This window comes from Chelon labrosus, assembly GCF_963514085.1.
Source record: "Chelon labrosus genome assembly, chromosome: 6".
Lineage (NCBI taxonomy): Eukaryota > Metazoa > Chordata > Actinopteri > Mugiliformes > Mugilidae > Chelon > Chelon labrosus.
This window is the reverse complement of record NC_140342.1, coordinates 25,624,155-25,681,126: the sequence shown is the minus strand read 5'-3', so window position 1 is coordinate 25,681,126 and position 56,972 is coordinate 25,624,155. Positions and strand designations below refer to the sequence as shown.

The 56,972-nt window shown below is 42.2% G+C and overlaps 4 protein-coding genes and 1 pseudogene across 5 annotated transcripts; all 5 read right to left on the bottom strand.

Annotated features, from left to right (window-relative positions):
* Nucleotides 1–3,911: 3,911 nt before the first annotated feature.
* Nucleotides 3,912–5,534, bottom strand: LOC311489313 (tripartite motif-containing protein 16-like; the record flags this gene model as incomplete). Its single annotated transcript, XM_084546338.1, has 2 exons — nucleotides 3,912–4,098; nucleotides 4,212–5,534. The coding sequence occupies 2 exons, from the start codon at nucleotides 5,532–5,534 to the stop codon at nucleotides 3,985–3,987; spliced, it is 1,437 nt and encodes a 478-aa protein (XP_084402464.1). The 3' UTR covers nucleotides 3,912–3,984.
* Nucleotides 5,535–9,333: 3,799 nt separating this feature from the next.
* LOC311488901 (uncharacterized protein) lies at nucleotides 9,334–18,331 on the bottom strand. Its single transcript, XM_084545763.1, has 3 exons — nucleotides 18,044–18,331; nucleotides 16,011–17,809; nucleotides 9,334–11,468 (listed from the first exon to the last, which is right to left on the bottom strand). Exons 2-3 carry the CDS (start codon nucleotides 17,660–17,662, stop codon nucleotides 9,803–9,805), a joined length of 3,318 nt encoding a protein of 1,105 aa, XP_084401889.1. The 5' UTR covers nucleotides 17,663–17,809; nucleotides 18,044–18,331; the 3' UTR covers nucleotides 9,334–9,802.
* Nucleotides 18,332–24,560: 6,229 nt separating this feature from the next.
* On the bottom strand, nucleotides 24,561–26,945 carry LOC311489304 (tripartite motif-containing protein 16-like; annotated as a pseudogene). The gene is made up of 2 exons (XR_014699943.1): nucleotides 26,925–26,945; nucleotides 24,561–26,695 (listed from the first exon to the last, which is right to left on the bottom strand). The product of XR_014699943.1 is annotated as a tripartite motif-containing protein 16-like (transcript).
* A 14,417-nt stretch (nucleotides 26,946–41,362) lies between these two features.
* Nucleotides 41,363–43,182, bottom strand: LOC311489312 (tripartite motif-containing protein 16-like). The gene has a single exon (XM_084546337.1). It carries the CDS (start codon nucleotides 43,165–43,167, stop codon nucleotides 41,512–41,514), a length of 1,656 nt encoding a protein of 551 aa, XP_084402463.1. The 5' UTR covers nucleotides 43,168–43,182; the 3' UTR covers nucleotides 41,363–41,511.
* Nucleotides 43,183–48,940: 5,758 nt separating this feature from the next.
* Nucleotides 48,941–51,271, bottom strand: LOC311489300 (tripartite motif-containing protein 16-like). The gene has a single exon (XM_084546323.1). It carries the CDS (start codon nucleotides 50,980–50,982, stop codon nucleotides 49,324–49,326), a length of 1,659 nt encoding a protein of 552 aa, XP_084402449.1. The 5' UTR covers nucleotides 50,983–51,271; the 3' UTR covers nucleotides 48,941–49,323.
* Nucleotides 51,272–56,972: the final 5,701 nt, after the last annotated feature.

The window sequence follows — 56,972 nt, the reverse complement described above, 5'->3', positions numbered from 1 at the left end:
CAGAAATGTTCTTTTTGGAGAGCTGTGTCTTTGTCCATCACACCATGGTTGTTGGGTGTTCTGATGATGGGGTTCTCTTTGTCTACTGTCAGGACTTCTGCTGATGTTTTCAACCATTTTTACTACTTTACCTTTTAATTTGCAGTGTATATATTTAGTTTATATTTATTGGCTTTTAAATGAATGCTTTTAAAAATATAAGCCGGCCAGATTAATGTTGCACAGAAGTGAATGTTACCAACGTCTTTTGTGTAGAACTCCTTCAATCCTTACCAGTTGTTACCTCCCGAGTATGTAGCCAGGGGATGAAGGGAGGAAAACAAAAGAAAATTGTTTCCGGGTAAAAGGAAAACGACACAGAGACCGATAACCGTGTGTAAAAGGAATGGTTCTTTATTCAAAAACAAAATGCCAATGATAACTAAGAAAGCTGGTCACGAAACTAAACACAACAGACCAGAACTGACAGCCACAAACAAACTAAAGGCGCCACCACACCTGGGGGGGAAAAAGACAAAACAAACCAAAAGCGCCACCACACCTGGGGGGAAAAGGAACACAGGCAAAAGACCAAGAAAGATTACTGTCTTTTCCACAGAAAAGATTAGTCAGTACTTCACCGTTCTGATTTCCAGTAAGCAAAGTCAACCTCACACTTCCACCACTGTGGTCCACCATCTCTCTCTCTCTCTGGGCCGCACCTCTCCTCCACTCTTTAACCAGGATCAGCTGATTACCTGAGTGGAAACGGCTGCTGGTCGGAGGAGGGGCGATCACCTGGAGGAGGAGAGTGGGAGAGAGAGGCACAAACACACCAAAACAACCATAGAGGCACTAGGGCCGTAACACCAGTGATTAATTTAGATTATAACAAAATGTAATTGGTTGTGGTCCTGGGTTACCAGTGCTGGTGTTGTGAGTTCTCTTTCCCTGCTCTCTCTCTCTCCCTCATTAGGCTCACCTGGGCAAGCAACTGGTGGAGCACCTGACTCAGCTGCGGTCAGTTATCAATCAACTGTCTTTAAAAGGCTGGCCGTGACTTCATTCCAGTGCCAGATAATTCTGCATGTTATGGTTTCTGCTACTTCTCTGTTTTTTTTTTTGCCTTTAGCCTTCATTCATCTTTTGCTTTCATTGGACTTATCTCTTGTTTTTTTTTCTATCTTCCAGTGCCTCCCAGGGAGAGCCAGAGTCCTGCCCAGGCAGCTGTTTTGAGTTTATCTGTTTCTCCTGGAGTTTCCAGCGTCTTCTGTTTGCCTTTTGGATTTTTGTTTTTATGTGCTGGGATTTATGTCCCAGCTGAGTTTTTTGTGAATAAACTCAACTTCACTGACTTTTATACCTTCACAGTAATTATCAATATCAAATGGAAGAAAAGAAGAATACTTGTGACTGAATTTGCTTGAAATGTAGTTTATACCACATCCTTGTTGTGAGGGTGGTGCCCTGTAATTATATATAGCTAATAACCATATTTGCTCATACAAAGCCCAACACGGTATGAACACTTTTTGAATTCAGTGTCAGACCAGACCAATCCATAGTCAGCACATTAAATTCTCATGTAAACAGATTTCCTTTACGTTCATTTGTAGTTCACTACCAACACAAGGCTGCATGCAAACTGGAATTCATCCAGAGGTTAGAGGTTTACGTCTTTAAACAGTCACTGGAGGAGCATGTGTTGTTTACATTTCATCTCACTGGACACCAGCTGCTCAACATGATCTGACTGCTGGAGCTTTTAAGAAGCACCACACGTTTCTCTAAAGCACAATTGTCATTCACTACCCACTCCTAATATAGTAGATTTGCTATTCTTTATATTATCTAGGTGAATAAACTGTTTTTATACTCATTCAAATGCACAAAACTCCTGAGAGAAGTCCAAGTAAAGTCCACCCTTGGTCTCCTCTAAAACAACAACAACAACAAAAAAAACATTGAAATTGAAATTTCACTTTAATCTCCCTACATGTCATTTGTAATCGGCACATAAATAGAACTGGTAAATAGATTATAGATTGTAGATCTGTCAGGTGAGACAGGTTGTCATAAACTGCACAACCACTAGGAGGCGAAAGAGCTCCACTGACATGTTATAAACCTGGAGAAACATGTATAAAAAAATAGATTTAATTTAATTTAAAGAAGCTTAATAAAGATAGCATGAGGCTATGGCTACGGGAAGCTTTTATAAATGTTTAATTCATGAGGAGCAGCAGTGTGAATTAAAACTCCTTCAAATAAATAAGTAGATGAAAAGCAGTAACACTAAGACACAATCGAACACGTAACTGAGTTGATTAATGTCACTCTTATAGCAACTACACTAAAAAACTAAGAAAATAAAAAACTAGTAATCAGCAGTCAGTCTGTACTTCAAAGTCTGACCATGAAAGATAGACATGGAAACGACATGAAAGTCAAACATTTAAAACATAAATCTTTAATTAAAGCTCATACCTCTGATGAAGACAACAGAACCACATCATCTACAAGAAACAGAGACGTGATGTGTAACAATACTGGGTTCTGATTGGTGGAAACAAGCAGCTGCTGTTCTTCAGAAGAGGTCAACCTGCAGAGTTGAGACACACTGAAAACTCCTGAGTGGATACTGAGCTCTGACCTGACAGAATTACAGTAATCTAATGTGAAGACACAGAGGCTTGAGTTAATGTTTCACCACCTTTAAGAGACTAAAGCTTTCTGACTTTATTTATGTTTCTAAAAGGCGTCTCTGCTCGAAGACGGACGTCCATAAACGTGACACCTCCATTCTTAATGTACAGCTGGATATCAGAGGTTAAAGTGTCCCAAAGACTGCTGGAGGGTCTCCTGAGGCAGAGCTATAGAAATGTTGCTGGAATGATGTGACAGTGATTCTACAACAGGCTGCTGTCTTTTCTAATCAGGTGGAAACCTTTCTACTCCCTCTGAGAGTTTGCAGCCTTCATATTGGTCAGTGTTTACAGACATACAGTCACTTAAACTTGATGCCAAGATGCTGTGGAGCAGAAAACCCTCTGACTCTTCAACTAATCACTTCTTTCTGGTTCATTTTACACTTTTTAAACCTAACAAACATGAACTCTGTACTTTGAGGTGTTTGGGGAGGAAAACTGTCTCAGATAAACTCTCATATTAGTTTGACATTATCTCCATCAGCTGTGACAGAAATCCTGGAATGAAGACCAAAGAGAATAATTCATATTTAATGAAAAACTGTTTTATTTAATATTTAAATCAACACATTGTTGACACATAAAATTATTTCATATACAGATTAATTTCAACCAGACAATCAACTTGTTCAATCCGGGAAAATAATGAACAACCATCATGATAATTACAGTTTTAATAAACCTCATAGTACGTCATGTATATGTAGATTTGAATACATAGTCTGAAAACTGATAGATGTAAATATAATCATAGATTTCTTTCTGTACAAAGTGATCAACAACATATCAGTGATAAAGGAAGGTCTGCTGATTCCTCTGCTATGAAGTGGAAGAGAAACAAGAAGACACAAATACATCAATACAAATATTCAGCAGACATTTAGAGCTCAGAGAAGTTTACATTGTCATGGAAATAAAAGTCATCATGAGCAGTGATATTCTCCACGGCTAAACAGACACAGGAAAGAGCTCCACCTAAAGAAAGTGATGAAACATCAAGAGAACAACTATTAAACATGTCAAGGTAGCAGCCATAATGTTTGACTGACAGCTGATCTCTGTGCAGAAACACCACAACAATGAACTCTCAGCAACAAACATGGAGAGAAAACAAGTTGATGAAGAGAAACACAGAATTTAACTCTCTGGTCCTGAAGTTACCTCTGTCTACTTCACTTTAATCAACTCAGCACTTGATTCAACAAAATACAAACCATCAAAACAAACATCAATCCAGAGTCCAGCATAGAGTGGCTGAGTGAATGTGGTCTGGACTCTGTGGAGGAGAGTCATGGTTTTAGAGACGCTGTAGAAGGACAGAATACCTGCTCTGTGATCCAGGTACACTCCTACTCTGGAGGAAGGACGACCTGAGATGGGAGTTTTGTTTTGTTTGTACACAAATGTAGACCTGTAACAATCTAATCGCCAAGATTTGTCATTGCATCCAAATCTACTTTTATTTCCTGCTCTGCTGATATTCTTGTATGTGACTGCTACACTAACTCTTCCACTCCACTCCACCTCCCAGTAACAACGTCCAGTCAGACTCTCTTTACTCAGGACCTGAACACAATCAGTGAATCTGTCTGGATGATCAGGATAAGACTGTTGTTTAATCACTGATGTTACTTTTCTGTTCCTCCCAGACAGTACCAGATATCTATCTGCTGTGTTTGGATCCAGTGTGATTTCACATGAATACTTTAAGAATTCATCTCTGGTCTTTGGCTCTGGTTGTGGCAGTAAAACATCCACTTCAGTCACTGTCAGTGAGATATTTGTCCTTGTCTCTCTCAGAATGTCCTGTAGTTTCTTTCTGAGCTCTGTCACAGCTGCTTTCACGTCATCAAAGTCCCTCAGAGGATGGACATTGATGCTGGATGAGTGTGTAGATTGACTGAGTGGTGACAGTGAGGGGTAGTTGTGTAGAAACTGGTTGTGATCCTCTGTGTCTGAGAGCTGCTTCAGCTCAGCGTCTTCCCTCTTCAGCTCAGTGATCTCCTGCTCCAGCTTCTCCTGAACCTCTTTGACTCGACTCTCTTCAGTTTCCTGCTGGGATCTGACCTGCTGCTCCACATCAGAGCTTCTTTCCTGGATGACACGGATCATCTCAGTGAAGATCTCCTGACTGTCCTTCACTGTTTTATCAGCAGAGTGAGCGATGGACTTCAGCTCCTGTTGAAGCAGCTTCACATCTTTCTCTTTGTCCTGGATCATCTTCTGGATGTTTTGTCGTCTCACCTCCACCTCTCTCTGTCTCTCAGTCCTTTCTGCTGCAGCTGAGACTGTGTCATGGCCTTTATGTTCATCCACAGGGCAGAGATAACAGATACTCTGCTGATCTGTACGACAGAACATCTTCATCACCTCACCATGACGAGAGCAGATGTTCTCCTGGAGCTTCTTGGAGGGATCCACCAGCTTGTGTTGTTTAAATGTAGGTGACTTATAGTGAGGTTGAAGGTGTTTCTCACAGTAAGATGCCAGACAGACTGAACAGGACTTGAAGGCTTTCAGTTTTCTTCCAGTGCAGACATCACAAGCCACATCTTCAGGTCCAGCATAGCAGTGATCAGCAGGAGCAGCTTGGAGTCCAGTCTTCTTCAGCTGCTCCACTAAAACTGCTAACATGGTGTTTTTCACCAGGACAGGCCTCGTTGTGAAGAGTTGTCTGCACTCAGGACATCTGTGGTCTTTCTTCTTGTCCTCGTCATCAAAGCGGCTTTTAATACAGTTCATGCAGTAGCTGTGTCCACAGGGAATAGTCACCGGATCCTTCAGTAGATCCAGACAGATGGAACAGGTAATTGTTTCTCGATCCATCTCAACTCCTTTCTCCGCCATTTCAGCTCTTGGTGTCAGTGACTCTGTAACTTCCTCTTGCTTAGAAGTGAAAGTAGTCTGAGCTCTGATCTAAATGTCATGTGTTTCTACAGTGAATGGGGCCAGTCAGCTCTTACACTTCACCACATGTTGTGCAGATCTAAAGTGGAGATAACCAGGAAGCACACTGACAGAGTGGAGCTGCTGTGGGTGAGAGCAGGAAGTAGAATGAGGGCGTTCAGACTCTGATGATGAGTTCTTCTTTGAATGTCTGTGTTCAGAGATTGTGTTTCCAGTTTCCTGTTCTCTAAAAATCTAATATAATAAAAAGAGACCATGTGTAACTAAACGTTAGTTACACTAATATAATAAAAGAGACCATGTGTAACTACACGTTCATTACACACGTCTCTTTTTATTATATTAGAGTTTTAGAGAACAGGATCAGTGGTCTACAGCAGCTAGGAGGAATTTTAGCCCATTCCTCAGAACAGAACCACTTCAGTTCTGAGATGTTGGTGGGTTTCTTCACATGAACTGCTTCAGGTCCTTCCTCAACATTTCTGTTGGATTAAGGTCAAAACTTTGACTTGGCCGTTCCTAAACATTAATCTTGTTCTCCTTTAACCATTGTCTTACTGCATGGCCCAGTTTCTCTTCACATTCAGCTCATGGACAGATGTCCTGACATTTTCTTTTAGGATTCACGGGTAGAATTCACAATTCATTAGTCAATCAGATAAGATAAGATAAGATAAGATAAGATAAGACATGTTTATTAATCCCACGTATGGGGATAAATAAACAGCAGAACAGGCCGAAACCAGGACTTTACAACCCCCATGTTTCATGGAGGGATGAGGTTCTGATGCTGGGATGCAGTGTTGATTCATCTCCAAACATGACGCCTCTCATTTAAACCAAACTGTTCTACTTTGGTCTCATCTGTCCACGAAACAATAGTCTTCTGACTTGTCCACATGATCTGGATCAAACTGCACGTGCACAGAAATGTTCTTTTTGGAGAGCAGTGTCTTTGTCTATCACACCATGGTTGTTGGGCGTTCTGATGATGGGGTTCTCTTTGTCTACTGTCAGGACTTCTGCTGATGTTTTCAACCATTTTTACTACTTTACCTTTTAAGTGGCACTGTATATATTTAGTTTCTATTCATTGGCTTTTAAATGAATGCTTTTAAAAATATAAGCCGGCCAGATTAATGTTGCACAGAAGTGAATGTTGCCAACGTCTTTTGTGTAGAACTCCTTCAATCCTTACCAGTGATTAATTTAGATTATAACAAAATGTAATTTGTTGTGGTCCTGGGTTACCAGTGCCGGTGTTGTTTGTTTTCTTTCCCGGCTGCTCTCTCTCTCTCCCTCATTAGGCTCACCTGGGCAAGCAACTGGTGGCGCACCTGACTCAGCTGCGGCCAGTTATCAATCAACCGTCTTTAAAAGGCTGGCCGTGACTTCACTCCAGTGCCAGATAATTCCGCATGTCATGGTTTCTGCTACTTCTCTGGTTCTTGCCGTGTGCCTTCATTCATCTTTTGCTATCATTGGACTTATCTTTTGTGTTTTTCTGGCTTCCAGTTCCTCCCAGGGAGAGCCAGAGTCCTGCCCAGGCAGCTGTTTTGAGTTTATCTGTTTCTCCAGGAGTTTCCAGCGTCTTCTGTTTGCCTTTTGGATTTTTGTTTTTATGTGCTGGGATTTATGTCCCAGCTGAGTTTTTTGTGAATAAACTCAACTTCACTGACTTTTATACGCGGCGTTGTCTCCTGCTTTGGGTTCTGGCCACCAGCTGGACAAACCTTCACAGTAATTATCAATATCAAATGGAAGAAAAGAAGAATACTTGTGACTGAATTTGCTTGAAATGTAGTTTATACTAATGACCATATTTGCTCCTACAAAACCCAACACGGTATGAACACTTTTTGAATTCAGTGTCAGACCAGACCAATCCATAGCCAGCACATTAAATTCTCATGTAAACAGATTTCCTTTACATTCACTTGTAGTTCACTACCAACACAAGGCTGCATGCAAACTGGAATTCATCCAGAGGTTAGAGGTTTACGTCTTTAAACAGTCACTGGAGGATCATGTGTTGTTTACATTTCATCTCACTGGACACCAGCTGCTCAACATGATCTGACTGCTGGAGCTTTTAAGAAGCACCACACGTTTCTCTAAAGCACAATTGTCATTCACTACCCACTCCTAATATAGTAGATTTGCTATTCTTTATATTATCTAGGTGAATGAACTGTTTTTATACTCATTCAAACGCACAAAACGCCTGAGAGAAGTCCAAGTAAAGATCACCCTTGGTCTCCTCTAAAACAAAAACAAAACAAAACAAAAAAAAACATTGAAATTGAAACTTCACTTTAATCTCCCTACATGTCATTTGTAATCGGCACATAAATAGAACTGGTAAATACATTATAGATTATAGATCTGTCAGGTAAAACAGGTTGTCATAAACTGCACAACCACTAGGAGGCGACAGTGCTCCACTGACACGTTATAAACCTGGAGAAACATGTATAAAAAAATAGATTTAATTTAATTTAAAGAAGCTTAATAAAGATAGCATGAGGCTATGGCTACAGGAAGCTTTTTAAAATGTTTAATTCAGGGGGAGCAGCAGCGTGAATTAAAACTCCTTTAGATAAATAAGTAGATGAAAAGCAGTAACACTAAGACACAATCTAACACGTAACTTAATGTCACTCTTATAGCAATTACACTAAAAAACTAACACAATAAAAACCTGGTAATCAGCAGTCAGTCAGTACTTCAAAGTCTGACCATGAAAGATAGACATGGAAACGACATGAAAGTCAAACATTTAAAACATAAATCTTTAATTAAAGCTCATACCTCTGATGAAGACAACAGAACCACATCATCTACAAGAAACAGAGACGTGATGTGTAACAATACTGGGTTCTGATTGGTGGAAACAAGCAGCTGCTGTTCTTCAGAAGAGGTCAACCTGCAGAGTTGAGACACACTGAAAACTCCTGAGTGGATACTGAGCTCTGACCTGACAGAATTACAGTAATCTAATGTGAAGACACAGAGGCTTGAGTTAATGTTTCACCACCTTTAAGAGACTAAAGCTTTCTGAATTTATTTATGTTTCTAAAAGGCGTCTCTGTTTGAAGACGGACGCCCATAAACGTGACACCTCCATTCTTAATGTACAGCTGGATATCAGAGGTTAAAGTGTCCCAAAGACTGCTGGAGGGTCTCCTGAGGCAGAACTATAGAAATGCTGCTGGAATGATGTGACGGTGATTCTACAACAGGCTGCTGTCTTTTCTCATCAGGTGGAAACCTTTCTACTCCCTCTGAGAGTTTGCAGCCTTCATATTGGTCAGAGTTTACAGACATACAGTCACTTAAACTTGATGCCAAGATGCTGTGGAGCAGAAAACCCCCTGACTCTTCAACTAATCACTTCTTTCCGGTTCATTTTACACTTTTTAAATCTTTAGTCGTAAAAAACAAACAAACATGAACTCTGTACTTTGAGGTGTTTCAGGAGGAAAACTGTCTCAGATAAACTCTCATATTAGTTTGAGATTTTCTCCATCAGCTGTGAGAGAAATCCTGGAATGAAGACCAAAGAGAATAATTCATAAAAACTGTTTTATTTAATATTTAAATCAACACATTGTTCACATGTCAAATTATTTCATATACAGATTCATTTCAACCACACAATCAACTTGTTTAATCCAGGAAAAGAATGAACAATCATCATGATAATTACAGTTTTAATAAACCTCATAGTACCTCATGTATATGTAGATTTGAATATATAGTCTGAAAAACTAATAGATATATATGTAATCATAGATTTCTTTCTGTACAAAGTGATCAGCAACATATCAGTGATAAAGGAAGGTCTGCTGATTCCTCTGCTATGAAGTGGAAGAGAAACAACAAGACACAAATACATCAACACAAATATTCAGCAGACATTTAGAGCTCAGAGAAGTTTACATTGTCATGGAAATAAAAGTCATCATGAGCAGTGATATCCTCCACGGCTAAACAGACACAGGAAAGAGCTCCACCTAAAGAAAGTGATGAAACATCAAGAGAACAACTATTAAACATGTCAAGGTAGCAGCCATGATGTTTGACTGACAGCTGATCTCTGTGCAGAAACACCACAACAATGAACTCTCAGCAACAAACATGGAGAGAAAACAAGTTGATGAAGAGAAATTGAGAATTAAACTCTCTGCTCCTGAAGTTACCTCTGTCTACTTCACTTTAATCAACTCAGCACTTGATGATAAACCAATACAAAGTCCAGCATAGAGCGGCTGAGTGAATGTGGTCTGGACTCTGTGGAAGAGAGTCATGGTTTTAGAGACGCTGTAGAAGGACAGAATACCTGCTCTGTGATCCAGGTACACTCCTACTCTGGAGGAAGGAGGACCAGAGACAGGAGTTTTGATATTGTTGTTCACAAATGTAGAACTGAAACAATCTAATGTCCAAGATTTGTCATTGTGTCCGAATCTACTTTCATTTCCTGCTCTGCTGATATTCTTGTATGTGACTGCTACATCAGCTCCTATTCCTCTCCACTCCACCTCCCAATAACAACGTCCAGTCAGACTCTCTCTACTCAGGACCTGAGAATAAGGACTGAATCTGTCTGGATTATCAGGATAAGACTGATGTTGAAACACTGATGTCACTTTCCTGTTCCTCTCAGACAGTACCAGTTGTCTGTGTGCTGTGTTTGGATCCAGTGTGATTTCACATGAATACTTTAAGAATTCATCTCTGGTCTTTGGCTCTGGTTGTGGCAGTAAAACATCCCCTTCAGTCACTGTCAGTGAGATGTTTGTCCTTATCTCTCTCAGAATGTCCTGTAGTATATTTCTGAGCTCTGTTACAGCTGCTTTCACGTCATCAAAGTACCTCAGAGGATGGATATTGATGCTGGATGAGTGTGTAGATTGACTGAGTGGTGACAGTGAGGGGTAGTTGTGTAGAAACTGGTTGTGATCCTCTGTGTCTGAGAGCTGCTTTAGCTCAGCGTCTTCCCTCTTCAGCTCAGTGATCTCCTGCTCCAGCTTCTCCTGAACCTCTTTGACTCGACTCTCTTCAGTTTCCTGCTGGGATCTGACCTGCTGTTCCACATCAGAGCTTCTTTCCTGGATGAGACAGATCATCTCAGTGAAGATCTCCTGACTGTCCTTCACTGTTTTATCAGCAGAGTGAGTGATGGCCTTCAGCTCCTGATGAAGCAGCTTCACATCTTTCTCTTTGTCCTGGATCATCTGCTGGATGTTTTGTCGTCTCACCTCCACCTGTCTCTGTCTCTCAGTCCTTTCTGCTGCAGCTGAGACTGTGTCGTGGCCTTTATGTTCAATCACAGAGCAGAGATGACAGATTCTCTGCTGATCAGTACGACAGAACATCTTCATCACCTCACCATGACGAGAGCAGATGTTCTTCTGGAGCTTCTTGGAGGGATCCACCAGCTTGTGTTGTTTAAATGTAGGTGACTTATAGTGAGGCTGAAGGTGTTTCTCACAGTAAGATGCCAGACAGAATAAACAGGACTTGAAGGCTTTCAGTTTTCTTCCAGTGCAGACATCACAGGCCACATCTTCAGGTCCAGCATAGCAGTGATCAGCAGGAGCAGCTTGGAGTCCAGTCTTCTTCAGCTGCTCCACTAAAACTGCTAACATGGTGCTTTTCACCAGGACAGGCCTCGCTGTGAAGAATTGTCTGCAGTCAGGACATCTGTGGTCTTTCTTCTTGTTCTCTTCATCAAAGCAGCTTTTAATACAGTTCATGCAGTATCTGTGTCCACAGGGAATAGTCACTGGATCCTTCAGTAGATCCAGACAGATGGAACAGGTAATTGTTTCTTGATCCAGCTCAACTCCTTTCTCCGCCATTTCAGTTCTCGGTGTCAGTGACTCAGTAACTTCCTCTTGCTTAGAAGTGAAACTAGTTTGAGCTCTGATCTAAATGTCATGTGTTTCTACAGTGAATGGGTCCAGTCAGCTCTTACACTTCACCACATGTAGTGCAGATCTAAAGGGGAGGGAAACAGGAAGTACGTGGACAGAGTGGAGCTGCTGTGTATGCTGTGTAATGAATGCTTTTAAAATCATAATCTGGCCAGTTTAATGTTGCACAGAAGTGAATGTTGCCAATATGGTGGTGCCCTGTAATTATATATAGCTAATACCCATATTTGCTCATACAAAGCCCAACAAGGTATGAACACTTTTTGAATTCAGTGTCAGACCAGACCAATCCGTAGTCAGCACATTAAATTCTTATGTAAACAGATTTGCTTTGCGTTCATTTGTAGTTCACTACCAACACAAGGCTGCATGCAAACTGGAATTCATCCAGAGGTTAGAGGTTTACGTCTTTAAACAGTCACTGGAGGATCATGTGTTGTTCACATTTCATCTCACTGGACACCAGCTGCTCAACATGATCTGACTGCTGGAGCTTTTAAGAAGCACCACACGTTTCACTAAAGCACAGTTTCTAATAAACTCCTAATATAGTAGATTTGCGTTTTTTTTACTATTATCTTAGTGAATAAACTGTTTTCATACTCATTCAAACACACATAACTCCTGAGAGAAGTCCAAGTAAAGTCCACCCTGGGTCTCTTCTAAAAACAAGTTGAATTTGAAACTTCACTTTAATCTCCCTACATGTTATTTGTAATCAGCACATAAATAGAACTGGTAAATAGATTATAGATCTGTCAGGTAAGACAGGTTGTCATAAACTGCACAACCACTAGGAGGCGACAGAGCTCCACTGACACGTTATAAACCTGGAGAAATATATGTATAAAATAGATTTAATTTAATTCAAAGAAGCTTTAAAGAAGATAGTGTCACAAGGGGAAAGGGGGGATGAGAAGTGGAAATGATGAGATGAAGAAAAGGTTATATTATTGAAGGGAAGGGGAAGCACAGGTACTGGTGATTTAATCGGGGGAGAGCACGCTGACAGTGACCAGAGGAGAGAGAGGACGGAAAACCAGTCTGAGCCGGTAGCCTATACTAAAAATAAAGGTTTATTAAAAGAACCTAAAACAAAAATAAAAAAAACTAGAAAATTCCTGCGGAAATTTTGACTGTGCCGATGATGCTGACGTCCAGTTGAAAAGTGTGCGTGCTGTCTGCCCTAATTCTGTCTGCTAGGCTCTAGGCCGGCAACAAAATGAGTGGATGGGTGTGAGTTTGATGTTAACTCGTGGCGACTCCCGCGGATTAGACCGTTAGCTCGCGGCTAGCTCCACGGTTTAGCCTGCAACGAGGGTTAGCTCGCGGCTAGCCGTCGCGGGTCCGAGTCTGGCCCCGCGAATTAGCTCGCGGCTAGCCCTGCTAGCTTGCTAACATACATGAGCTATGCTGGAAGGCTAGCCGCCGGCTAAGTCATTAGTCGGCTAATAGTTAACATATATTAGCAGTGCAGCTATGTAGGGCACAAACACTTAACACATAGATAATTCTAGAAATCCCAACTGAGGGGGGAAAGAGTGGGTGGGGGGTAGTCATGGATAGGGTTGCCAACCGTCCCTTTAAAAACGGAATCGTCCCGTATTTAGAAATAAAAGCACCCGTCCCGTATTGAGCCGAAAAGGGACGCACTTTGTCCCGTATTACTGTGAGAGTCAAAAAATAGTCAGTAAAATGCCAATGGAAAATGAATAACAGGACACTTTATATGAAAATTTACGGTAAACTTGTTCCCAGGCCCTGTCCTTCTCTGTGACCAATGAGCTGACAGCACATTCACACACGAGTATGACGATACAGAATACGCTCCTCCCATTGGTTGAGGTACTGTCGCTCGCGGAGAAGATAGCGGAAGACAACAAAGCAGCATGGGTGACAGTAGGCGCGTTCGACTTCATGCAGATCTGTGCAGATCTGACTTGACGTGATGCATGCTGGGTTGTCATGCTCATAGATCTCGAATATGATTGGTTAAAATGAACTTGTTCTACCCAGCATGCATCACGTCAAGTCAGATCTGCTCAGATCTGCACGAAGTCGAACGCGCCTAGTGACATAGACGCCGACACTGATTTAAGGGGCAGTACACCAAGTTCAAGCAACAATGCGATTTGTACTCCAAGAAAAAAGCAGAAAAGAATGCAGAAATACAGAGAGGATTGGGAAAAAGATAACACCTGGGTGGGAAAAGTGCGCGATAACCTCTATAAAGCGCACTGCACAGTGTGCCGGCGCACTTTTTCCATAGCCCATGGTGGACTGACTGATCTAAAGCAACATGCTTCCAGTGGTGGGCACATGCGAAGCATAAGGGACAACAAAACTAGGGGAACCCTAGACCAATTTGTAGTCCACCAGGCAACGCCAGAGGCAGATATGGTATGTAAAGAACTTTTTATTTTTAATATGGGAAAGTAGCAAGTGCAATGGATGTCAGCAGCATTTTATGGACAAAGATATAATTATTTTTTTCAAGTACAACTAATAGATGAGTACATTAAATAGATAAATAATACATACAATTAATACCGGCCAGTGATAAATGAGGCACTTGACCATCTATTTCGCGGGACGCTGAGCGCAGTTTCTATGGGAACCCGCACAGGATGGATATACATTCCCAACTTCATTGTAAGATTAATTTAAAGCTTTAGTTAATGAAATGATCAAATGAATTCAGTTGCTCTCATAATGTGTCTTTTTGCACGGGAAAAAATGTGGCAATTCTGATTGGCTGGTAATTTCAGAAACTTACCAGCCAAATTAGCACTATTACTGGATGAATGTTCTGCTTTATATCTATTGTTTTATTATTAATTTATTTTAAGTTAAGCAGGACAGGTTTCTGTTTAAAAGAGATACTTATTTTATTCAGTGAATTTTGTTATTTTGTATTAAAGGGAATTGCTGGATAATAATTAGTTTTCCATGTGTTCATGTCACTCAAAAATATGCATCTAATTCAATTCAGGTTTGAGTCAAATAGTTAAAAAAATTGTTTGACTCACAAAAAAAGGGGCTAAAAAGATTCACCACGCCAGGAAGGGTGAAGGCAATCGGGTCGGCCGGACCTGCCATGAGGTGTCCCTTATTTTTTTTCCAGGGAGTTGGCAACCCTATTCACGGGCAGAAGTTAAAATCACACGCATGCAGTTAAAAACATAATAAATAAAATGGTTAAAAACAACACAAGTAAAAGCATGCAATGTTAAAAGTCAATAAAACAAAGTCAAAACAATACGGTCATGCTAAAAGCCACATTTCTGTCCCGTGACAATAGCATGAAGCGATGGCTATGGGAAGCTTTCATAAATGTTTAATTCATGAGGAGTATAAACGTGACTCCTCCATTCTTAATCCACAGCTGGATATCAGAGGTTAAAGTGTCCCAAAGACTGCTGTAGGGTCTCCTGAGGCAGAGCTATAGAAATGCTGCTGGAATGATGTGACGGTGGTTCACTTCTACAACAGGCTGCTGTATTTTCTCATCAGGTGGAAACCTTTCTACTCCCTCTGAGAGTTTGCAGCCTTCATATTGGTCAGTGTTTACAGACATACAGTCGCTTAAACTTGATGCCAAGATGCTGTGGAGCAGAAAACCCCCTGACTCTTCAACTAATCACTTCTTTCTGGTTCATTTTACACTTTTTAAGCCTTTAGTCGTAAAAAACAAACAAACAAACATGAACTCTGTACTTTGAGGAGTTTCATGAGGAAAACTGTCTCAGATAAACTCTCATATTAGTTTGACATTTTCTCCATCAGCTGTGAGAGAAATCCTGGAATGAAAACCACAGAGAATAATTCATATTTAAAGAAAAACTCTTTTATTTAATATTTAAATCAACACATTGTTCAAACATCAAATTATTTCATGTACAGATTAATTTCAACCACACAATCAACATGTTTAATCCAGGAAAAGAATGAACAATCACCATGATAATTACAGTTTTAATAAACCTCATAGTACCTCATGTATATGTAGATTTGAATGTATAGTCTGAAAAACTAATAGATGTAAATGTAACCATAGATTTCTTTCTGTAAAAAGTGATCAACAACATATCAATGATAAAGGAAGGTCTGCTGATTCCTCTGCAATGAAGTGGAAGAGGAACAAGAAGACACAAATACATTACTACAAATATTCAGCAGACATTTAGAGCTCAGAGAAGTTTACATTATCATGGAAATAAAGGTCATCATGAGCAGTGATATCCTCCACGGCTAAACAGACACAGGAAAGAGCTCCACCTAAAGAAAGTGATGAAACATCAAGAGAACAACTATTAAACATGTCAAGGTAGCAGCCATAATGTTTGACTGACAGCTGATCTCTGTGCAGAAACACCACAACAATGAACTCTCAGTAACAAACATGGAGAGAAAACAAGTTGATGAAGAGAAACACAGAATTTAACTCTCTGGTCCTGAAGTTACCTCTGTCTACTTCCCTTTAATTAACTCAATAGTGGATCCAAAGCCAATCCAGAGTCCAGCACAGAGCGGCTGAGTGAATGTGGTCTGGACTCTGTGGAGGAGAGTCATGGTTTCAGAGACGCTGTAGAAGGACAGAATACCTGCTCTGTGATCCAGGTACACTCCTACTCTGGAGGAAGGAGGACCTGAGACAGGAGTCTGGATGTTGTTGTACACAAATGTAGAACTGTAACAATCTAATGTCCAAGATTTGTCATTTAACCCAAATCCACTTTGTCTCCCTGCTCTGCTGATATTCTTGTATGTGACTGCTACACCAACAATCCCTCTCCACTCCACCTCCCAGTAACAACGTCCTCTCAGACTCTCTCTACTCAGGACCTGAGAACAATCAGTGAATCTGTCTGGATGATCAGGATAAGACTGTTGTTGGTCCTTAAATGCTACTTTTCTGTTCCTCTCAGACAGTACCAGATATGTGTGTGCTGTGTTTGGATCCAGTGTGATTTCACAAGAATACTTTAAGAATTCATCTCTGGTCTTTGGCTCTGGTTGTGGCAGTAAAACATCCACTTCAGTCACTGTCAGTGAGATGTTTGTCCTTGTCTCTCTCAGAATGTCCTGTAGTATGTTTCTGAGCTCTGTCACATCTGATTTCACATCCTCAAAGTTCCTCAGAGGACGGATATTGATGCTGGATGAGTGTGTAGATTGACTGAGTGGTGACAGTGAGGGGTAGCTGTGTAGAAACTGGTTGTGATCCTCTGTGTCTGAGAGCTGCTTCAGCTCAGCGTCTTCCCTCTTCAGCTCAGTGATCTCCTGCTCCAGCTTCTCCTGAACCTCTTTGACTCGACTCTCTTCAGTTTCCTGCTGGGATCTGACCTGCTGCTCCACATCAGAGCTTCTTTCCTGGATGAGACGGATCATCTCAGTGAAGATCTCCTGACTGTCCGTCACTGTTTTATCAGCAGAGTGAGCGATGGCCTTCAGCTCCTGTTGAAGCAGCTTCACATCTTTCTCTTTGTCCTGGATCATCTGCTGGATGTTTTGTCGTCTGAACTCCACCTCTCTCTGTCTCTCAGTCCTTTCTGCTGCAGCTGAGGTTGTGTCGTGGCCTTTATGTTCATCCACAGAGCAGAGATAACAGATACTCTGCTGATCAGTACGACAGAACATATTCATCACTTCAATATGACGAGAGCAGATGTTCTCCTGGAGCTTCTTGGAGGTATCCACCAGCTTGTGTTGTTTAAATGTAGGTGACTTATAGTGAGGTTCAAGGTGTTTCTCACAGTAGGATGCCAGACAGAATAAACAGGACTTGAAGGCTTTCAGTTTTCTTCCAGTGCAGAAATCACAGGCCACATCTTCAGGTCCAGCATAGCAGTGATCAGCAGGAGCAGCTTGGAGTCCAGTCTTCTTCAGCTGCTCCACTAAAACTGCTAACATGGTGTTTTTCACCAGGACAGGCCTCGGCGTGAAGAGTTGTCTGCACTGAGGACATCTGTGGATTTTCTTATTGTCCTCTTCATCAAAGTGGCTTTTAATACAGTTCATGCAGTAGCTGTGTCCACAGGGAATAGTCACTGGATCCTTCAGTAGATCCAGACAGATGGAACAGCTGATTGTTTCTCGATCCAACTCAACTCCTTTCTGAGCCATCCCTGTCCTCAGTGTCAGTGAGTCAAATGAATTTCTGTTTCTCAGATCTTAAACTAGTTCAAGTTGTGATTTAAACATCAAGTGTTTCAAGCTTTCAGCTGTTATACGTCACCACATGTTGATCACACCCATCGTCAACTTGCAGATCTGAAGGTAGGGACAACATAGAAAAATGTGGACAGAGTGGATGAAGAGGAATGAGGTTTATCAGGCTTTGATTCATTCCAAGACAATAAGCAACACTGTGAATTAACGTTTTTTTCCTTATTGACAATGAAGTCTAATGTTGTAGTGTTTTAGTTTAAAAGAGGATCCAAATGTAAGAAACACAGAAACTATTGCAGGATGAGTAACTAAAAAGTCAACATTAATAAAACTTACTAGAAGTGAGAAACAGAAGGCTCCACTGTGTTTACACAGGTTAGTCCAAGAATTAGTCCAACAAAAGATAATCCATCTGAAGAAATCAGTCACCAGAAGAATCGAAAAAATTAAAAGATCAAAAAAACACACTGAGCAAGGAGACACTAGGAGATTTGCAGATGTTGGAAACACACACGAGTAACAGGAAGGAAAACAGGTGGTGAAACGAACTGACAAAGACAGAGGAAGAGATAAGACTATATATACACAAAGGCTGATGAGCAGGAAATAAAACTGACTGAAATACACAGAGACAACACATTACAAAATAAAACAGGAAGACAAACTCAAGTTGAAACAAAGACCAAAAAATGTGAAGCCTGAGTTAAATCCTGCTCCCCATTTTTATAGATTTAATCATTCAGCTATGAAATATGTTCCCGATTTGGTTCCATGTTTTTCTAATTCTTCCTCAGATTCATTTCAGTTTCCCTTTTATTAGTTCACCAGCTGACAAACTACAACAGAGTATTATCTGTCATCAAATAAGTAATGATAGTTTGATGATATTCCCACCATCCATGTTCATCTTCTCATCTGAAATCGGTGGTAAAAGTCTAAGTACGGTATTCCAGATATCCGTCTCTCAAGCAGCACATTCTAGTCACTCACAACGAATCCCAAAGTTATCCCAGTGGAGATATGTAATCCATCCAGTTAATTCTGGGTCAATGTATCCTCCCAGCTGGCTGAACCCAGTAAACCTCCAAGTGGAGACCCCCAGTAGAAATCCTGACCAGATCTCACCATAGGTGAGGGTTGAAATGTAGATCGACTAAATCCAAAGATTTCCCCTTTGGCTAAACTCCCTGTTCACCATGATGACTGGATATGGCGCCTGCATTACTGCTGCTGCTTCACCTAAACACCGGCTCTATTTGTGAACAAGACCCCAAGATGTTTGAATACCTTCAGTAGGACCGGAGACTCTCGCTCACACCCACACACCTTTATAAAGTGCACTGTTGTTAGATCGTATGTTTTTACTTTTATTTTTGTTAATAAATGTCTTTTAAACATACCGGTTGTATAATGTTGCACAATAATGAATTTTGCCAACCACTACACTGTCACTACACTGGGTTAAGTTAATTATTAATCAGAGTTCCAAATTAACAATTTAGTGAGACTGATTTGATGAATTGGCACTTTCTCCTTCTTAGAAGGGTGGTGCCTCGAGGTGATCTAGTAATTCAGATCCAATTATGTAATAAATAATTATTTTTGATAATTATTTATTTATGATAGCCAAACCCCAACATTTAGTGCCTTAGAAACACAGGGCCAACAGTGCATTACAGTAATCCAGCTGAGATGTGATGAAGGCATGGATTGCTGTCTCAAAGTGCTGATGTGTAAGGACGGGCTTAACCTTTGCCAACCACCTGAGGTGAAAAAAGCTGGAATTAACCAATGCACCAATTTGCCGATCCAATTTAAAATCACTGTCCATCTTGAGGCCCAAATTTGAGACTATTGGCTTTACACAAGATGACAAGGGTCCCAAATCAACAGAGAAGGCATCCTTCTTCTTTAGTGGCACATATCTGACTATTGTCAGCATAACAGTGAAAGGAAATGCCATGCTTTTCACAAACAAACCACCACACTGGTTCAGATCAGGCAGGCCATTCTTTCCAATCAGTTTCTCCATCACTTTGCATCAGTGACAAAGTCTCCCAGAAGAACCAAAATCAAAACCTTCAAAAAGACAAGAACATAACATGACTAGAGCTAGAAAACACAGGGAATACAGGGAAACAGTAACAGGAGCCGGAGGCCGAGCCACCTTGGGAACAGGAGCCAGAGCAGAGGCGACCCTGGGGGCCGGCACAGGGGCAGGAACAGGGGCAGGAACAGGGCATGAGCCCATCCTCAGGGCCGGTACAGAAGCCGGAGCAGGAATGGAGGCCAACCTGGAAGCCGGGACAGGAGCACAAGGAGGAGGAGTGAAGGCTAACCTGGAAGCAGGAACCGGAGCAGGAGCGGAGGCCTTCCTGGGATAGGAGCACAAGAAATAACTTGCCTCTGTTCTTCTGCCTCATCAAACAGAGTAGTGTCCGCTGGGTCCATGCTAGGTCAGGTTGTTGTGTCAGGAAGGCTGCGGGATAGTAGGGTAAAACCCAAATGAAGGACAGAGAGGGATAAGGCAGGAGTTGGCGAAAAAGGTATTTAATGAAAAACAGACAAAACTAAAAGCGCCGCTGACCTGGCAGGTAATCCAAACTTGAGGAAACAAAAAAATTCAATGAAACACAATCCATTAATGTGATAAGACAAAAACAATGACAAGACAAGAAAACAAAGCATTAGACAATTACAAAACGACGAGTACAACAAGACAGAGAACAAAGGGCAAGGCAGGGTGATGAGACACAGGTGAAACAAAACAAGACAGAGCACACAAGGAGAAATCAATGACCTAACCAAACGGGGGAAACACAGGGAGTAACACAAAACAGGCAATCGGGAACTTAACAAAATAAAACGGGAAACAGAAACCCAGGAAAACTAAGCATCACATCATGACAGTAACTAAGACAATCTGGCAAAGACAAGGGGAATGAGACAGGGTTCAAATACACTGGGGAACAAGACACAGGTGAAACACATTAGGGCAGAAACAGTGATCACAAAGGAGGGATAAAACAGGATGCAAAACTAATAGCAACACAACAGAACACACTACAAAGTAAAAACAGGAAATAGACAAAAATGAAAACAGATCCTGACAGAGTGAGCCTTTTTACACTGTCATTTGATCCATTGTAATCGTAAAAATGCAGATTATAGACATGTTAACCTGCTGTGATGTTCAGTAAAGGAAGACGAGAAACAATAACTGAGGCTTTGACAATATTAAGAATAACTATGAATGTCATCTTCTCATTTCTCAGTGTCAGTGATGGTAATATTTTCACTTTTCTATGTCTCATTTTTTAAAACAGTGCTGTTGATTTCCTTCTAGTTGTCTCAGTGGTGTGCAGTGAATGAGTCTTCTTGTCCATTCATCTTCTGTCTTTCAGATGTGTGAAGGGGAAGAGATCAGTTGTGTTTGAGAGCAGAGAGAAGAATGAGAGTTATCAGGCTTTGCCACATTCCAGGACGAGGAGCAGCACCGTGAAGTAATTAATTAAAACTCCTTTAGATTCCAGGAAGAGATGCAGGTTCAGATAAATACTGTACGTAAAAAAAATACTGTTCACCTCAACTTAGGTCGTCAAACCTTTTTAAAATTAGGGCTGAACGATTTTGGAAAAAAATCTAATTGCGATTTTTCATGCCAATATTGCGATTGCGATGCGATATGCGATTTTAAAGGTCTTTGTCTTCTGTATTATTAAGCAAAGACAAGCAATACATCATATAGTATGGCCAACACTGTATTAGATTAAAAAGAAACGGTTCTTTCCTGGAAGCCAGACCTGTTATGATGACATGAGGTGATGCAAGAATTGATGACTGACATTTTTATTTGACTAATTCAATCACAATAGTATTTTGAACATACACAATAGTATACTGTCACGTGACCAGAGTGCAGCCTCTGTGATTGGACAATCTCGTTTGCTCACACGTTTTACACGCGCATGTCACGCGCATGTCACGTTGTAGCGGGTTTGACTCGTTTTAATGTTGGGGTGCCAGTCAGAGTCAAGTCTGACAACGTAAAATAAAACAGAACAAAAAAATAATTAGTCAACCCACACAAAATAATAACCACAATTATGATCATCAGTGCCAAAACAAACAAACAAAAAAGGGTGCGCCTTAGCCTGTCTCTTAATTTCAGTTCAGTCCGGTTGGAAAAGTCTGTTTCAGTGTTCCGCAAAATCACAGTTCAGTCCAGTACCTGCGCCCCCACAAAACAACAACTCAAAACTCCGCTCCGGGTTTTACCGCGGGCTCCGACACAAAATAAGGAAATAACTCAAAATAACGAGCGCCTCTGGTCGCGGTGCAGCAAACGGCACATACAAAACAAAAATGCACACGAGTACTCATGGTACCGAAGTTTTTTAACGTAGTCAGTCAGTCAGTCAGTCAGAGTCGGACTTGCTCCACTGGAATGGTATCAGCGGGGGCTCACCGGTGACTTGCACTCATCATAAATGTCCTTCCTGGAGGACGGATTCAAACTACGCGGGAATCGGTGGATTATCTCCATTGGAGTAGGAGATGAATGTGGGTGGATGACGGAGGAAGCCATGAATGGAGGTGTGTTTTGTGATTATGACTTTGCGGGCGCTACAACGTGAGCAGGGTATAATTGCAGCCGTAATCGCAGCCTTTGCGGTTAGAAAATTGCACTTGGTCATATCGCGATATTATCGCAAATGCAATATATCGTTCAGCCCTATTTAAAATACCAGGGTTCCAGTTTCTCATTTAAGTCCTCAATGCTCATTCGATCTATAATTTGCAGGTTAACCTGATGTGATGATGATGAGCAAACTTTGAGAATATCTTTAATGTCTAAACATCTAATCTACTAATAATACAGTTCATGCAGTAGCTGTGTGTTTGTGTGTTCCATCACTAGTCTCCTTAATTCCTAATTGTTTTATTGATGTGTATGCTTTCTCTTTAGAGTGCAGCTGTACTGGAAATGTAAAATCAGCTGTATTAATGAGTTTTAAGTGTACTCCACACTCAGTATTTACAGTATGTAGCACCGGTATCACTTACTGCACTACTGGACCAGTACTAGGTTCTAAGGAGTGGGGAGCAAAAATAATTACACCAGAGACCGTTGCTTTAAATACAAAAGGCCGGCGATTTACTGAATGGAAAACACAGATATAAAATACAGTACACAAAACAAAAATACCCTGCAGGTTCTTAACGTTGAGGTAAGTATAGTAAATTAAAAGGTATTTCACTCTCTTTTTGTTCTTTAGTTCACCTAAGTTATTTTAGTCTAATCTAATCTAAGTTAAGTTTGACCAGTCTTTTTTTCCTAGGTTGCACCTATTTTAGGATTCCTATTTTCTTCCTGAGTTAACTCTTTTTCCTTTCTTTTACAGGTAAGATAATACCTTCAATTGCAAAATCATATCGAAGTGGACCACAATCATTTCAAATCACATTCAAATATGAACTCAATATGAAAATAAAAGTATAACACCTTAAATTCAAGTTCAAGTCCAAATGTGAGTTCAATTATTCAGTTCAGTTGAAAAGTATCAGTTCGATTCAGTCCAGAGAAAATTATTCAATCAGTGTTCAGTTCAGTTCAAAACCAGTTCCTGGCGAGTCACCATACGCAGAAGATTTCCTCACTGATGCGATGGAGAAGATGAGTTGAAGGTCTGGGTCTGGCTCATCTTAAATCCCGTCTGTGCAGGTGCACGCCCGCACACTGCAGACCAATCCTCGCTCCGACCGAGCTTCAAACCATGCAAAAACCCTGACCAAAACCGGTGTGGCTTAGTTCTCATAAAATCGTCATCAGTTCCCGACCAGGTAAGTTATGTTTTTCAACTGCAAGATCAACTTTTTCAATCTTTTCTCTGCTTATTAACCACCGCTCGTTCTCTCCGATTTCTCCTCTGCTCTCTCCCTCAGGTCTCTGCTGCAGCGTCACTGAGGTGCTGCGTCTAGCGCCACCTGTCCCTTAAAGGGGCAGCGACATGAATTTTCTGTCAGCATACTTTTTAATCTTAAACATTAAATTATTGCTATATTAACATATTTTTAATTAACTGATGAATTAACTTACATTAAATCAGTCACTTAACTTTCAAACTTATTTATGCAGTTTTTAAACAATTTATTCTTATGTCATATTTTAACATGGGTACAAGTACAATTAATCTAATGTGAAGACACGGAGGCTGGAGTTAATGTTTCACCACCTTTAAGAGACTAAAGCTTTATGACTTTATTTATGTGTCTTAAAGATGTCTCTGCTTGAAGACCGATATGACACCTCCATCTACAGCTGGATATCAGAGGTTAAAGTGTCCCAAAGACTGCTGGAGGGTCTCCTGAGGCAGAGCTATAGAAATGCTGCTGGAATGATGTGACAGTGATTCTACAACAGGCTGCTGTCTTTTCTCATCAGGTGGAAACCTTTCTACTCCCTCTGAGAGTTTGCAGCCTTCATATTGGTCAGTGTTTACAGACATACAGTCGCTTAAACTTGATGCCAAGATGCTGTGGAGCAGAAAACCCCCTGACTCTTCAACTAATCACTTCTTTCTGGTTCATTTTACACTTTTTAAACCTTTAGTCGTAAAAACCAAACAAACAAACATGAACTCTGTACTTTGAGGTGTTTCAGGAGGACAACTGTCTCAGATAAACTCTCATGTTAGTTTGACATTTTCTCCATCAGCTGTGAGAGAAATCCTGGAATGAAGACCAAAGAGAATAATTCATATTTAAAGAAAAACGGTTGTATTTAATATTTAAATCACATTATTTCATGCACAGATTAATTTCAACCACACAATCAACTTGTTTAATCCAGGAAAAGAATGAACAACCATCATGATAATTACAGTTTTAATAAACCTCATAGTACCTCATGTATATGTAGATTTGAATATATAGTCTGAAAAACTAATAGATGTAAATGTAATCATAGATTTCTTTCTGTACAAAGTGATCAACAACATATCAGTGACAAAGGAAGGTCTGCTGATTCCTCTGCTACGAAGTGGAAGAGAAACAACAAGACACAAATACATCAATACAAATATTCAGCAGACATTTAGAGCTCAGAGAACTATTAAACATGTCAAGGTAGCAGCCATAATGTTTGACTGACAGCTGATCTCTAAGAGAAACACAGAATTTAACTCTGGTCCTGAAGTTACCTCTGTCTACTTCACTTTGATCAACTCAGCACTGGATCCAAAACCAATCCAGAGTCCAGCATAGAGCGGCTGAGTGAATGTGGTCTGGACTCTGTGGAGGAGAGTCATGGTTTCAGAGACGCTGTAGAAGGACAGAATACCTGCTCTGTGATCCAGGTACACTCCTACTCTGGAGGAAGGAGGACCTGAAACGGGAGTTTTGATGTTGTTGTACACAAATATAGAACTGTAACAATCTAATGTCCAAGATTTGTCATTACGACCACATCTGCTTTCATTCCCTACTCTGCTGATATTCTTGTATGTGACTGCTACATCAACTCGTCTTCTAAACTCCACCTCCCAGTAACAACATCCAGTCAAACTCTCTCTACTTAGGACCTGACAACAATCAGTGAATCTGTCTGGATGATCAGAATAAAACTGTTGTTGATTCACTGTTGTTACTTTTCTGTTCCTCTCAGACAGTACCAGACGGCTGTGTGCCTTGTTTGGAACCAGTGTGATTTTACATGAATACTTTAAGAATTCATCTCTGGTCTTTGGCTCTGGTTGTGGCAGTAAAACATCCACTTCAATCACTGTCAGTGAGATGTTTGTCCTTGTCTCTCTCAGAATGTCCTGTAGTATATTTCTGAGCTCTGTCACAGCTGCTTTCACGTCCTCAAATTCCCTCAGAGGACGGATATTGATGCTGGATGAGTGTGTAGATTGACTGAGTGGTGACAGTGAGGGGTAGTTGTATAGAAACTGGTTGTGATCCTCTGTGTCTGAGAGCTGCTTCAGCTCAGCGTCTTCCCTGTTCAGCTCAGTGATTTCCTTCTCCAGCTTCTTCTGAACCTCTTTGACTCGACTCTCTTCAGTTTCCTGCTGGGATCTGACCTGCTGCTCCATATCAGAGCTTCTTTTCTGGATTCTTTTCTACTGTCCTTCAATGTTTTATCAGCAGAGTGAGCGATGGCCTCCAGCTCCTGTTGAAGCAGCTTCACATCTTTCTCTCTGTCCTGGATCATCTGCTGGATGTTTTGTCGTCTCACCTCCACCTCTCTCTGTCTCTCAGTCCTTTCTGCTACAGCTGAGACTGTGTCGTGGCCTTTATGTTCATCCACAGAGCAGAGATAACAGATAGTCTGCTGATCAGTACGACAGAACATCTTCATCACCTCACCATGACGAGAGCAGATGTTCTCCTGGAGCTTTTTGGAGGGATCCACTAGCTTGTGTTGTTTAAATGTAGGTGACTTATAATGAGGTTGAAGGTGTTTCTCACAGTAAGATGCCAGACAGAATAAACAGGACTTGAAGGCTTTCAGTTTTCTTCCAGTGCAGAAATCACAGGCCACATCTTCAGATCCAGCATAGCAGTGATCAGCAGGAGCAGCTTGGAGTCCAGTCTTCTTCAGCTGCTCCACTAAAACTGCTAACATGGTGTTTTTCACCAGGACAGGCCTCGTTGTGAAGAGTTGTCTGCACTGAGGACAGCTGTGGATTTTCTTCTTGTCCTCTTCATCAAAGTGGCTTTTAATACAGTTCATGCAGTAGCTGTGTCCACAGGGAATAGTCACCGGATCCTTCAGTAAATCCAGACAGATGGAACAACTGATAGCATCTTGATCCAGCTCAACTCCTTTCTGAGCCATTTCAGCTCTTAGTGCCAATGACTCAGTGAGTTTCTCTTAATCAGATCTTAAACTAGTTCTAGTTGTGATTTTAACATCAAGTGTTTCAATCTTTCAGCTGTTGCATTTCACCACATGTTGATCACCCTTATCGTCAACTTGCAGATCTGAAAGAGAGACAACAAAGAAATATGTGGACAGAGTGGATGAAGAGGAATGAGGTTTACCAGGCTTTGATTCATTCCAAGACAAGAAGGAACACTGTGAATTAAAGTTTGTTTCCTTATTGACAATGAAGTCTAATGTTATAGTGTTTTAGTTCAAAAGAGGATCCAAATGTAAGAAACAAACTATTGCAGGATGAGTAACTAAGGAGTAAACATTATTAAAACTTACTGGAAGTGAGAAACAGAAGACTTCACTCCACAGGTCAGTCCAAGAATTAGTCCAACAAATGATAATAATCCATCTGAACAAAAAAAAATAAATAAAAACACAACAAAAAAACAAAAACAAAAAGCGGAGACACTAGGAGATTTACAGAGATGTTGGAAACACAGATGAGTAACAGGAAGGAAAACAGGTGGTGAATGAACTGACAAAGACAGAGGAAGAGACAAGACTATACAAAGGCTGATGAGCAGGAAATAAAACTGACTAAAATACACAGAGACAACACATTACAAAATAAACCAGGAAGACAAACATCAGAAAACTATGAAGTCTGATGTACACATGTGGACAACATTGTTGGTATCCTTGAGTTAAAGAACGAAAACCACACAGTGGTCACTGAAATAACTTGAAACTGAGAAAAGTAATAACAGATAAAAAAAATATTGGAAATTAACTAATAAAAATCAGAAAATGATTTGGAATTTTCTTTCCACAGAATAATTAAAAAACAACTCCTGAAACTGGCTTGGACAATAATGATGATATCCCTATAAAATTACCATAAGGACATGTTAAACTAAGGTGTGTCCTGTAATTACCATCAGTCGTGTCTTCAAACCAGTTAGTCAGCATCTAAATGGAGAAAAGAGGTCATTGTGCTGTTTGGTATCATCTTGAACATGGACGAAAGCTAAGGAGGGAGTTGTCTCAGGAGGTTAGAGAGAAAAGTTATAGACAAGCATGTTGAAGACAAAGGCTACAAGATCATCTACAAGCAGCTTCATGATCCTGTGACTACAGTTGTACATATTATTCAGAAGTTTGAGGTTCACAGGACTGTAGCCACCCTCCCTGGACGCAGCCAGAAGAGAAAAACTGATGACAAATTGAAGAGAATTATAATCCGAATGGTAACCAAAGAGACCAAAACAACTTCCAAAGAGATCAGGGGTGAACTCCAAGGTCAAGGTACATCAGTGTCAGATGGCACCATACGTCGCTGTTTGAGCCAAAGTGGACTTAATGGAAGACGACCGAGGAGAACTCCATTGTTGAGTTGGAAGCTGCCAAAAATGTATATTGACAAATCACAAAGCTTCCGGGAGAATGTTCTTTGGACAGATGAGACACAACTGGAGCTTTTTGGCAAGTCACATCAGCTCTATGTTCACAGATGAAAACATGAAGCATACAAAGAAAAGAACACTGTACCACCTACTGTGAAACATGAAGGAGGCTAAGCTATGTTCTGGGGCTGCTTTGCATCTGTCACAGGGAGTTTGAATCTGTGAATGGTACAATAAAATTTCAAGATTATCAAGGCATTCTGGAGCGAAATGTGCTGCCCAGTGTCAGACAGCTTGGTCTAAGTCGTAGGTCTTGGGTCGTCCAACTGGATAATAATCCAAAACAAACAGCTAAAAACACCAACAAGTCCTCCAACTTATACGACCACAGTGGTCGTATAAGTGCTCTGTACTTTCTTGCACTAGCGCTCCTACCGGTAATAGGAGAGTATTGCGGATTGCGGAGATTAATCCACTACATCGATATGTCATAGTTGGACGAATTAAGGTAAATACAGCAAATGTGTTTAATTAACATTTGAGAACAATATAACATGTTGTCAGCTCGTTTTAATGTTGATTCGCCTTCTAGTATACTATCTAGAATTACTACGGGGGATAATTAACGTTATAAGAGCTAACGTTAAATTAAAACAACTAGCCAAAAGTTATTTTTTTGAAAAGTAAGCTAGCTAGCTAGCTAACATAGAGAGATAGACAACCATTCACACTCACGTGCACACCTACGGCCAATTAGAATCACCAATGAACCTAAGCAGCATGTCTCTGGACAGCGGGAAGAAGCAGGAGTACCCGGAGAGAACCCACGCAGACACGGGGAGAACATGCAAACTCCACACAGAAAGGAACCAGTCGGCCCATGGATTCGAACCGGTGACCTTCTCGCTGTGAGGCATCAGTGCTAACCACCCTGGCTACGTGAATGATAAATGTCTGGTAATGTTTTAAAATAAAATACCTGCCACCTGTCTCTGTCTGTGTTCATTTCCATTCAATTCCGTTTCATGATTGTTTACAGTTTATAAATTAGCAACCTGAAGAGGTTTGTTTTTACTAAAAAAAAGGTGAGGGGTTAACAGACAACTTCATCCAATCACACCCATTACAGTAGCTTAGCCAGCATAAAAGACAAGCCCATGTCATCGAGAAGTACATTCTTACCCATCAACTGAATTTTTGTGCTTATATTGCTTGTTAATTACTCAGAATTTATTTAGTTTTGATTAACATTTATTGTTAAAGGCATAAGCTGTGAACCAGTAGTTACACTATAGGTGACGATAGAAGTTACAATATTCTGAAATCAAGGAATGCCACTGTTGCATTAGCCTGGGTGCCAGCCGAACTTAGTCCCGCCCACAACATTTGAGGTCTGGAAGTTCGGTCTGGTGTCGCTCCGTTGAGGCGCAATTATGCTCGAACAGGAGCTGTTCGTACCAATCAGATTCTCAGGGTGGGCTTTATACGATGATGGACAGATGATCAACAGTAACACAACCAACCACGTCACCAAAGAGCGCTTGGGTTGAATTTGTTTACAACAAAGATGGCTGCCGCTGGAGAACTGAGATGTGTAGATTCTGCCATCGAGTCTGTTCTAGAAGATATCGACAGCGCATTAATTTTAAAAGAGGAACAGATAAATGCAATCAAGGCATTTGTTAATCGGAAAGATGTTTTTGCCGTCCTTCGTGCGGGATTCGGCAAAAGTTTAATTTATCAGCTGGCCATTTTTTAAACACGGGCATGTCGCGTCCCAACCGTGTTATTAAGGACTGACATGACCGAAAAATGCGACACGATATGTTTTCTGTTTTGTGGAGATGTAATCCTAAACTGAGAACTTGTTCGTATACGCATTCACCTTTAATATTTATCTCAAAAATGATGGCCGTGTTGGTAAGTACTCCGTGTATCCTTAAATTCTTTTTACAACACCGGCAAAAATCGTTTACACTCATCTTCTTCTTCTACTTCTGACGCTATTTTGTCACTGATCGCTGGATTACTTTAACTTAACTGTGTTAAGTTTGAGTTTTACCCGGACAATAGCAGCTGTCATGGCTGTATACGTGGACTGCAACACTTCTTACTCACAGTTGAAGAATGAGATCCACCGACTTGAGTCAGAGCTCCGAAAAAGGGACCAGCTGATTGAGGGCTTTGTCTCTGTTGCTGCTGCCCAGTCAAAACATATCTCATATTTGCAGTCCTCAACTTTTGCCGCTCCACCAGCACCATCACCTCCCTCTCCCATGTCTCCGGTGGTCTCGGCTTCTGCGGCCACCCTTCCCTGGCATGCAACAATCCACCTTAGCACTTCACCTGCCTGCCCGGAGGAGCGTCCAGGTGAGGAGAGCGGCCTCTCATCGAACCGGGAGCCGGGCGTGGAGGCCGAGGGCACCACCGGGGCTGCTGCATCTGGCCTGGATGCCTCAACGCCGCTGACAGCCTGTCAGACACCACAAGCTGATCCAAGGGTCGACATCGGAAATGGTCCAAATGCCCCGGTTCACAGCTCCACGCCGAACCGAGCCGGTACCTCGACCCAGCCATCCTGGACAGAAGTGATGCGACGCGGACGCAGAAGGGTCTCGGCTGGTCAGTATCCACAACCTCCGCTGGCTATCTCCAACCGCTTCGCCATCCTGCCGGAGGATGCTTCCGTCCATCCTGACGCTCCCGACGCTGCACCTGCAGCTTCCACCTCCACCTCACCTGGCCCTGAAGTCACTTCGGCTGCGTCATCAGCAAGCCTTGGAAAGGCTACTCGTCGCTCTACAGCAGCAAATGAGCGCCGTAGGTTGATGAAGGAAGCTGTGATCAGACGGTCTGGGGGTCTCCCTGGGGCTAGTCTTAAGCAGCCTCCTCGCCTCCGTCCTCCTGCACAGACCCCCCGCGTAGCATCAACCGAGCGCCCTCAGCATCGTCCAGACAGCCCAGAAACATTGGCCTCTCGTCCCCTCTTTCCCCCCACCACATTGATCATCGGTGACTCCATAACCCGGGACATTCGCTTCTTTAACACAGCCACACACTGTTTCCCTGGAGCCACTGTCCCCCGCATCTTGGATAAACTTCTGGATCTCATGCCATCGCTCCCGACAACTATCGAAAGGATCATTGTTCATGTGGGAACTAATGATACAACTCGTCGGGAATCTGAGCGCACTAAAAGTGATTTTAATCTTCTTTTTACTGTTCTAAAAAACTCTGGAAAGTCTGTTTTTATATCTGGCCCCATCCCGACTCTGGGTCGTGGAGCTGGCCGTTTCAGTAGACTCCTTAGCCTTCACATCTGGCTCCAATCGGCCAGCAGGATGCACAATTTTGGTTTTATTGACAATTTTAACTTGTTCTGGGATCGTGACTCTCTTTTTAAACGAGATGGGATCCATCCAAACAAGAGGGGTAGCCAAATGCTGTCTGCTAACCTGCAGCATGCGGTGCGCACCTTACCATGTGACTGACTGTTTACATCCCTCACCCCCACACCGGATCCCCCCTCTTCGCTGACGGCACATTCACACCTGCCCGTTTTCCATGAGAGCTCCCCCTTCAGGTCCCCCCTCCTGCCACATGCACGCACATCTACTCACAACCAGCTCTCAGTTTCTTCTAACGGTCTTACATCTCCTTCTCCTGCATCAAGGCATATTCCAGTCAGAATCACCAAGTCCCGTCAAAAAACTATCAGAGTGCCCAGACCAGTACTCCATAACAACATACGATATGTCACAGTAGGAAATATTATATCACTTCCATCACCCCCTCGTGGCGTCCTCATTTCCCGGCGCTCGCTGGAACCTGTCGACCCCTGGCTGATACCTGTCGTTGACCCGGATGAGGGGTTTCAGGCCCGCGGTCCCTGCTCTCCTCGTCCTCGCTGGCGCGGGGTGAGGCACTGCAACCTGCGGCCTCTGTGTCGGGCTCCCCGGACAGCTGATACCGCAGATCCACCGGTTCCTGCCAGGCTCGGTCTGGTGAACGCTAGATCACTAGCAAACAAGACATTTATCCTAAAGGATCTCTTCACCTCCAGAGAATTAGATTTTCTATTTGTGACTGAGACGTGGATGACTGTTGGTGAGTCCAGCGCTTTCACTGAACTTTTACCTCACGATTGCTGCTATTTTAACTCACCGCGGATGTCTGGTCGAGGAGGAGGAACAGCCACTGTTTTTAAGAGTTTTTACAAGTGTAAGCAGCTATCTCCGTCATCCTCTTTTACCAGCTTTGAACTCACTTTATTTGAGCTGGGTCACTCTCACATCGTACTGTGCGCTGTGGTCTATCGGCCTCCGAAGTACAACAAGGACTTTATAAATGAATTTTCCGATTTCCTGGCTGAAATCATGCCTAAATATGACCGTGTCCTTATTGTCGGTGATTTTAATGTTCATGTGTGTTGTCCTGATAAGCCAATGGCAACGGACTTTTTAAACCTCATTGACTCTTTTAATCTTGTGCAGTCTGACTGGACCTACACAAGAACGCGGACACACACTTGATCTTGTTTTATCTTTTGGTCTACCTGTTGTTAATCTTGAGATATGTGACGCAGCTTTCTCTGATCATATGCCCGTTCTATTTGAGGTTGCTCTTGCCTGTAATACTACAGTTAAATCTGCCGCTGCTGCTCGGCGCTGTCGTATTATTAACCCTTCCACTGCCGCTCAGTTCTCCACTGCCTTCAATCTCAACTGCGTCTTTCCTGAGACTGTGTGCACTACTGAGGAGCTCAGCGCATGGTTTCACTCCACCTGTAAGTCTGTCTTAGACACTGTGGCTCCATTAAAAACCAGGCAGCCTAAAACCAGATCTGAGCCCTGGCTGAATGACGCAACTCGGGCTGTCAGAACGTGAGTGTCGCAGAGCTGAGCGCAGGTGGAAGAGGGACAAACTGCAGGTGTCTTTTGAAATGCTTAGGGACTGTTGGCGATGCTATCAAACAACTGTGAAAGCTGCTAAAAGAAAACATTTGTCAGAAATCATCTTGTCAAACTGCCACAAGCCTCGCATCCTGTTTAATACTATTGACTCTGTCCTGAATGCCCCACAGTCTGTCAGTATGGAGACCTCCCCTGCTGTTTGTGAAAATTTTCTTCACTTTTTTATCAACAAGGTTTCTTCCACTAGGGCTCTAATTTCCCCCTCTGCGTATGACCCCTCAAGCTCTGTCACCTGCTCTGCTGTTTTTAACCAGTTTGGGCCTGTGACGCTGTCGTCCATACAGGAGACTGTTGGTCATATGAAGCCCTCAGGTTCTCCAAATGATGCTGTCCCTGCTCGATTTTTTAAGGAGGTCTTCCCTACTGTAGGTCCATATGTTGCTTCAGTCATTAACAGCAGTCTGTCCTCAGGTATGGTCTCTATGAGTTTTAAACATGCAGTGGTGCAGCCACTGATTAAAAAACCAGGGCTAGATCCTGCTGTTCTTGCCAATTACAGGCCCATCTCTAAACTCCCTTTTCTCTCAAAAATCATTGAGAAAGTAGTTTACGGTCAATTAATGGCCTTTCTGGAACACCAAAATATTCTTGAGACTTTCCAATCCGGTTTTAAATCCCTGCACAGCACTGAATCAGCACTTTTAAGAGTTTTTAATGATATCTTTTTAGCTACAGACTCTGGTGATTCTGTGATTCTCGTGCTTTTAGATTTAACTGCTGCCTTCGACACAGTGGACCACAAGATCCTAATTTCTCGCCTGGACCAGTGGGTGGGCATTCGAGGCGTGGCATTGGAGTGGTTCAGGTCGTACTTGGCTGATAGAACGTTTTGTGTCAGCCTCGGCAACTCTGTGTCCTCCTCTGCTCCCCTCTCTTGTGGGGTCCCACAGGGCTCAGTACTTGGCCCTCTCCTCTTCTCTCTTTACTTGCTCCCGCTTGGTTCCATAATTAGGAAGCATGGTATTTTATTCCACTGTTATGCAGATGACAGCCAAATTTATATACCCCTTAAGAGAAATGACACCAGCTCCGTCACTGCACTGCTGAAATGTCTTGATGACATCAAGGCCTGGATGTCTTTTAACTTTTTAAATTTTAATCATGACAAAACAGAGGTGATGGTTTTTAGTGGAACCACTGGAACCCCCCTGCCAGATCTTGGTCCCCTAACCCAGTACATGAAACCCACCGTTACAAACCTGGGGGTGAAGATGGACCCTGATTTTAAACTTGAGAGCCAGATCAGGTCTGTCGTTAAATCAAGTTTCTTTCACCTGAGGCAACTGGCCAAAATAAAACCTATTCTTTCCAGGCAGCACTTCGAGACAGTAGTCCACGCTTTCGTAACCACTCGGCTGGATTACTGCAACGCACTATATGTGGGGGTCAGTATGTCGGCCATCTCTCGGCTCCAGATGGTACAGAACGCTGCAGCTCGTCTTTTAACTGGCACAAGAAAACATGAGCACATTACCCCCATTTTAGCCTCACTCCACTGGCTGCCCATACATTTTAGGGTTCACTTTAAAATTCTTTTATTTGCTTTTAAATCCCTCAATGGTCTTGCCCCGCCGTACCTCTCTGAGCTTCTACACTTTTACACTCCTTCCCGCTCTCTCAGGTCAGCTGATCAGCTGCTCCTGAGAGAGCCTAAAACAAAGCGGAAGCTCAGAGGGGATCGTGCCTTCGCTGTGGCAGCTCCAAAACTCTGGAACAATCTGCCTCAGCACATCAGACAGGCCTCCTCTCTGTCTGTTTTTAAATCCCACCTAAAGACCCACCTCTTCTCCTTGGCTTTTAACACCTAGTAGGAAGTTGACTTCATTTATTTTATTTTAAGGATTTTTACTGTGTTTTATCTGTTATCTCTTTTATCTCATTGGCTTTATTTTTGTTTTACCGTACTTTTACCTCATTGTGTTCGTTGTTCGATTGTACTTCTGTTGTGTTATTTATTGTATTTTATTGTGAAGCACTTTGGAAACCTTGTGTTTATTTAAATTGTGCTATATAAATAAAATTGGATTGGATTGGATTGGACTTCTTCCAGCGTGCGTGCAGTTGAGTTCTGTTGACAACTATGCGTCGCTTAACATACGTCACACACTCCGTTGCTCTGATTGGTTATAGGTCTATCCAATTGAGTGCAGAGGCATTTTTTTTTCCTGGTTCGGTTGAAACACGCCCCATAATCACAGCCCAATGGAGCAGTACCAGACTCACATTCTGACTAGAATTGAGTATGGCTACGTCAGGCTACTGTTGCATATCCTCAGTAGTGTTTTGTTGAGATGCTGTTTCTTCATTGAAACACACAGATGTCAGAAATGACCTATTGGACAACATAACAACGGTATGTGTAACTGATTTACTCAAAGTCCCTTGACAAATAGCTGTTGTGATGTTAGTTTACACACAGGTTCAAAATGTCTGGTGGAATTAATTGGCAAAAACAAATGAGCAGATACAATATAAATTACTAATTCAGTTGTAAATCTGTCAGATATGATTACCTTACATGATTTTTTCTCATTGTTTAAAAAAAAATACTTATATCATGGTCTGAGACCTCAAAAGGCTCTCTGAATCTAAGCCTGTGCACAGCTGTGTTCATGAAATGTGAAAATCCATACTTTGTTGTAGGACTATAATAAAGATATCATTGGAAAGGTCTCAACCTGGGGAATAGCATATGTCAGTTTAGGGGTTGTAACTGACTCCTTCTTTGAACTATTGCCCTTTGAACCCTGACTTCTGAGAATTTTTGAAGGGTTAAGGCTAAAGTAATTCTGCATCAAAAGGGGCTATAGACATGGGACAAAGTGCTGTAGAAAACTTATGAACTCTACCTTTTGTGCCTGTGTGACTATACCTTGTGGATATAGACAGAAAGTGGGAGCGCTGTCCAAAATGGTATCTTTTCACCCACTTGACAATTATATGTTTAAATTCTGGTAAGAAATGTGTTTCCCACACCCTTAAACCCCCGGCTATGTATTCATTTTATTATTTATAACCTCCTATTCAAGGAAATCACTAATCGTGGTAGAAACTACAAATCCCTTGAGCTGCGACATGTAGCTTGATACCAAGTCACGTGATATTTGTAGTTTTTTCAGTTTTCAAACACTTGTTAAAATAGGGTTGTAAAAAGATATATATACTGATTACATCAAATATCTAGTATTGCCGAACTAGCGATGACATTGCTTTAAGTCGATATATGTTAAGAAAAAGTAAAGAGAGTTTATTTAGGATGTGTTTAGAACCGCGCAATATAGATTTACGCCAAACAGCAATGCAGTTTGGTTCGCCCGCTTCAGGAGGCTTACAGTAGGCAGGGTTTGGATTGGTTTATCTGCTGAACACATGAAATATTTACTACAGCCGAACTTGTAACGGCAGTGATTATAGTTGCTTTAAGTTAAGAAATGACACACAACACTGCATTTGAGTCGTTTATTTGAAAATATTATGAAGCTTTGCTGTAGCTTGGTTGAGCGGCAGAAACCGAACACAGCCAATTCACGGCAGACGGCTATAGACAGGAATGGAATGAGTCCAACTACGTCACTAGGCTTTCTGCCGATCTCATAAGCCTTCTTTTAATAATACTGTTCAAAATGCACCAGGTTTAACGAATGCATTGAGTAACACGGCATTACTAGCATTCACTTTGAGGGTGTGGGTAGTATTTTTACACTAATCGGCTCGTTTTCTACCCCGGGATGACGACGGAGGTTGACCGGCGGATCACCTCAGGAGGCCGGCTGTTCGTCTCTGAGATGACTCGCTGCGTTCCACAGGTGGCGCTTCACTTTTCCGAAAACATCAGAGCAAACTTCCAACCAGGCGTTATTTGGATAAACTGATCACATATTGGGGATCTGCACCGTTACTTTCAAGCATGAAAAAATATTAAAACTTAATAAAGTGACGTATTAAGAGCTACAGAGCGGGAATTAAAACAGCTTTTAGCCTGCTTATTACGATGCCGCTAGAGGGCACCAGCGCGGCTAGTCACCCCCAAACGTAACACTGAGTCGTAATTTGGGTGCAGGAAAAACGACAACTGTGGTCGTTCTGTAGAGGAGGACAGTCTGTGTTTTGAGTTGCAGTTACAAAACCCAACTACACGACAAAATATTAGATAAGTGAGCAAACTGGACCAGACAGAATACAGAATTCTAGGGCAGAGTCTGCTGGTTTTGTTTACCCATAGCAACGGTTGCTATGCGTCGCAGGTTGAAAATGAGATCTTAGAGACAAGTAAAAAAAAAAAAAAAAGGTAAAGAAAAAGTAGGCACACTAACTATAGCCATTGTAAATTGAAATACTATCGACAAAATATCCCACCTAAATTAAGGCATGTTTTAAGCCTACAGCAAATATGCAGTCCTGTAACTCCAGTAATTATGTCATTATAATGTATACTTTTAAAAAAAAAAAAAAAAGTTGTGGTAGCGAAGACAAGGGTTTCTGCCCCACGAAAATGTTCACCGCACCAATGATTGTTCAGCATAGGCGCCGCACGGTAGCCTACTGCAAAAAACACATTTGTAACACAAAATCAATCGCCAAAAAACATATTTCCAGCGCAGGCAAACCGCTGGACGGCTAACCCCCTTTCCGTCAAAATACAAAGATGAGGGATTTGCATTAAAATCTATCGGATGACCCTCTACGGCGTCAAGCGACGAAGAGGGGCCCCCCTAGACGTCGGCTTAGGACGTCAGGGCTAAATGACCAAACGACAGCATGTGACGACAAGGCAAGGCAAGGCAAGGCAATTTTATTTATATAGCACATTTCATACCAAAGGCAACCCAAAGTGCTTTTACACAAATAAAATGAAGAATGCACATTGATTCACAGACACAAGTACCAGTCACTAGGTGAAAATTAAAATTAAAATTAAAAAGAAATAAAAAGACTAAAAAGACTAAAAACAGATGAAACAGAAAGATGATTTAAGAAAAAGCAACAGAAAAAAGATGGGTCTTGATTCTGGTTTTAAAGCAATCAATTGAGGGTGCAGTTCTAATTAAAATGGGAAGCTGGTTCCACAGCTGAGTAGCATAAAAACTAAAGGCGGCTTCACCACTTTTGGTTCTGACAGTTGGTTTTGATAAAAGCAGTCTGTCTTGGGATCTAAGGGGTCTAGAGGGGGTGTAATATTGAAGGAGGTCTACAAGATAGATGGGCCCCCTCCCATTTAATGATTTAAAAACAAGGAGCAGTACTTTAAAATCTATTCTTTGACTGACTGGTAGCCAGTGTAGAGTTTTAAGTAGAGGTGTGACGTGGTCTGACCTCTTTGCTCTTATAAGGACCCTTGCAGCTGCGTTCTGGACAAGGTGTGAGACTGTGTTGGAATTGCTGCCCACAACACTAACAAACTCCTCAAGGAATTCTGTCGAGGATGTTGGAACTGTATTGTGATCACCAGTCTTCAGCTCGAACAGCTCAAGAATAAACCGCCATCATTCGCAGAGCTCCTTCTCTTACTGCGAACCAAGGAACACAAACAGGCTAAAAAAATCTAGCATTTTTTTAACAATATTTATCCATATCCATGTTTTCTGTGTCGCTGCTGTCTTCTTTCTGTTGCTCTGTTTTCTTATCACAGCACGTCTTTCTGCGCTACAGAGCGGAGCATGAACTACTTCATGCCAATAATGATTCAGCTACATCAGAATGACCCAATGACATTAGTTTTTCTTCACAGGACCACTCTCTGGAGCAAACTCAGACCTCTGGGATGAAATGAATTAATAAATTTAATGCGAAATGAAATAAGGAATGTGATTAAATGTTTGAGAATATCTTTAATGTCTAAACATATCTACTAATAATCTACTAATTTACTAATACAGTTCATGCAGTAGCTGTGTGGTTGTGTCTTCCTTCACTAATCACTTCTTTCTGGTTCATTTTCCAGTTTTTAAGCCGTTAGTCATAAAAAACAAACAAAGAAAACATAAACTCTGTACTTTGAGGTGTTTCAGGAGGAAAACTGTCTTATATAAACTGTCATATTAGTTTCACATTTTCTCCATCAGCTGTGAGAGAAATCCTGGAATGAAGACCAAAGAGAATAATTCATATTTAATGAAAAACTGTTTTATTTAATATTTAAATCAACACATTGTTCACACATCAAATTATTTCATGTACAGATTAATTTCAACCATACAATCAACTTGTTTAATCCAGGAAAAGAATGAACAACCATCATGATAATTACAGTTTTAATAAACCTCATAGTACCTCATGTATATGTAGATATGAATATAAAGTCTGAAAACTAATAGATGTAAATGTTATCATAGATTTCTTTTTGTACATTGTGTTTACAATGTCTGAACTGTGCTGCTCAATGGGCTTACAAGCCAGCAGCTTTTACTTAGTTTATGTAGATTATAGGTTAATTGTCATATTATATGACCATAGGTTAGGTAGGGTCTCTTAGCTGAACAGGGCCTCTAATGTGTTTTGCCTGGGATTTTGGCACAAGGGATTATAACATCTTATCCTGTGTATTACTGAATTGTACAAAGTGATCAACAACACATCAGTGATAAAGGAAGGTCTGCTGATTCCTCTGCTATGAAGTGGAAGAGAAACAACAAGACACAAATACATCAATATGTCACACAGCGGTGAATTGTTTTCGTATTGTCTCGTGGTTTCCTGTTTTATTTTGAAAGTCTAACTCTCCTCTCGTTTCAGGTCACTTGCCCTTCCTCTTGTGTCACTGGTCTGATTGTCTTCCCGATTCCTGATTGTTTCCACCTGTTCCCCATTACCCTACTGTGTATATATGGTCTGCGTTTGTGCCAGTGTGTCACGTATCGTGTCGTCGATTCTTTGAGCATACCAGCCTACGTACATCAAGTCATAGTCTTGATTATTCATTGTCTCTAGTGATGGGCAATCGAGGCTTTGTTGAAGCCTCGACACGTGATTCAAAAAAAGGTTCATTACTCGAAGCTTCAGTGACACAGTGCTCTATTAGGACATCTAGTGGACAATAAAATGTAGTGCAATGGAGACGTGTCATACAGGTTCATGCTTGAATGGGACTTGATTTGCCATGCACATTCCTATTCGACTACATTACATGGATATGTGGTTTAAAGTTTATTACAAGAAAATTATATACATATAACAATAAAATAAATAATAAAGAACAGACGGGAATCGAACCCTTGTTTCGCTGACGAAAGACCGGTGTACGGGTGATTTCACAGTGAACCACGAACCTCATTAATGAAGCACCATTGTCGGTGGACCATTTTGATTACGTCACTGCTACACTCTATGAACCTTTGCTAATTTACACTAATGTTTATGTTTCAGCGCTTACATCAGCTATTTTCTTTTGCTCTTGGTATCATGGTTTAGTAGTGTTAGAGAATATTTGTACTGAATGCAACAGTGTCAAACCAAATCTCTCTTGACTCATTATTTGCTCTGAAGACTCATCTCATCTCTCCCGAAGAGCCGAGACAACCAAACCAGTGACAGGGTTTCTGAATGAAGCAGTGAAATGGTTCATACCTCACAAAACACGTGATTTGTCCCAACCAAAACTATACACGCACTTCTGACTATATATCTATATCGTATCTGTATCTCTCTCTCTCTGTCTTATCTATATATAACGCTATTTAGGACTATCTATTTAACTATGTCTATCTATCAATCTAGTGCTATGTATTTATCTATTTCTCTCTGAATCTTACGATCTATCTCCATAAAATACGCAACTAACTCCAACTACAGCAACAAACCAACCTACTATGCAAAGAAGCATTCAAATGAGCATCACTAAATAAGGATAGGATATCCGAGATATCCCTGAACACACTCGATCCCACCAGGTGATTCACATGACAAACCGAACCCCTCAGGTGATTCGTTTGCCGCTGAAGCGTTCGAAGCACTTGAACTGCTTCGAACGTCACTCAAGTGCTTCAAACGTCACTAGTCACGTGACCGAAGCACGCCTCGGCACAGTGGTTCGATACAATTGCTTCATGAGCTACGGCGCATGTGTCGGAGCCTCGGGTGTCAGAGGGCCATCACTAATTGTCTCGTTTTGCCTCCTTGGAGTGATTTTTTGTTTGATACTTTGTCTTGTTTTTTGATAGCCTTGTGTTCATAAAGAATAAATTATCCTTTGCTTTTTGCTACCTCTGCGTCTGAGTCCTCCTCCTTTACCTGGCGTGTCACAATACAAATATTCAGCAGACATTTAGAGCTCAGAGAAGTTAACATTGTCATGGAAATAAAAGTGATCATGAGCAGTGATATCCTCCACGGCTAAACAGACACAGGAAAGAGCTTCACCTAAAGAAATTGATGAAACATCAAGAGAACAACTACTAAACATGTCAAGGTAGCAGCCATAATGTTTGACTGACAGCTGATCTCTGTGCAGAAACACCACAACAATGAACTCTCAGCAACAAACATGGAGAGAAAACAAGTTGATGAAGAGAAACACAGAATTTAACTCTCTGCTCCTGAAGTTACCTCTGTCTACTTCACTTTAATCAACTCAGCACTTGATGATAAACCAATACAAAGTCCAGCATAGAGCGGCTGAGTGAATGTGGTCTGGACTCTGTGGAGGAGAGTCATGGTTTTAGAGACGCTGTAGAAGGACAGAATACCTGCTCCTTGATCCAGGTACACTCCTACTCTGGAGGAACGAGGACCTGAGACAGGAGTTTTGATGTTGTTGTTCACAAATGTAGAACTGAAACAATCTAATGTCCAAGATTTGTCATTGTGTCCAAATCTACTTTCATCCCCTACTCTGCTGATATTCTTGTATGTGACTGCTACACCAACTCCTCCTCTCCACTCCACCTCCCAGTAACAACGTCCAATCAGACTCTCTCTACTCAGGACCTGAGAACAATCACTGAATCTGTCTGGATGATAAGAATAAGAGTGTTGTTGATTCACTGTTGTTACTTTCCTGTTCCTCTCAGACAGTACCAGACGTCTGTTTGCTGTGTTTGGATCCAGTGTGATCTTACATGAATACTTTAAGAATTCATCTCTGGTCTTTGGCTCTGGTTGTCGCTGTAAAACATCCACTTCAGTCACTGTCAGTGAGATGTTTGTTCTTGTCTCTCTCAGAATGTCCTGTAGTATATTTCTGAGCTCTGTCACAGCTGGTTTCACGTCATCAAAGTTCCTCAGAGGACGGATATTGATGCTGGATGAGTGTGTAGATTGACTGAGTGGTGACAGTGAGGGGTAGTTGTGTAGAAACTGGTTGTGATCCTCTGTGTCTGAGAGCTGCTTCAGCTCAGCGTCTTCCCTCTTCAGCTCAGTGATCTCCTGCTCCAGCTTCTTCTGAACCTGTTTGACTCGACTCTCTTCAGTTTCCTGCTGGGATCTGACCTGCTGCTCCACATCAGAGCTTCTTTCCTGGATGAGACGGATCATCTCAGTGAAGATCTCCTGACTGTCCTTCACTGTTTTATCAGCAGAGTCAGTGATGGCCTTCAGCTCCTGTTGAAGCAGCTTCACATCTTTCTCTTTGTCCTGGATCATCTGCTGGATGTTTTGTCGTCTCACCTCCACCTCTCTCTGTCTCTCAGTCCTTTCTGCTGCAGCTGAGACTGTGTCGTGGCCTTTATGTTCCTCCACAGAGCAGAGATAACAGATAATCTGCTGATCAGTACGACAGAACATCTTCATCACCTCACCATGACGAGGGCAGATGTTCTCCTGGAGCTTCTTGGAGGGATCCATCAGCTTGTGTTGTTTAAATGTTGGTGACTTATAGTGAGGTTGAAGGTGTTTCTCACAGTAAGATGCCAGACAGACTAAACAGGACTTGAAGGCTTTCAGTTTTCTTCCAGTGCAGACATCACAGGCCACATCTTCAGGTCCAGCATAGCAGTGATCAGCAGGAGCAGCTTGGAGTCCAGTCTTCTTCAGCTGCTCCACTAAAACTGCTAACATGGTGTTTTTCACCAGGACAGGCCTCGTGGTGAAGAGTTGTCTGCAGTCAGGGCAGCTGGGGATTTTCTTCTTGTCTTCTTCATCAAAGTGGCTTTTAATACAATTCATGCAGTAGCTGTGTCCACAGGGAATAGTCACCGGATCATTCAGTAGATCCAGACAGATGGAACAGGTAATTGTTTCTCGATCCAGCTCAACTCCTTTCTCCGCCATCTCTGCTCTCAGTGTCAGTGACTCCATGAGTTTCTCTTTCTTAGCAGTGAAACTAGTCTGAGCTCTGATCTAAATGTCATGTGTTTCTGCAGTGAATGGGTCCAGTCAGCTGTTACACTTCACCACATGTTGTGCAGATCTAAACGGGAGGGAACCAAGACGTACGTGGACAGAGTGGAGCTGCTGTGTGTGAGAGCAGGAAGTAGAATGAGGGCGTTCAGACTCTGATGATGGATTCTTCTTTGAAACAGCTCTGTTCAGAGATTTTGTTTCCAGTTTCCTTTTCCCTAATAATCCAATAAAATAAAAAGAGAGCGTGTTTTTTATTTAAAAGGAGGAACAGACAAACACACCACTCAAGTATGATCACATTTTATAACTAATTTCAACAGGTTTGAGCTAAAAGTGGGTCAGCAGAAAAGCATCTTTTAATCGGTCTGATCTGGTTCTGGTGCTGCTTTCAAGTCAAATTTCAAAAAACATTTGTCTGAATTCTTCTTCCTACTCAAAGATGTCAGCATTAACTTTAATAATGCTGAAATTCTAACTCTTGTTAGCTTTGTTTATTCCGGTTACTGGATTTCTCACCATTGAATCCAGGCTTGTTGTGTTATTCTCCCTTCAAGGTCATTTCATTGGACTGATCTGCAACCCTCACAAATCCTCGTACAACGACATGAATGTGGGACCATTCAGAGTAAAGTAACATGGATGAGGTGATTGATATATGGTCAATGGTTTCTTCTGTGAAAACACAAAATCACAATTAAAAATAATCACCTGAAAACTAAAAAGAATCTCAAGTGCAGTCTGGTCATTAGTAAAGAGAGCCTTTTAAATATTCTGTCCATGTAGCTGTTAACTAACTAAATAATAAATTAATGTGAACAGGAAGTGGCTAATTAAATTATTGTACATGAGTACACTGTGTGTGATTCTGTCATTAAAAACATATCAGCACGTGGGAAATACGAATGTGTATATGTCAATGTCTGTGTTTTGCCTCTAAAATAACTAATGTCAGGACAGAGATAAATGAATAAATAAATAAAGACTTTACAGCTTTTTCCAAAATATGTAGAATTAACCCCAGTCACGACGTACATGTCACGGTTCTGTATTTTTATGCGGAGATGATGGCGGATTTAAATGGACAACTAGTTATTCCAGCCGAGATAGCTAGCACCCGTCTACAGCCAGATCTGCTGTTGTGGTCTGAGCCAATGAAAGTAGTTTATTTCATAGAGTCGACTGTCCCATGGGAAGATAGAGTTGAGGAGGCTAACGAGCGTAAGAGAGCTAAGTATGCAGAGCTAGCAGCAGACGCAGATCAGAATGGCTGGAAGGCTTATGTCCGCCCGGCAGAAGTGTGATGCGGTGGATTTGTGGCAAAGTCGGCGATTGCTGGGCATACGTGAAAAAAGCCAAAGGACTGCGGTATGCAACATGTCCAGGGCAGCAGAGAGAGCGAGCGAGTGGCTACGGGCACGTAGGAAGCATGCTAGCTGGGGAACTAGCTAAAGGTTAGGATGGCTGCGTGACTTCAGTATGTTTACAAATCATGCTAGATGTGGTCGGTTAGGTTCGTGGTTCAGTCCGCATCAACAGGCCGAACCACGGTAGATTTGTTTGTTTGTTACGTGGTTCAGTCCGCATCAACGGCGCAAACCATGGTAGTTTTGTTTGTTTGGCTCGTGGTTCTTAAAAGGACTAGTCCAGGGGTCTCAAACTGATCCGTGAAAGGGCCACTGTGGCTGCAGGTTTTCATTCCAACCATGCAGCAGCACATCTGACTTGGCTCAATCAATCAACTGAACTGCCTTCACACAGTCATTTCAAGTGTCCTCTTGCTTGATTGGAACAAAAACTTACCAGCCACACCCACTGCATGGGTGCTGCATGGTTGGAATGAAAACCTGCAGCCACAGTGGCCCTTTCACGGATCAGTTTGAGACCCCTGGACTAGGCTAATGATTGAAATATTAGTTGTTGATATACATTGAATGGTGAGGAAAGCGGGTTTGTGTAGTGGCATTGTGGAGGGGGGTAACTCCAGGACACTGGAAGTCACCGTTAAGCCTTCTTCCGTTATGTCTAACTTAACGAAACATCGGTGAAGGGAGGTGCCCACTTGGAAACCCCAATGACATGCTGCATACTGCTGTTGTTTAGGCCAGGTTCCTGATGTCTTCATGTTGCTTGGTAGCTATGGTTAGCTGCTGAGTGGGCCATACAAGCCAGCAGTGTTTGGATAGCTTATGTTTCACAATGTTTTAATTATCCTCTGCTGCTCTGTGGGCTTACAAACCAGCAGCATTTACTTAGTTCATGTAGATTGTAGGTTAATCATCATGTAACATGAGCGTGGGTTTTGTAGGGTTTCTTAGTTGAACAGGGCCTCTAAATGTGTTTTGCCTGGGATCTTGGCACAAGGGATTGTAACATCTTATCCTGTGTATTACTGAATGAATTGATTCCTGTGTTCATGTTTTGAGTTTCGTTCATGTTTCATGTTTCGTAGTTTCCTGTTTTATTTTGTTGAATTCTTGGTTTCCTGTCTTGTGTCCCTTCCTGTATCTTCCCGTCTTTGTGATTGTCTTCCCCGTCTTGATTGGTGTCACCTGTTTCTCGTCACCTTACTGTCCTGTGATTTCCCACCTTGGTAATTGTCTGCCCCACCCTGATTGTTTTCACCTGTGTCTCGTCTGCCCTTGTGTGTATATATATAGTCCTGCTTTTCCCTTTGTCCTCTGTCGTGTCGTACTGTTTTCTACCCTTTCTCTGTGTTCCCAGTGTTTTTGATTTCTAGTCTTGTGATGTTACGTTTTTGTCTTTTTGAAAATTTAATTTAATTATTGTTTTTGGTTCTCCTGCCGTCTCAGCAGCGCTTTGTGTTTCCTTTTGTAATTAAATTTAGTTTCTGCCTACTCCTGCCTCATTGTATAGCAACCAGCATTTGAGTCCAGAGTGTCATCTGTCACACACAGATGAGGAGTTGTAAAGACTGATGGCTTGGGGCAGGAAAGATTTCCTGTAGCGCTCTTTGAGACAACGAAGTTGTCTGAGCCTTCTGGAGAAGGTGCTCTGTTGTCTGTCTATTGTGTGGTGGAGAGGGTGGTCAGGGTTATCCATGATTGATAACAGTTTGTTCAGAGTCCTCCTCTCCACCACCGATTCAAAAGTGTCCTGTCTGCAGCCAATAATATTGCCAGCCTTCCTGATCAGTTTGTTCAGTCTGTTGGTGTCACTGGCTGTGATGCTGTTCCCCCAGCAGACCACAGCAGAGAAAAGTGTGCTGGCCACAACAGACTGGTAGAAAATCTCCAGCATCTTGCTGCACACATTGAAGGACTTCAGTTTCCTTAGGAAGTAGAGTCTGCTGCAGCCCTTCTTGTACACAGCTGTACTGTTGGTCCTCCAGTTCAGTCTGTTGGTCCTCCAGTTCAGTCTGTTGTCGATGGTCACTCCCAGGTATTTGTAATCCTCCACCGTCTCCACATCCCTACCCAGGATGCTGAGGGGCAGAGGAGCTGTTCCCTTCATCCTGAAGTCGATCACCATCACTTTGGTCTTGTCCACGTTAAGCAGCAGGTGATTCCTTCCAGCCCACCCCACAAATCCGTCCACCAGCCTCCTATACTCCTCCTCATCCCGTCCACCGCTTATACACCCTACAACTGCAGAGTCATCAGAAAATTTCTGTATATGACATGACTCTGAGTTGTGCTGGAAGTCAGTGGTGCATAAGGTGAACAGGAACGGAGAAAGTACAGTGCCCTGTGGGGCTCCCACACCACTAACCACCACATCAGACAGGACATGACCGAGACGCACGAACTGTGGCCTGTCTGTCAGGTAGTCAGTGATCCAGGAGACAGTGGATGCACCAACACCCATCGACTGCAGCTTATCACCCAGCAACAAAGGCTGGATGGTGTTGAAGGCACTGGAGAAATCAAAGAATGTGATTCTCACTGAGCCTCCACCACCATCCAGGTGTGAGTGAGCTCGTTGCAGAAGATAGATGACAGCGTCATCCACCCCCAGACACGGCTGGTAGGCAAACTGTAGGGGGTCTAAAGATGATGTCACCTGTGGCTTTAGGTGGGCCAACACCAACCTCTCCAGCACCTTCATCACATGGGATGTAAGGGCAACTGGACGGAAATCACTGAGGCCAGATGGAGATGACTTCTTAGGCACAGGAACCAGGCAGGAGGTCTTCCAGAGAAGCGGCACCCTCTCCAGGCTGAGGCTCAGGTTGAAGAGCCGTTGGAGAACAACAGACATCTGGCTGGCACAGGTCCTCAATATCCTGGGGCTGATGCCATCAGGGCCTGCCGCCTTGCGTTGGTTCAGTCTCTCCAGCTGACTCCTCACCTGGCCGGTCGTCACAGTCAATGTAGTACATGCAGGAAAACTGAGGTTTGGTCTGAAGTTCTGGCTGATCATGAATGTTGAGACACATTTTAGTGGCAGGTGTGAACACAGGTATTTAAAGCTGGACACTTGAGATCAGGTTGCCTAGGACGGATTCTAATGCAAGGTCTGAACAGGGACTATGTCTCCTAGGATTACATGGATGCACGAAACATGGTGATTCTTTGGGGGACTGTTCAAACTACATGTCTGTAAAACATTTGGTTTATTGGAGCGTTTCTTATTAAACTGCTATAAGCAAAAGATCACATTAGTCTATTAAAACTTTTATTTTTATTTTACTGCTGTAAGTGTGGATCCAGACAGATTCAGAAAGAAGCAGCAGTAAAGTATTATTGATTTATTTCTAGTTGTAAAGAAAGGTGTTCACGCTGAAATAAAATCAAACTCACTGTCGTCAACATGAACTCCCTGCTAACAATTAGTGCAATTTAAATAAAATAGTTAAAGCTGCTGGAGGAGCTATAGACGAGTAAAAGCCAAAGAAAATGTCAACAGCAAGTCCTTTTATTTGATTTGATCTTTACTCCATTCATGTTCATTCATTCACTCCACTACGTCCCTGTCAGCAGGATGAAGGCGCCCTCTTGTGTTGAGCATCAGTTTTTAGGTTTCACTTGTTGACCTGACGTGTAAAACCTCCACTGAGCCTTCAGCATCTTAAACAGCATCAGTAAAGAGACATTGAAACATCTGTAACATGACACTGTGTCACTTTGTCCACAGGAGCCTCAGCCTGTAACACTGATGATGCATTCAGGTAACACAGGAAAGATGGGAGAAAAGAATTTACAAGTTACAGACATCCTAAATGTCCTAAAACACTCAAGTAACTTTACCTGTGATGGTTCCATGGATGAAACACAAACTTGAATGAGTTCTTTAAAAACTTCTTTATTGACTGATTATAGAAAAGAATCTGACAAAATCAACACAATCATTCAGTTTAACCAAGAAAATAATGATCTCCTCAATAATGATTTATTTGTACATGAATTTAAACAACATTTGATCTGACAAACAAATAAATGTGAATATATTTTAACAGTGTGATCAACAACATATTAGTGATGAAGGCAAGTGTGGACCCACACATATATAGTCTGAAAAACTAATAAATGTAATCATAGATTTGTTTCTGTACAAAGTGATCAACGACATATCACAATCAACTTGTTCAATCCAGGAAAAGAATGAACAATCATCATGATAATTAAAATGTTAATAAACCACATAGTACCTCATGTATATGTAGATATGAATATATAGTCTGAAAAACTAATAGATGTAAATGTAATCATAGATTTATTTCTGTACAAAGTGTTCAACAACATATCAGTGATAAAGGAAGGTCTGCTGATTCCTCTGCTATGAAGTGGAAGAGAAGCAACAAGACACAAATACATCAATACAAATATTCAGCAGATATTTAGAGCTCAGAGAAGTTTACATTGTGATAGAAATAAAAGTCATCATGAGCAGTGATATCCTCCATGGCTAAACAGACACAGGAAAGAGCTCCATCTGAAGAAAGTGATGAAACATCAAGAGAACAACTATTAAACATGTCAAGGTAGCAGCCATAATGTTTGACTGACAGCTGATCTCTGTGCAGAAACACCACAACAATGAACTCTCAGCAACAAACATGGAGAGAAAACAAGTTGATGAAGAGAAACACAGAATTTAACTCTCTGCTCCTGAAGTTACCTCTGTCTACTTCACTTTAATCAACTCAGCACTTGATGATAAACCAATACAAAGTCCAGCATAGAGCGGCTGAGTGAATGTGGTCTGGACTCTGTGGAGGAGAGTCATGGTTTTAGAGACGCTGTAGAAGGACAGAATACCTGCTCCTTGATCCAGGTACACTCCTACTCTGGAGGAACGAGGACCTGAGACAGGAGTTTTGATGTTGTTGTTCACAAATGTAGAACTGAAACAATCTAATGTCCAAGATTTGTCATTGTGTCCAAATCTACTTTCATCCCCTACTCTGCTGATATTCTTGTATGTGACTGCTACATCAGCTCCTATTCCTCTCCACTCCACCTCCCAATAACAACGTCCAGTCAGACTCTCTCTACTCAGGACCTGAGAATAAGGACTGAATCTGTCTGGATTATCAGGATAAGACTGATGTTGAAACACTGATGTCACTTTCCTGTTCCTCTCAGACAGTACCAGTTGTCTGTGTGCTGTGTTTGGATCCAGTGTGATTTCACATGAATACTTTAAGAATTCATCTCTGGTCTTTGGCTCTGGTTGTGGCAGTAAAACATCCACTTCAGTCACTGTCAGTGAGATGTTTGTCCTTGTCTCTCTCAGAATGTCCTGTAGTATATTTCTGAGCTCTGTTACAGCTGCTTTCATGTCCTCAAAGTTCCTCAGAGGACGGATATTGATGCTGGATGAGTGTGTAGATTGACTGAGTGGTGACAGTGAGGGGTAGTTGTGTAGAAACTGGTTGTGATCCTCTGTGTCTGAGAGCTGCTTCAGCTCAACGTCTTCCCTCTTCAGCTCAGTGATCTCCTGCTCCAGCTTCTCCTGAACCTCTTTGACTCGACTCTCTTCAGTTTCCTGCTGGGATCTGACCTGCTGCTCCACATCAGAGCTTCTTTCCTGGATGAGACAGATCATCTCAGTGAAGATCTCCTGACTGTCCTTCACTGTTTTATCAGCAGAGTGAGCGATGGCCTTCAGCTCCTGATGAAGCAGCTTCACATCTTTCTCTTTGTCCTGGATCATCTGCTGGATGTTTTGTCGTCTCACCTCCACCTTTCTCTGTCTCTCAGTCCTTTCTGCTGCAGCTGAGACTGTGTCGTGGCCTTTATGTTCAATCACAGAGCAAAGATGACAGATTCTCTGCTGATCAGTACGACAGAACATCTTCATCACCTCACCATGACGAGAGCAGATGTTCTTCTGGAGCTTCTTGGAGGGATCCACCAGCTTGTGTTGTTTAAATGTAGGTGACTTATAGTGAGGCTGAAGGTGTTTCTCACAGTAAGATGCCAGACAGAATAAACAGGACTTGAAGGCTTTCAGTTTTCTTCCAGTGCAGACATCACAGGCCACATCTTCAGGTCCAGCATAGCAGTGATCAGCAGGAGCAGCTTGGAGTCCAGTCTTCTTCAGCTGCTCCACTAAAACTGCTAACATGGTGTTTTTCACCAGGACAGGCCTCGTTGTGAAGAATTGTCTGCAGTCAGGACATCTGTAGATTTTCTTCTTGTCCTCTTCATTAAAGTGTCTTTTAATACAGTTCATGCAGTAGCTGTGTCCACAGGGAATAGTCACCGGATCCTTCAGTAGATCCAGACAGATGGAACAGCTGATTGTTTCTCGATGCAGCTCGACTCCTTTGTGAGCCATGTCTGCTCTCAGTGTCAGTGACTCAGTGAATTTCTCTTTCTCAGCTAAACTAGTTTAAGCTTGTGTAGTCAAACATCAAGTTTTTCAAGTCTTCACTTGTTACACGTCACCACATGTTGATCACACCCATCATCAACTTGGAGATCTGAAGGAGAGACGACATAGAAATATATGGACAGAGTGGATGAAGAGGAATGAGGTTTATCAGGTTGGATTTATTCCAAGACAACAAGCAACACTGAATTAAAGTTTTTTTTCCTTATTGACAATGAAGTCTAATGCTATAATGTTATAGTTCAAACGAGGATCCAAATGTAAGAAACAAATAAACTATTGAAGGATGAGTAACTAAAAAGTCAGCATTAATAACACTTACTGGAAGTGAGAAACAGAAGGCTCCACTGTGTTTACGCAGGTCAGTCCAAGAATTAGTCCAACAAAAGATAATCAATCTGAAGAAAACATTCACCAGAAGAATCCAAAAAACTAAAAGAACAAAAAAACAGACAAAAAAAGGAGACACTGGGAGATTTACAGAAATTTTGGAAACAGACGAATAACAGGAAGGAAAACAGGTGGTGAAACAAACTGGCAAAGACAAAGGAAGAGACAAGACGATATATACTCAAAGGCTGATGAGCAGGAAATAAAACTGACTGAAACACACAGAGACAACACATTACAAAATAAAACAGGAAGACAAACTCAAGGCCAAAAACTATGAAGCCTGAGTTATACACCTCAACTAAATTGTTGGTATCCTTGAGTTAAAGAAAGAAAACCCCACAGTGTTCATTTAAGTAACTTCAAACTGAAAAAGTAATAATAGAAAAAACATATCGAAAATAATAAAGACAATGATTTGGAATTGTCTTTCCTCAGAATAATTAAATGAAACTAATGAAACTGTGGGCAAAAATGATAGTAAACCTATAAAATGACCATAAGGACACATTAAACTAAGGTGCGTCCTGTAATTACCATCACTGGTGTCTTCAAACTTGTAATCAGTCAGTCTGCATATTTAATAGGATAAAAGAGGTCACTGTGCTGTTTGGTATCGTCTTGAACATGGACAAAAGCTAAGGAGGGAGGTGTCTCAGGAGATTAGAGAGAAAAGTTATGGACAAGCATGTTAAAGATAAAGGCCACAATACCATCTCCAAGCAGCTTGATGATCCTGTGACTACAGTTGTACATATTATTCAGAAGTTTGAGGTCCACAGGACTGTAGCCAACCTCCCTGGACGTGGCCACAGGAGGAAAACCGATGACAAACTGGAGAGAAGGATAATCCGAATGGTAACCAAAGAGACCAGAACAACTTCCAAAGAGATCAGGGGTGAACTCCAAGGTCAAGGTACATCAGTGTCAGATGGCACCATGCGTCGCTGTTTGAGCCAAAGTGGACTTAATGGAAGACGACCGAGGAGGATTCCATTGTTGAGTTGGAAGTTGCCAAAATGCATATTGACAAGTCACAAAGCTTCCGGGAAAATGTCCTTTGGACAGATGAGACAAAACTGGAGCTTCTTGGCAAGGCACATGAGTGCTGTGTTCACAGATGCAAACATGAAGCATACAAAGAAAAGAACACTGTACCTACTGTGAAACATGAAGGCTAAGTTATGTTCTGGGGCTGCTTTGCATCTGACACAGGGGGTTTGAATCCGTGAAGGGAACAATGAAATTTAAAGATGATCAAGGCATTCTGGAGCATTCTGTTCTGCCCAGTGTCAGAAAGCTTGGTCTAAGTCGTAGGTGATGGATCATCAAACTGGATAATAATCCAAAACAAACAGCTAAAAACACCCAAGAATGGCTAAGAACAAAACATTGGACTACTCTGAAGTGGCCTTTCATGAGCCTGAAGACCTCCTACAAACCTGTGACAGCAGGAGCAGTTTACTCACAGGGAGTGGGCCAAAATACCTGTCAACAGGTCCAGAAGTCTCACTGAGAGTTACAGAAATCACTTGATTGCAGTGATTGCCTTAAAAGTTTATGCAACACTATATTAAATTAATTAATTATCAGAAAGTGGCTTGGTGTCCCACGCTGCTTAAGTGACACAGCCTTGTATGGGAAAGGCATTCTGGAGCTCCCAGTTACCAGCTTAACAGAGGAGTTTAAGTGTGCCAAAGTTAGACTGGAAATGACTCTTACTCAGTCAAAGGATCCAGTGGTTAGGAGTGTAGCGCCTACTATTAAGACAGGGAGGAAGTGGAAGGCAAAAGAGGCAGTACAGCAAGCACAGGCAGCTCTTAAACATAGAGATATCATAGGTCATGTACAGCAAGGGCGTGGAGGCCTAGGGCTGTGTGCAGGGAAACCTCTGTGGAGCAAGGCATCAGCAGTGGAAAGGAGAAAGATGGTAGTGGAAGAAGTACAGAAGCAGGAGGAAGCAGTTAGATGCTCGAAGGCAGTGTCGCAGGCTAAGCAGGGTCAGTGGGTGAACTGGGAGAGTGTGGAGAAAAGGAAGTTGAAGTGGAGAGAGCTTTGGAGCATGGAGGCTAGCAGAATTAGATTTATGTTAGGGGCTACTTATGATGTGCTGCCAACTCCCCAGAACCTAAACCAATGGGTAGGTGAGGATAATGCCTGTCCACTGTGCACTTGTGTCTGCACGCTTAGACATATTCTGACAGGTTGTAAGGTTAGTCTTTCCCAAGGACGTTATACCTGGCGTCACAACCAGGTACTGAAATGTTTAGCAGCTGCAATTGAGGAAAAACGGGTGAATTTAAATTCCATGGCCGTTAACAGAGAGAATAGATGTATTAAGTTTGTACGGGAGGGAGAAAAGGCTAGACCAGCAGGCATCAGGCATAACACGGGACAGCTAAGAGTAGGAGGAGCCTGGCAGATGAGAGCGGATTTAAATGGACAACTGGTTATTCCAGCTGAGATAGTTAGCACTCGACTACGGCCAGATCTGCTGTTGTGGTCTGAGCCAGAGAAAGTAGTTTATTTCATAGAGCTGACTGTCCCGTGGGAAGATAGAGTTGAGGAGGCTAATGAGCGAAAAAGAGCTAAGTATGCAGAGTTAGCAGCAGATGCAGAGCAGAATGGATGGAAGGCTTATGTCCGCCCGGTAGAAGTGGGTTGCCGTGGATTTGTGGCAAAGTCGGTGATTGCTCTGCTGAGCGAGCTGGGCATACGGGGAAGGAGCCAGAGGACTGCGGTTAGCAACATGTCCCGGGCAGCAGAGAGAGCGAGCGACTGGTTATGGGTGCGCAGAAAGCATGCTAGTTGGGGAACTAGCTAAGGTAAGGAAGGCCGCATGTAGGCCTCGATTTGTTTATTACGCGATTTGTTTGTTACGTGTTTTCGGCCCGCAGCAACGGGGCGAATCACGGTAGATTTGCTTGTTTGTTACGTGGTTCAGTCCGCATCAACGGGGCGAATCACGGTAGATTTGTTTGTCTGTTACGTGTTTCAGTCCGCATCAACGGGGCGAATCACGGTAGATTTGTTTGTTTGGCTCGTGGTTCAGTCCGCATCAACGGGGCGAATCACGGTAGATTTGTTTGTTTGGCTCGTGGTTCAGTCCGCATCAACGGGGCGAATCACGGTAGATTTGTTTTTGTTACGTGTTTCAGTCCGCATCAACGGGGCGAATCACGGTAGATTTGTTTGTTTGTTTCGTGGTTCAGTCCGCATCAACGGGGCGAATCATGGTAGATTTGTTTGTTTGGCTCGTGGTTCAGTCCGCATCAACGGGGCGAATCATGGTAGATTTGTTTTTGTTACGTGGTTATTAGTTACTATATTAGCTGTTGATAGACATCGAATGGTGAGGGAAACAGGGTTGTGCAGTGGCGGTGTGGAGGGGGGTGACTCCAGGACGCTGGAAATCACTGTTAAGCCTTCTCGAGGTGTCGTGGGCCTAACTTAACGAAACATCGGTGAAGGGAGGTGCCCACTTGAAAACCCCAATGACATGCTGCATACTGCTGTTGTCTTCTTGTTACGTGGTAGCTATGGTTAGCTGCTGAGCGGGCCATACAAGCCAGCAGCGTTTAGTTAATGTTTTACAATGTCTGAACTATGCTGCTCAATGGGCTTACAAGCCAGCAGCTTTTACTTAGTTTATGTAGATTATAGGTTAATTGTCATATTATATGACCATAGGTTAGGTAGGGTCTCTTAGCTGAACAGGGCCTCTAAATGTGTTTTGCCTGGGATTTTGGCACAAGGGATTATAACATCTTATCCTGTGTATTACTGAATGCTATATCTAGCCTAGGCTAGTGACTGTTGCGAATAGTGCAGCTGACAACTAGGGAAAGACCTAGTGACAGCATGGAAAGACAGCTGACAGGAGGGAATAGTCCCCACCGGGGCTACAGTGGGTTAGCAGCTCATTGTGGCAGTAGCCCAGGCTTTAATAAGCCATGGGCTACACCCTAACTTGCTACAAAGACGACTAATGATAAAATACCCCTAGAGTCAGCGAGAGCAGGGGCGGAAGATGACTCAGTTTGGACTGACACGGCTTTTGACCCAGGAATGAATTTGACACCGAGTAGGCAAGGCACGTTAATGGAAGCTACTAGTTCAGATGGAGATGGAAAGAAGCAGCAGGTTTGTGTGTGTGGCTGGCAAAAGATAACAACAGTAAAGGGCCTCAGAATCCACCAAGGGAGGAAAAAGTGCTTGGCAGAGGGAACACAGGGACCCCGCATTGATAGCTACTTCTTAAGAAGTGCATTAAGTCAGTCGGTTGAAGTCCAGCGACAGGAGTTAACCCACAGTTCGCAGGACATCAGCACCCCTAATGTTGAGGCAGGTACAAGCACTGAGGCAGACAGAGAGGCCAGCCAGCCAAAAAGGGAGAAAATTAGCGGTCAGAAAGCAAGGATCAAATGGCCAGGTGCATCAGATATTAGGCAGTGGGAGGACATCAATAGTGATTTGGTTAGTGTACTAGGTAGACTTAAAGGGACGGCAGAGAGTAAGTTGGAGAAAATGGGAGATATTATTTATGGTTATGGTAAGGAAAGATTTGGTGTGGTTGAGAAACAGAAGAAACAAGAGGGACAGGTGGTTAGATCGAGGCGTCAGCAAGAGATCGATAGGCTCGTACAGGAGAGGAGACTCCTTAAGAAGCAGTGGAGGAAAGCTACAGCTGAAGAGAAGGAAGGTATTGATTGTTTACAGGCAGATGTTAGGAAGCGATTGGCAGCGTTAAGAAGGGCGGAGAACATTAGGAAAAATAGGAAAAGGAAAGAGCGAGCTAGATTAGCATTTTATAAGGACCCATTTAGGTTTGTGAAGTCACTATTTAGTAAGGAAAAGAATGGTAGCTTCACGGTACCAAAAGAGAGGCTTGAGGAGTACTTGGAGGAGGTGCATAAAGATACGGACAGGTTTAGAAAGTTGGCACTACCCTCTGATATTCCACCTATTGGTGAAATAGTTAGCCAGTGTGATGACAGCCCACTAAGGTGGAAAGAGGTTCAAGAAGTGGTACGACGTGCAAGAGCCTCTTCAGCCCCGGGACCTAATGGGGTCCCCTACCGGCTGTATAAGAGTGCGCCAGATGTGCTGAGGTTCCTGTGGAAATTGATGAAAGTAGTATGGAAGAAACAGGTTATTCCCAAGGCATGGCGCAGGGCAGGGGGGATTTTTATTCCCAAAGAGAGGGACTCATTGGAAATAAGCCAGTTTAGACCAATTAGTCTGCTTAATGTTGAGGGGAAGATTTTCTTCAGTGTTGTGGCACAGAGGTTGTCTAGTTACTTGGTTAAAAACAGACTAGTTGATACGTCGGTGCAAAAGGCTGGGATCCCAGGCTTCTCTGGATGCTTAGAGCACACCAGCATGATTTGGCACCAAATTCAGTTAGCAAAGCAAGAGAAGAGAGACCTGCATGTTGTATTCTTAGACCTGGCTAATGCTTTTGGGTCAGTGCCGCATAGTTTGTTATGGGAAGCATTTGACTTCTTTAGAGTTCCAGGCAGTATAAAAAACTTAGTCAAAGCCTA

Coding starts and splice junctions, on each gene's coding strand:
- LOC311489300 (XM_084546323.1), bottom strand. CDS start 50,982: ATGGCTCACAAAGGAGTCGAGCTGCATCGAGAAACAATCAGCTGTTCC.
- LOC311488901 (XM_084545763.1), bottom strand. CDS start 17,662: ATGGCTCAGAAAGGAGTTGAGTTGGATCGAGAAACAATCAGCTGTTCC. Junction 11,469..16,010: donor ATTGAGTTAATTAAAGGGAA/GTAGACAGAGGT, acceptor ACTGACACCGAG/AACTGAAATGGCGGAGAAAG.
- LOC311489312 (XM_084546337.1), bottom strand. CDS start 43,167: ATGGCGGAGAAAGGAGTTGAGCTGGATCGAGAAACAATTACCTGTTCC.